A 71,289-nucleotide genomic window follows, 5' to 3' on the forward strand; every position below is an offset into this window, starting at 1 on the left:
GGAAGCTATGGAACATGTTTGTTCTGCAATGAGAAACATTCAATGTACCACTGCCCTAATTTTCCTGATAGTGACGCCCGTGTTGAGCGACTCAAAGATTTGCAACATTGCACGAGGTGCCTCAGGAAACATAACATCAACGACTGTGATACCCAATTACACACCTGTAATAGGTGTAACAAAGGTCAGCACCATGCAGCATTGTGCAGAGACACCAAAACAACGTCTCCAAACCCCAAGGTGGAAGATAGCATTCCCACCTCAGTACAGTACTGCAAGGTGCAACAAACAAAGAGTGTCCAATCGGCAAAGTCTAAAGGTAATACGACTTTGCCTACTGCCCAAATTACCATCCTGAATAAGAGGGCCAAGGTCCATACCCGTGGGTTGTTTGACCAAGGATCCCAGAGAACATTTGTCACTAAAAAGTTGGCAGATGAACTACAATTAAGGCCTGTAGCCCAGACGTCATTCAACATCTCAGGGTTTGTAACAGATGCAGGACCTCAAGTCTACCAGGTGGTACAACCATCAGTACGCTTAGGCAGGTACGTCTGTCGAGTACAAGCCATTGTGGTGGACAAAATACCAGTAGACCTACAAGTTCAAGGTCTGAGAGCAACAGCCAAATTCCTGAGAAATAGAGGAATAAAATTGGCAGATAATATTAAGTCTGATCACCTCACCGACTTCGGTCTCCTTGTAGGGACAGACTATTGTCATCGATTCATCGGTAGCCCTACTAAATATCAGGGTATAACCATGTTAAACTCTGCAGGAGGTAAATTACTCTCAGTCCCAGTATCAAGCCTGAGGAGACCTATGCCTGCAGATAAACAATACCAGTAGAGATCTAAATTTGTCAGCTGATTATATTTCTCCAGTAGCATTATACTAAGGAGATTACAGCTGACTATAGTAACAGAGGTTGATGTTAGTATCATCATTTAAAGCTGAAGATGAGTTCATGAGGCCTCAGTGGCAAATCAGTGAACAGTAGCCTAAACAGCTACAAGTCACTGCGACCAATGTCACTGAACCCACTGCAGTCTCAGAACCATACTTTACTTTAATGATGAGCTATTCAATCTTCTGAATCAATTAACTAAATTAAACCCCAATAAATCTGATGACTGATTTGATACATTTACTATTTAATCAAGATGTATTCCATGGACCTCAGTGTTTATATATCAGTGACCAGTTACCTGAAGAAACTTCAAGTTATATCTAATGTCACTGATCTCACTGCAGTCCCTGAATCATACTTGACTGTAGTACTTGATCACATTCAGTCTTCTGGGTTAAATAATATGTAATTTGGCTTGAATATTAGCCTTTCAAGAGTTGACAGGGAAATGAAATCGCATTAGACTTCTAACCCCTGCAACTCTAGTACGGGACATCCGTCCTGTACGAACAGACACACAAATGTGTGATTACTAACTACTAACATCAAATTAATCTAATAATTCGAAGGAGGTGTATCGGTGTTCGTCTGTTCTAAATAGGACTTCGACCCGTGAGCAGCCCCTGGGGAATTATGTCGGAAAATCCGACCCCATTTAATAATCATACAGATAATAGCTGTATTGTATAAACAAGTTACCCATAGAAAACGTAACTTGTAGTGGAATTACCGTCTAAAGAAAACGGGATATCATCACCACATACCATTATAAATTCACCAGCTATTCTGCTGGGAATTATTCTTAAATACATTAGTCTTTGGACTTTACCATCATAAAACATCTCATATAAATTAACTTAATTATCAATATTAAAGTAGAGTAAATGTGACCCTTCTATCACTTTCTGTCATGTGGACAATGTAAGCCAGGCGTCAGAGTGGGGAAGGAGGGAGCCATTGTTGTGTCACCTCCGAAACGTGTGGAGCAAATTCGGCTCCTATCATATCTGGACAATGTCGGCCAGTAGCGTCAATAGTATGGAGTGTTAGACATTGCCATTGTTGATACTAGACCAGAGGCTCACACGGGAGCAAATTCGGCTCCTGTTAATTTTACTTGGACGTAGTGTTATGGAAACCAAAGGTGTACCATTATCACACGCTGTCAACAAATTCAAGTTAAGTGTTCTTTCCGAAACCCATGTATCTTTCATTTATGGCCATTAATGTCATTATATAGGGTGAACCGGTTAGAGCACGACATAGCCTCAAACTAAAGGTAATTAAGCCAGGTCTTTATTGTTCCATGTATAGTGTTTTCTCTGATATAGCTTGTCATATATAGGATTCTGGCTTTACAGCTAGCGCCCTTTTGACAGGTCAAGACGAGGAAGCAAGATTTTGTGCACCAGTTACTGGGTGATGGAAGCTACCTCAAAGAGGATAATTTGGTGTCTACACCCTAGTTATACCTGGTGGACTAACCTGCTGTACTATAAGATAAGGAACCTTTTCAATGTATGTAGTTAATACTGTAGTTTGATTGGCTGCATATATATAAATATAAACCCCCCCCTAATGTGTAGAGGATCGATTTGTGAGATTGAGATTATTGCAGAAATACAGTCCACTTATCATTATACAAATTGCTATCGAAGTATATAAATTAACGTAAATATAAATTCATATAAATTAAATAAATATAAATCTCACAGGTCGGTTCCCACAGTTTTCAAAATATCCCAAACATCCCAACTTCGAGGTCTGAGCCATATTTTGGAGCCAAATTCTGGCTCTCTGCACGTAATCGCAGTTTGAAATTACGATTTATTATACCCAACATATGCCAAGTACTGAAAGCGGCAATGAGTCCCATTTTGCACAAACTCCCCTGCAGTTTTTGAAAAATTCCAAATATCCTAATTTCGAGGCCTGAGCCATATTTTGGAACCAAATTCTGGCTCTCTGCACGTATTCGCAGTTAGAAATTGCGACTTTTTTGTACCCAACATATGCCAAGTACTGAAAGCGGCGTTTGGTCACATTTGTCCCAAACCTCCCTGCAGTTTTCAAAATATCCCAAACATCCCAATATCGAGGCCTGAGCCATATTTTGGAGCCAATTTCGGGCTCTCTGCACGTATTCGCAGTTTGAAATTACGACTTTTTATACGGAACATATGCCAAGTACTGAAAGCGGCGTTTGGTCATATTTGTCCCAAACCCCCCTTCAGTTTTCAAAATATCCCAAACATCCTAATATCGAGGCCTGAGCCATATTTTGGAGCCCAATTCAAGCTCTCTGCACGTATTCGCAGTTTGATATTAAGACTTTTTGTACCCTACATATGCCAAGTACTGAAAGCGGCAGTGAGTCATATTTTGCACAAACCCCCCTGCAGTTTTCTAAATATCCCAAACTTCCCAATTTCGAGGCCTGAGCCATATTTTGGAGCCAAATTCTGGCTCTCTGCACGTATTCGCAGTGTGAAATTATGAATTTTATACCCAACATATGCTAAGTCCTGAAAACGGCAACGAGTCACATTTTGCACAAACTCCCCTGCAGTTTTCAAAATATCCCAAATATCCCAATTTCGAGGCCTGAGCCATATTTTGGAGCCAAATTCTAGCTCTCTGCACGTATTTGCAGTTTGAAATAGCGACTTTTTTATACCCAACATATGCCAAGTACTGAAAGCGGCATTAGGTCACATTTGTCCCAATCCCCCCTGCAGTTTTCAAAATATCCCAAACATCCCAATATCGAGGCCTGAGCCATATTTTGGAGCCAAATTCTGGCTCTCTGCACGTATTCGCAGCTTGAAATTACGACTTTTTATACCAACATATTCCAAGTATTAAAAGCGGCGTTTGGTCACATTTGTCCCAAACCTTCTTGCTGTTTTCAAAATATCCCAAACATCCCAATATCAAGGCCTGAGCAATATTTTGGAGCCAAATTCTGGCTCTCTGCACGTATTTGTAGGTTGAAATTACGACTTTTTGGTACCCAATATATGCCAAGTACTGAAAGCGGCGATGAGTCACATTTTGCACAAACTCCCCTGCAGTTTTCAAAATATCCCAAATATCCCAATTTCGAAGTCCTGAGCCATATTTTGGAGCCAAATTCTGGCTCTCTGCACGTATTCGCAATTTCAAATTACAACTTTTGGCTTATTTTTGGTATAAATTGACTTATTTTTAGTATAAAAAGTTGGAATTTCAAACTGCGAATAGGTGCAGAAAGCCAGAATTTGGGTCCAAAATATGGCTCAGATATCGAATTTGGGATATTTCGGATATTTTGAAAACTGCAGGGGGGTTTGGGCAAAATGTGACCTACCGCCGCTTTCAGTAATTGGCTAATTTTTGGTATAAAAAGTCGGAATTTCAAACTGGGAATAGGTGCAAAGAACTATAATTTGGGTCCAAAATATGGCTCAGGTATCGAATTTGGGATGTTGGGGATATTTTGAAAAATGAAGGGGTGTTTAGGCAAATTGTAACCCACCGCCGCTTTCGGTAATTCGCATATTTTTGGTATAAAAAGTAGTAATTTCAAACTGGGAATAAGTGCAGAGAGCCAGAATTTGGGAACAAAATATGGCTCAGGTATCGAATTTGGGATGTTTGGGATATTTTGAAAACTGCAGGGGGGTTTGGGCAAAATGTGACACAACACTGGTATCAGTAATTGGCATATTTTCGGTATAAAAATTCGGAACTTCATACTGCGAATAGGTGCAGAGAGCCAGAATTTGGGTCCAAAATATGTCTCAGGTTTCGAACTTGGGATGTTTGGGATATTTTGAAAACTGCAGGGGGGTTTGGGCAAAATGTGACCCACAGCCGCTTTCAGTAATTGGCTTATTTTTGGTATAAAAAGTCGAAATTTCAAACTGGGATTAGGTGCAGAGAGCCAGAATTTTGGTCCAAAATATAGCTCAGGTATCGAATTTGGGATGTTTGGGATATTTTGAAAACTGCAGGGGGGTTTGGGCAAAATATGACCCACCGCCGCTTTCAGTAATTGGCATATTTTTGGTATAAAAAATCGGAACTTCAAACTGTGAATAGGTGCAGAGAGCCAGAATTTGGGTCCAAAATAGGTCTCAGGTATCGAACTTGGGATGTTTGAGATATTTTGAAAACTGCAGGGGGGTTTGGGCAAAATGTGACCTAACGCCGCTTTCAGTAATTGGCTAATTTTTGGTATAAAAAGTCGGAATTTCAAACTTCGAATAGGTGCAGAGAGCCAGAATTTTTATCCAAAATATGCCTCAGGTATCGAATTTGGGATGTTTGGGATATTTTGAAAACTGCAGGGGGGTTTGGTAAAAAAGTGACCCACCGCCGCTTTCAGTAATTGGCATTTTTTTGGTATAAAAAAAATGGAATTTCAAACTGCGAATAGGTGCAGAGAGCCAGAATTTGGGTTCAAAATATGGCTAATGTATCGAATTTGAGATGTTTGGGATATTTTGAAAACTGCAGGTAGGGTTTTGCAAAATGTGACCCACAGCCGCTTTCAGTAATTGGCATATTTTTGGTATAAAAAGTCGGAACTTCAAACTGTGAATAGGTGCTGAGAGCCAGAATTTGGATCCAAAATATGGCTCAGGTATCGAATTTGGGATGTTTGGGATATTTTAAAAAGTGCAGTGGGATTTTGGCAAAATGTGACCCACAGCCGCTTTCAGTAATTGGCATATTTTTGGTACAAAAATTCGGAATTTCAACTGCGAATAGGTGCAGAGAGCCAGAATTTGGGTCCAAAATATGGGACAGGTATCGAATTTGGGATGTTTGGGATGTTTTGAAAACTGCAGGAGGGTTTGGGCAAAATGTGACCCACCGCCGCTTTCAGTAATTGGCATATTTTTGGTATAAAAAGTCGGAATTTCAAACTGCTAATAGGTGCAGAGAGCCAGAATTTTGATCCAAAATATAGCTCAGGTATCACATTTGGCATGTTTGGGATATTTTGAAAACAGCAGGGGGGTTTGGGCAAAATGTGACTCACCGCCACTTTCAGTAATTGCCAGATTTTTTGTATAAAAGTCTGAATTTCAAACTGTGAATGGGTGCAGAGAGCCAGAATTTGGGTCCAAAAGATGGCTCAGGTATCGAATTTGGGATGTTTGGGATATTTTGAAAATTGCAGGGGGGTTTGGGCAAAATGTCACCCACAGCCACTTTCAGTAATTGGCATATTTTGGGTATAAAAAATCGGAATTTCAAACTGCGAATAGGTGCAGAGAGCCAGAATTTGGGTCCAAAATATAGGTCAGGTATCGAATTTGGGATGTTTGGGATATTTTGAAAACTGCAGGGGGGTTTGGGCAAAATGTGACCCACCGCCGCTTTCAGTAATTGGCATATTTTTGGTATAAAAATTCGGAATTTCAAACTGCGAATAGGTGCAGACAGCCAGAATTTTGATCCAAAATATAGCTCAGGTATCAAATTTGGGATGTTTGGGATATTTTGAAAATTGCAGGGGGGTTTGGGCAAAATGTGACCCACCGCCGTTTTCAGTAATTGGCATATTTTTGGTATAAAAAGTCGTAATTTCAAACTGGGAATAAGTGCATAGAGCCAGAATTTGGGTACAAAATATGGCTCAGGTATCGAATTTGGGATGTTTGTGATATTTTGAAAACTGCTGGGGGGGGTTTGGGCAAAATGTGACCCACAGCCGCTTTCAGTAATTGGCATTTTTTGGTATAAATAGTCGGAATTTCAAACTGCGAATAGGTGCAGATAGCCAGAATTTGGGTCCAAAATATGGCTCAGCTATAGAATTTGGGATGTTTGGGATATTTTGAAAACTGCAGGGGGGGTTTGGGCAAAATGTGACCCACCGCCGCTTTCAGTAATTGGCATATTTTTGGTATAAAAATTCGGAATTTCAAACTGCGAATAGGTGCAGACAGCCAGAACTTTGATCCAAAATATAGCTCAGGTATCAAATTTGGGATGTTTGGGATATTTTGAAAATTGCAGGGGGGTGTGGGCAAAATGTGACCCACCGCCGTTTTCAGTAATTGGCATATTTTTGGTATAAAAAGTCGTAATTTCAAACTGGGAATAAGTGCATAGAGCCAGAATTTGGGTACAAAATATGGCTCAGGTATCGAATTTGGGATGTTTGGGATATTTTGAAAACTGCCGGGGTGTTTAGGCAAAATGTTACCCACCGCCGCTATCGGTAATTGGCATATTTTTGGTAAAAAAAGTCGTAATTTCAAACTGGGAATAAGTGCAGAGAGCCAGAATTTGGGTACAAAATATGGCTCAGGTATTGAATATGGGATGTTTGAGATATTTTGCAAACTGCAGGGGGGGGGGGGTTTGGGCAAAATGTGACCCACAGTTGCTTTCAGTAATTGGCATATATTTGGTATAAATAGTCGGAATTTCAAACTGCGAATAGGTGCAGAGAGCCAGAATTTGGGTCCAAAATATGGCTCAGGTATCGAATTTGGGATGTTTAGGATATTTTGAAAACTGCAGGGGGGGTGGGAAAAATGTGATCAACCGCCGCTTTCAGTAACTGGATAATTTTTGGTATAAAAAGTTGGATTTTCAAACTGCAAATAAGTGCAGTGAGGCAGAATTTAGGTCCAAAATATGGCTCAGGTATCCAATTTGGGATGTTTGGGATATTTTTAAAACTGCAGGGGGGTTTGGGCAAAATGTGACCCACAGACACTTTCAGTAATTGGCTTATTTTTAGTATAAAAAGTCGGAACTTCAAAATGCGAATAGGTGCAGAGAACCAGAAATTTGATCCAAAATATGGCTCAGGTATCGAATTTGGGATGTTTTGAATATTTTGAAAACTGCAGGGAGGTTTGGGCACAATGTGACCGACCGCTGCTTTCAGTAATTTGAAGATTTTTGTATAAAAAGTCGGAATTTCAAACTGTGAATAGGTGCAGAGAGCCAGAATTTGGGTCCAAAATATGGCTCAGGATTCGAATATGGGATGTTTGGGATATTTTGAAAACTGCAGGGGGGTTTGGGCAAAATGTGACCCACCGTCGCTTTCAGTAATTAGCATATTTTTGGTATAAAAAGTCGGAACTTCAAACTGCGAATAAGTGCAGAGAGCCAGAATTTGTGTCCAAAATATTTCTCAGGTATCGAATTTGGGATGTTTGGGATATTTTGTAAACTGCAGGGGGGTTTGTGCAAAATGTGACCCACCGCCGCTTTCAGTAATTGGCTAATTTTTGGTATATAAAGTTGGATTTTTAAACTGCGAAAAGGTGCAGAGAGCCAAAATTTAGGTCCAAAATATGGCTCAGGTATCGAATTTGGGATGTTTGGGATATTTTGAAAACTGCAGGGGTGTTTGGGCAAAATGTGACCCATCCCCGCTTTCAGTAATTGGCTAATTTTTGTTATATAAAGTTGGATTTTTAAACTGCGAATAGGTGCATATAGCCAGAATTTAGGTCCAAAATATGGCTCAGGTATTGAATTTGGGATGTTTGGGATATTTTGAAAACTGCAGGGGTGTTTGGGCAAAATGTGACCCACAGCCACTTTCAGTAATTGGCATATTTTTGGTATAAAAAATCGGAATTTCAAACTGCGAATAGGTGCAGAGAGCCAGAATTTGGGTCCAAAATATGGGTCAGGTATCGAATTTGGGATGTTTGGGATATTTTGAAAACTGCAGGGGGGTTTGGGCAAAATGTGACCCACTACCGCTCTCAGTAATTGGCATATTTTTGGTATAAAAATTCGGAATTTCAAACTGCGAATAGGAGCAGAGAGCCAGAATTTTGATCCAAAATATAGCTCAGGTATCAAATTTGGGATGTTTGGGATATTTTGAAAATTGCAGGGGGGTTTGGGCAAAATGTGACCCACCGCCGCTTTCAGTAATTGGCATATTTTTGGAAAAAAGAATCGTAATTTCAAACTGGGAATAAGTGCATAGAGCCAGAATTTGGGTACAAAATATGGCTCAGGTATCGAAATTGGGATGTTTGGGATATTTTGAAAACTTCAGGGGGGGTTTGGGCAAAATGTGACCCTCAGCCGCTTTCAGTAATTGGCATATTTTTGGTATAAATAGTCGGAATTTCAAACTGCGAATAGGTGCAGATAGCTAGAATTTGGGTCCAAAATATGACTCAGCTATCGAATTTGGGATGTTTGGGATATTTTGAAAACTGCAGGGGAGGGTTTGGGCAAAATGTGACCCACCGCCACTTTCAGTAATTGGCATATTTTTGGTATAAATAGTCGAAACTTCAAACTGCGAATAGGTGCAGAGAGCCAGGATTTTGATCCAAAATATGGCTCAGGTATCGAATTTGGGATATTTTGAAAACTGCAGGGAGGTTTGGGCAAAATGTGACCCACCCCCGCTTTCAGTTATTGGCAGATTTTTGGTATAAAAAGTCGAAATTTCAAACTATGAATAGGTGCAGAGAGCCCGAATTTGGGTCCAAAATATGGCTCAGGTATCCAATTTGGGATGTTTGGGATGTTCTTAAAACTGCAGGGGGGTTTGGGCAAAATGTGACCCACAGCCACTTTCAGTAATTGGCTTATTTTTAGTATAAAAAGTCGGAACTTCAAAATGCGAATAGGTGCAGAGAACCAGAAATTTTATCCAAAATATGGCTCAGGTATCGAATTTGGGATGTTTTGAATATTTTGAAAACTGCAGGGAGGTTTGGGCACAATGTGACCGACCGCTGCTTTCAGTAATTTGAAGATTTTTGTATAAAAAGTCGGAATTTCAAACTGTGAATAGGTGCAGAGAGCCAGAATTTGGGTCCAAAATATGGCTCAGGATTCGAATATGGGATGTTTGGGATATTTTGAAAACTGCAGGGGGGTTTGAGCAAAATGTGACCCACCGTCGCTTTCAGTAATTAGCATATTTTTGGTATAAAAAGTCGGAACTTCAAACTGCGAATAAGAGCAGAGAGCCAGAATTTGTGTCCAAAATATTTCTCAGGTATCGAATTTGGGATGTTTGGGATATTTTGTAAACTGCAGGGGGGTTTGGGCTAAATGTGACCCACCGCCGCTTTCAGTAATTGGCTAATTTTTGGTATATAAAGTTGGATTTTTAAACTGCGAAAAGGTGCAGAGAGCCAAAATTTAGGTCCAAAATATGGCTCAGGTATCGAATTTGGGATGTTTGGGATATTTTGAAAACTGCAGGGGTGTTTGGGCAAAATGTGACCCATCCCCGCTTTCAGTAATTGGCTAATTTTTGTTATATAAAGTTGGATTTTTAAACTGCGAATAGGTGCAGATAGCCAGAATTTAGGTCCAAAATATGGCTCAGGTATTGAATTTGGGATGTTTGGGATATTTTGAAAACTGCAGGGGTGTTTGGGCAAAATGTGACCCACAGCCACTTTCAGTAATTGGCATATTTTTGGTATAAAAAATCGGAATTTCAAACTGCGAATAGGTGCAGAGAGCCAGAATTTGGGTCCAAAATATGGGTCAGGTATCGAATTTGGGATGTTTGGGATATTTTGAAAACTACAGGGGGGTTTGGGCAAAATGTGACCCACCACCGCTCTCAGTAATTGGCATATTTTTGGTATAAAAATTCGGAATTTCAAACTGCGAATAGGAGCAGAGAGCCAGAATTTTTATCCAAAATATAGCTCAGGTATCAAATTTGGGATGTTTGGGATATTTTGAAAATTGCAAGGGGGGTTTGGGCAAAATGTGACCCACCGCCGCTTTCAGTAATTGGCATATTTTTGGAAAAAAGAATCGTAATTTCAAACTGGGAATAAGTGCATAGAGCCAGAATTTGGGTACAAAATATGGCTCAGGTATCGAAATTGGGATGTTTGGGATATTTTGAAAACTTCAGGGGGGGTTTGGGCAAAATGTGACCCTCAGCCGCTTTCAGTAATTGGCATATTTTTGGTATAAATAGTCGGAATTTAAAACTGCGAATAGGTGCAGATAGCTAGAATTTGGGTCCAAAATATGGCTCAGCTATCGAATTTGGGATGCTTGGGATATTTTGAAAACTGCAGGGGGGGGTTTGGGCAAAATGTGACCCACCGCCACTTTCAGTAATTAGCATATTTTTGGTATAAATAGTCGAAACTTCAAACTGCGAATAGGTGCAGAGAGCCAGGATTTTGATCCAAAACATGGCTCAGGTATCGAATTTGGGATGTTTGGGATATTTTGAAAACTGCAGGGAGGTTTGGGCAAAATGTGACCCACCCCCGCTTTCAGTAATTGGCAGATTTTTGGTATAAAAAGTCGAAATTTCAAACTATGAATAGGTGCAGAGAGCCCGAATTTGGGTCCAAAATATGGCTCAGGTATCCAATTTGGTATGTTTGGGATGTTCTTAAAACTGCAGGGGGGTTTGGGCAAAATGTGACCCACAGCCACTTTCAGTAATTGGCATATTTTGGGTATCAAAATTCGGAATTTATAACTGCGAATAGGTGCAGAGAGCCCGAATTTGGGTCCAAAATATGGCTCCGGTATCAAATTTGGGATGTTTTGGATATTTTGAAAACTGCAGGGGGGTTTGGGGAAAATGTGACCCACTGCCGCTTTCAGTAATTGGCATATTTTTGGTATAAAAAGTCGGAACATCAAACTGCGAATAGGTGCAGAGAGCCAGAATTTGGATCCAAAATATGGCTCAGGTATCGAATTTAAGATGTTTGGGATATTATAAAAACTGCAGGGGGGTTTGCGCAAAATGTAACACACGCTGGTATCATTATTTGGCATATTTTCGGTATAAAAAAAAGGAATTTCAAACTGCGAATAGGTGCAGAGAGCCCGAATTTGGATCCAAAATATGGCTCAGGTATCGAATTTGGGATGTTTGGGATATTTTGAAAACTGCAGGGGGTTTGGGAAAAATGTGTCCCACCGCCGCTTTCAGTAATTGGCATATTTTTGGTATAAAAATTCGGAATTTCAAACTGCGAATAGGTGCAGAGAGCCAGAATTTTGATCCAAAATATGGGTCATGTATCGAATTTGGGATGTTTGGGATATTTTGAAAACTGCAGGGGGATTTGGGCAAAATTTGTCCCACCGCCTCTTTCAATAATTGGCATATTTTTGGTATAAAAATTCGGAATTTCAAACTGCGAATAGGTGTAGAGAGCCAGAATTTTGGTCCAAAATATGGGTCAGGTATCGAATTTGGGATGTTTGGGATATTTTGAAAACTGCAGGGGGGTTTGGGCAAAATGTGACTCACCGCCGCTTTCAGTAATTGCCAGATTTTTGTTATAAAAAGTCTGAATTTCAAACTGTGAATAGGTGCAGAGAGCCAGAATTTAGGTCCAAAAGATGGCTCAGGTATCGAATTTGGGATGTTGGGAATATTTTGAAAACTGCCGGGGTGTTTGGGCAAAATGTTACCCACCGCCGCTTTCGGTAATTGGCATATTTTTGGTATAAAAAGTCGTAATTTCAAACTGGGAATAAGTGCAGAGAGCAAGAATTTGGGTACAAAATATGGCTCAGGTATCGAATTTGGGATGTTTGTTATATTTTTAAAACTGCAGGGGGGTTTGGGCAAAATGTAACCCACAGCCGCTTTCAGTAATTGGCTTATTTTTAGTATAAAAAGTCGGAACTTCAAAATGCGAATAGGTGCAGAGAGCCAGAATTTTGATCCAAAATATGGCTCAGGTATCGAATTTGGGATGTTTTGGATATTTTGAAAACTTCAGGGAGGTTTGGGCAAAATGTGACCCACCGCTGCTTTCAGTAATTGGCAGATTTTTGGTATAAAAAGTCGGAATTTAAAACTGTGAATAGGTGCAGAGAGCCAGAATTTGGGTCCAAAATATGGCTCAGGATTCGAATATGGGATGTTTGGGATATTTTGAAAACTGCAGGGGGGTTTGGGCAAAATGTGACCCACCGTTGCTTTCAGTAATTGGCATATTTTTGGTATAAAAATTCGGAATTTCAAACTGCGAATAAGTGCAGAGAGCCAGAATTTGTGTCCAAAATATGGCTAAGGTATCGAATTTGGGATGTTTGGGATATTTTGTAAACTGCAGGGGGGTTTGGGCAAAATGTGACCCACCGCCGCTTTCAGTAATTGGCTAATTTTTGGAATATAAAGTTGGATTTTTAAACTGCGAAAAGGTGCAGAGAGCCAAAATTTAGTTCCAAAATATGGTTCAGGTATCGAATTTGGGATGTTTGGCATATTTTGAAAACTGCCGGGGTGTTTGGGCAAAATGTGACCCACAGCCACTTTCAGTAATTGGCATATTTTTGGTATAAAAATTCGGAATTTCAAACTGTGAATAGGTGCATGGAGCCAGAAATTGGGTCCAAAATATGGCTCAGGTATCGAATTTGGGATGTTGGGGATATTTTGAAAACTGCAGGGGTGTTCGGGCAAAATGTGACCCACCGCCGCTTTCAGTAATTGGCATATTTTTGGTATAAAAAGTCGGAACTTCAAACTGCGAATAGGTGCAGAGAGCCAGAATTTTGATCCAAAATATGGCTCAGGTATCGAATATGGGATGTTTGGGATATTTTGAAAACTGCAGGGAGGTTTGGGCAAAATGTGACCCACCCCCGCTTTCAGTAACTGGCAGATTTTTGGTATAAAAAGTCGAAATTTCAAACTATGAATAGGTGCAGAGAGCCCGAATTTGGGTCCAAAATATGGCTCAGGTATCCAATTTGGGATGTTTTGGATGTTTTTAAAACTGCAGGGGGGTTTGGACAAAATGTGACCCACAGCCACTTTCAGTAATTGACATATTTTTGGTATAAAAATTCGGAATTTATAACTGCGAATAGGTGCAGAGAGCCCGAATTTGGGTCCAAAATATGGCTCCGGTATCGAATTTGGGATGTTTTGGATATTTTGAAAACTGCAGGGGGGTTTGGGCAAAATGTGACCCACTGCCGCTTTCAGTAATTGGCATATTTTTGGTATAAATAGTCGGAATTTCAAACTGCGAATAGGTGCAGATAGCCAGAATTTGGGTCCAAAATATGGCTCAGCTATCGAATTTGGGATGTTTGGGATATTTTGAAAACTGCAGGGGGGGTTTGGGCAAAATGTGACCCACCGCCGCTTTCAGTAATTGGCATATTTTTGGTACAAATAGTCGGAACTTCAAACTACGAATAGGTGCAGAGAGCCAGAATTTTGATCCAAAATATGGCTCCGGTATCGAATTTGGGATGTTTGGGATATTTTGAAAACTGCAGGGAGGTTTGGGCAAAATGTGACCCACCCCCGCTTTCAGTAATTGGCAGATTTTTGGTATAAAAAGTCGAAATTTCAGACTATGAATAGGTGCAGAGAGCCCGAAATTGGGTCCAAAATATGGCTCCAGTATCGAATTTGGGATGTTTTGGATATTTTGAAAACTGCAGGGGGGGTTTGGGCAAAATGTGACCCACTGCCGCTTTCAGTAATTGGCATATTTTTGGTATAAAAAGTCGGAACATCAAACTGCGAATAGGTGCAGAGAGCCAGAATTTGGATCCAAAATATGGCTCAGGTATCGAATTTAAGATGTTTGGGATATTTTAAAAACTGCAGGGGGGTTTGCGCAAAATGTAACACACTGCTGGTATCATTATTTGGCATATTTTTGGTATGAAAAAAAGGAATTTCAAACTGCGAATAGGTGCAGAGAGACAGAATTTAGATCCAAAATATGGCTCAGGTATCGAACTTGGGATGTTTGGGATATTTCGAAAACAGCAGAGGGTTTTGGTCAAAATGTGACCCACCGCCGCTTTCAGTAATTGGCATATTTTTGGTATAAAAAGTCGGAATTTCAAACTTCGAATAGGTGCAGAGAGCCCGAATTTGGATCCAAAATATAGCTCAGGTATCGAATTTGTGATGTTTGGGATATTTTGAAATCTGCAGGGGGGGTTTGGCCAAAACGTGTCCCACCGCCGCTTTCAGAAATTGGCATATTTTTGGTATAAAAATTCGGAATTTCAAACTGCGAATAGGTGCAAAGAGCCAGAATTTGGGTCCAAAATATGGGTCAGGTATCGAATTTGGGATGTTTGGGATATTTTGAAAACTGCAGGAGGGTTTGGGCAAAATGTGACCTACCGCCGCTTTCAGTAATTGGCATATTTTTTGGTATAAAAAATCGGAATTTCAAACTGCTAATAGGTGCAGAAAGCCAGAATTTTGATATAAAATATAGCTCAGGTATCAAATTTGGGATGTTGGAATATTTTGAAAACTGCAGGGGGGTTTGGGCAAAATGTGACTCACCGCCGCTTTCAGTAATTGCCATATTTTTGGTATAAAAAGTCGTAATTTCAAACTGGGAATAAGTGCAGAGAGCCAGAATTTGGGTTCAAAATATGGCTCAGGTATCGAATATGGGATGTTTGGGATATTTTGCAAACTGCAGGGGGGGTTTGGGCAAAATGTGACCCACAGTTGCTTTCAGTAATTGGCATATTGTTGGTATAAATAGTCGGAATTTCAAACTGCGAATAGGTGCAGAGAGCCAGAATTTGGGTCCAAAATATGGCTCAGGTATCGAATTAGGGATGTTTGGGATATTTTGAAAACTGCAGGGGGGGTTTGGAAAAAATGTGATTAACCGCCGCTTTCAGTAACTGGATAATTTTTGGTATAAAAAGTTGGATTTTCAAACTGCGAATAAGTGCAGAGACGCAGAATTTAGGTCCAAAATATGGCTCAGGTATCCAATTTGGGATGTTTGGGATATTTTTAAAACTGCAAGGGGGTTTGGGCAAAATGTGACCCACCGCCGCTTTCAGTAATTAGCATATTTTTGGTATAAAAAGTCGGAACTTCAAACTGCGAATAGGTGCAGAGAGCCAGAATTTTGATCCAAAATATGGCTCAGGTATCGAATTTGGGATGTTTGGGATACTTTGAAAACTGCAGGGGGGGGGTTGGAAAAAAATGTGATCAACCGCCGCTTTCAGTAACTGGATAATTTTTGGTATAAAAAGTTGGATTTTCAAACTGCGAATAAGTGCAGAGAGGCAGAATTTAGGTCCAAAATATGGCTCACGTATCCAATTTGGGATGTTTGGGATATTTTTAAAACTGCAGGGGGGTTTGGGCAAAATGTGACCCACCGCCGCTTTCAGTACTTGGCATATTTTTGGTATAAAAAGTCGGAACTTGAACTATGAATAGGTGCAGAGAGCCAGAATTTGGGTCCAAAATATGGCTCAGGTATCCAATTTGGGATGTTTTGGATGTTTTTAAAACTGCAGGGGGGTTTGGGCAAAATGTGACCCACAGCCACTTTCAGTAATTGGCATATTTTTGGTATAAAAATTCGGAATTTATAACTGCGAATAGGTGCAGAGAGCCCGAATTTGGGTCCAAAATATGGCTCCGGTATCGAATTTGGGATGTTTGGGATATTTTGAAAACTGCAGGGGGGGGTTTGGAAAAAATGTGATCAACCGCCGCTTTCAGTAACTGGATAATTTTTGGTATAAAAAGTTGGATTTTCAAACTGCGAATAAGTGCAGAGAGGCAGAATTTAGGTCCAAAATATGGCTCAGGTATCCAATTTGGGATGTTTGGGATATTTTTAAAACTGCAGGGGGGTTTGGGCAAAATGTGACCCACCGCCGCTTTCAGTAATTGGCATATTTTTGGTATAAAAAGTCGGAACTTGAACTATGAATAGGTGCAGAGAGCCAGAATTTGGGTCCAAAATATGGCTCAGCTATCGAATTTGGGATGTTTGGGATATTTTAAAGACCTGCAGGGTGGGTTTGGGCAAAATGTGACCCACCGCCGCTTTCAGTAATTGGCATATTTTTGGTACAAATAGTCGGAACTTCAAAGGTATCTCACATCAGCTAGTATTTTATACAAAGATAAGATTTAATAAATTCAGTTCAATGACTGAACACTGGCTCCGTTTAAATCAGAGATTTAAACATGTACATAGTCTAGCCTAGCACCATAACTATTAACAGCCAATATATTCTTATACTATAAACAACAATTTTAAATTGTATAAGTATGATAAATGACCTTAAATGTAGTCTAAGTACTGTTACCTAAGTACTAAAGATTATATTCAATTAAATGAACTTATATGATAACTTAAAAATAACTAAGCAAGCAATTGTTAACTTAATTTATATATTCAAGTATATATGCAGATGTATTTATATGATGAGGTACAGTCAGCCTGACTGAATTTTTTCCCACACCATGGACACTTATGAGATTTTGTTTACCTTGATTGAATCTTTTCTTACACAATGGACACTCGTGAGGTTTAGTGCTTAAAGATTCAACTGCTGCACCACAATATTAATAAACTTACTGAAATATGAGGCGATGCCTCGCTTTATAACCGACAGACAGACTTATAGGATATTAAAGTCGTACAAGCATACAATTGGCCAATTAATACACTACTGTAATAACATTCAATATACTTCTCTGCTTGCTGGGTGCCTGTCTGACAATGTGCCATACTGGATAACTCTTCCTTGTCGAGTTTAGGCACGATATTTTATATCACAGCTTTGCTGTAGATTGTTCTTGTAGCGTTGCTATGTGATTTTTCTATAACTGCGTTGCAGAAGAATGATAGTTGATGGTGGAGGCAAGAGTCACTGTGTGCTCCACTCTTCACTTATATAGATATAAATGTTCTAGGAATTTTCCTTGTAGATATATTGTCCAGGTACTAACCCAGTTCTAGAGTGTGTTCACTGGTGATAAAGATAATTCGATAAGGTGTCCTGAGCTAAGTAATGTTCGCTAAGGTACCCTCACACTTGTTCACTGTGTTGTCAACAAACGCGTAGTGCCGAAGGGTGTAGTGCCGCAGGGTGTCGTGGGCGCTTCTTGTTTCCGAGATGCCCCTCCCTCTCCCTTGAGAGGGGTAACTTTCAATGAATATTGATTGATTACTTTTACTGTCTAGACATATGATTGAGATAGTGATTATTATATAATTAGATATAGGATTTAAAGATTATAAGTAGTACTTGATAGTACCAATGATTCTTATTAAGGATTCGATTTATAATCCCTACCGGAAATCGAATCATGTTCCAAAAGTTTTTTAATTAAGAAATCCTTTTAGAAGCTTCTGGATCCTTGAGAGATCATGCACAAGGTCACATAGGCACCTATTGGGCCCTATGGTGTACGTGATCATAGTGACATTGTCATCTAGGATCAAGATGTATTTTTTTTTTTTTTTTATATACAAGAAGGTACATTGGGTTTGTGAGAATACATTGGGTAGTACAGTATTTACATTCTTGTAAAGCCACTAGTACGCGCAGCGTTTCGGGCAGGTCCTTAATCTAGCAGATAATTTTAAGTAGGTAATTTCAATCAGAATTGATAAATGAAAGATACATGTGAAAGATACATGTATAATGAATCTATAGTGATTCTATAATGATTCTGATATGATTTGATATAATATAGATATGATATAGAAATTATACATTTCTTAGATATTATAGATATAGTGGGTAAAAATTTCTCACAGTATGTTTCAAAATATTTAGCTTTGTAGCCAGTGGGCAGACACAAATTGTTGCGCAGGTCTGAATGTTCTGTCCTGCCATGCTGTTCCTTTTTGGATTCTGACGACCCCAACCATCGTATGTTCATCCTGTACCCCAAACCATTCGCTCTGCCAGTTTGAGTGAGGCTAGCCACAAGCATCTGGCCTCCAACTTTAGACACACACATTCTCTTCTATTGTATAAGGTTAATGATTTTAGATGAATAAAAGATTAATTTTTGTAATATCTAGGCAGGCCGTGAAGGCCTTGGAAAATTAACATAATTAAAAATACTTTTTTAGTCCTTATAGTAGGCATACTTGTGTAGATGATTTAATTTGCATAGAAGCTACATTTTCATTGAAACAAATGCCATCTATGCATTAAAACCCTTGTGTACCGCAGGTCATGACAACGTGAAGGTGTTCATCACGCATGCAGGTCTCCTCAGTCTGCAGGAGGCCATCTACCATGCCACGCCCCTCCTCGCAATTCCCATTTTCGGTGACCAGCTCAAGAACGCCATGTTCGTGAAGGGGACTGGACTGGGAGACAGTCTGGTGTGGGAGGAACTGACTGAGGACATGATCGTTCACGCGATTAACAATATCACCACTGACCCTAAGTAAGTGTTGAACCGTAAGTTTAATTGTTGCAATAATCAGTTGAGGTTCAAGGACAATTAATTTTCCTGTGGGAAAATTTTTAGTTTTTACTTTTAAAAATTAAAATTTTTACTCTAAATTTTTATTTAGAGTAAAAATTAACATTCACTTTTAACAAACGATGGAGCTCATTCAAGCACAATTTTCTATTGGTGAATTTAATTTTTACTTTAATACATCGCCAATCCTCATTAAGAGAATATGAATGATGCTATTTTAAGGTAAAAAATTTAACTACAGGAAGTTGTAACATTTATGATTCAACATTTTGTAGGTAATTTGTCATTTACAGCACAATTTAATGTGTTCGCTATCTCAAGTAACAAGTTGTTAATTAGCAAAATACCTTCGATGACCCTGAGCTTATTTAATATTGTGTTTTTCTTTACATTTGTTTCTTCGTTGTTTTCTGTTGTTGTCCATACTCTTCTTGGTAATGTCTGTTCTTCAATGGAATATTCGTGGATTTTATGCCAACTCCCATGAACTCCAACTTCTGATTACACAGTTTTCACCACTTTGTGATTGTCTCCAGGAACTGATGCTTGGTGCTCGTCCTGGTCACTTTCGTGGTTATTCCTTTCTCCCCCTCCCCCACCCTCTTGCTGGGGCCCGTAACTCTACTGCTCTTTTGATTCGTACTGATATTCCCTTCGTCTCACTACTTTTTCCATCGCCTATCCAATATTCTTATGCCCATGTCTTTGTGAGTAAATGGAATACGGTTTGTTCCATTTATCCCCCCCCCCCAAATGCCCCACTTTCTCTTCCTGATCTTGAGCACCTCCTGGACTCCTTGCCGAAGCCTGTGCTCCTGTTGGGTGATTTCAACTGTCAACATACCCTCTGGGGTGATGTTCTGACAAACAACTGAGGCCGCCTTCTCGAACAGTTTGTCCTCTCTTCTTCCCTCTCTCTCCTGAATTCTGGTGAACCACTTATGTGGAATCTCGCACTCCACATGAGTGAGAGAATGAGATTATTTGCTCATTCATTTAGAGAATGAGCCAGTAACAATAAGAATCGGCAATTACCATATAACAGGCAACCAAAGATATGTGACTCATAATTGACACAGAGGAATATTAATTAATTTCCTTCTGATTTCCTTGGTGGTCAGGTATAAGAAAAACATGATGAGGATGTCAGCGGGGATGAGGGACCAGCCGACGTCGCCCAGGGACCGGGCGGTGTTCTGGACGGAGTACGTCATCCGCCACCGCGGGGCGCCCCAGCTGAGGTCCCCGGCGGCACAGCTCTCCTGGGTGGAGTTCCTCATGCTCGACGTCCTGCTGCTCCTCCTCCTGGCTCTCTACCTTCTCTTCTTCATCCTTCGTCGTATCTTCAGGTTCATGTCTACTAAAATCTTTGACGGCGACAGTAGAAAAAGTAAGAACAAGAGGGAGTAGGAACGCCGTCTTTACCGTTACCTCGAAAAACCTTTGGAAAACGATTCAAATAGAGAAGTTTGTCATATTCCAACTGCTTATCGTATTGATTTCCTTATATCTCCGTAGCAGTTGTACTGGGAATCTCAGCAGAGAAGCCAGGAATGCAAACCTCTGCAATAACCTCCAAAGAAGTAAACTTGAACTATATTGCAAATTGAATTGCTAACTCTTGTGATGTGATAACGGTGGCTATACCGGGAAGATGGTATACGGCACACACTTCCCATTAAAAAAACTCATTGGTCTTTGCAGTGTGAAAATTGCACTAGAGTAAAGATACTCAGACAAAATAGATAATTTACTCTTTCAAAATGAACAAATAACATGAAAAATACCCAAAACCCCTAATTAGACACACTTGGCTGTCACTCAAGTGATAACAACACATATATTAACTCAGTGACACAAAATATTCACACAAAAACTAAAACCTGCACACGAACAAGCGTCATGCAGAGGCAGTCATGTTGATTCCCTGAGCACCTGATTAGAGACTGAGGAAATGACCGAGGTCATGGGGTATTTATACCCCTGAGGTCACCTGTCCCTCAATAGAATTCTTGGTGACTCGGATACTTTTGATATCGTTCGCCTTATGCGTTTTTGTTCTCGTATTGGCATCTTTGGTAATATTTAGCGCCCTCTGATTATTCTGCGCATTTGATGGTGCTACATAGCCTTCCCGGTTTGGTGCCTTCTTTTGATAATTAATTACTTACTTTAGGGTCCTTTAATCCAGTCCACCCTGTGGTCATCGAGATTCAACATTGGCTGTTTCTTATCTCCAGTAAATTTAAGTCAGTTGCGTTTTGCTGGGTTCCCAGCCATGTTGGTGTGTCTTTAAATGAGCATGCGGATGCTGCCGCTAAGGACGCTATCCGCACTTGTCCCATCTCCCTTAAAGGTGTTCCTTATTCTGACTTTTACCCAGTTATTCATGCCTCCATCCTTGCCCGATGGCAGAGTTATTGGTCTTCTGTTCTTGGTAACAAACTACGTACTCTTAAGAGTTGTGTGTCCCAGTGGCCTTCCTCCTGCTACCGTAACCGGCGGTGGGAAATGGCTCTGGCTAGGTTACGTATTGGCCATACCCGTTTAACTCACGGTCACTTGATGGAGCGCCGGCCTGCTCCTTATTGTCCGAATTGCATTGTCCCTCTTACGGTCGTACATATCCTTCTTGAATGTCCTGACTTCCAGGACTAGCGTGTCTTGTTTTCCGACTGTCCCCCGCGGTCGCTTGTCCCTTGATAGAATTCTTGGCGACTCTGATACTTTTGATATCGTTCGCCTTATGCGTTTTTGTTCTCGTATTGGCATCCTTGGTGATATTTAGCGCCCTCTGATTATCCCGCACTTTGATGGTGCTACATAGCCTTCCCGGTTTGGTGCCTTCTATTGATAATTACTTACTTACTTTATACCCCTGATTGTGACGTCCCATCTTTTGTCACCGAGACTTGGAACGAAGAGCTGTCGGCGTTACTGGTGGTTAATGGACGTAACGAGGAACCTGAGAGTCAAGACGTCTAACACCTGCCTGGGGCTCTTGGGTTAGGTGGAGGATGTACTGGTGGTGATGTCCAGACATTCATCTGGGTTGAACTTCATACTGGTCGTAATACGAGACATGTAGTGATAAATAACGAAGGTAAGATGGAAGAGGCAGTTTTCTCTGCTATGGAATTACAACTCTCCCCAATAGTGCATGTCATCTCATAAGGCATCTCACCAGCATGACTTACAGCATCTACAATAGACTCTGAATGGTCATACATCATCATAAAATGCTGCTAGTGCCTTACAGCATTAACAGTGACCCCTGCACGGCCTTACAGCATCAACAGTGACCCCTGCACGGCCTTACAGCATCAACAGTGACCCCTGCACGGCCTCACAGCATCAACAGTCACCCCTGCACGGCCTTACAGCATCAACAGTCACCCCTGCACGGTCTTACAGCATCAACAGTCACCCCTGCACGGCCTTACAGCATCAACAGTCACCCCTGCACGGCCTTACAGCCTCAACAGTGACCCCTGCACGGCCTTACAGCATCATCAGTCACCCCTGCACGGCCTTACAGCATTAACAGTCACCCCTGCACGGCCTTATAGCATCAACAGTCACCCCTGCACGGCCTTACAGCATTAACAGTCACCCCTGCACGGCCTTATAGCATCAACAGTCGCCCCTGCACGGCCTTACAGCATCAACAGTCACCCCTGCACGGCTTTAAATCATCAACAGTCACCCCTGCACGGCCTTATAGCATCAACAGTCACCCCTGCACGGCCTTATAGCATCAACAGTCGCCCCTGCACGGCTTAACAGCATCAACAGTCACCCCTGCACGGCCTTACAGCATTAACAGTCACCCCCGCACGGCCTTATAGCATCAAGAGTCACCTCTGCACGGCCTTACAGCATCACTTCACCCCTGCACGGCCTTAAAACATCAACAGTCACCCCTGCACGACTTTACAGCATGAAGAGTCATCCCTGCACGGCCTTATAGCATCAAGAGTCACCTCTGCACGGCCTTACAGCATCACTTCACCCCTGCACGGCCTTACAGCATCAACAGTCACCCCTGCACGGCCTTACCTCTTAAGAGCATGGACTAATATAGATGAAAAGGATGTTGCTAATTGAATTGAATGCAAAAATTATCTTTATTTTTGTACAGGATACCGAGTTTAACTTCCCTGCATGTTTTTATTTGATGATAAAATGGAAATCCAACTAACGTACTACAGAAGCTTTTTCTTTCATATTACTCCACCATCACGTCCGACACTCCTCTCCCGCTAATCTGGAAGTGTATCCGCAAGATAGCGGGTAAATTGGTTCCCGATGTCTCCCCGGTCCTCCACCTCTGTGGTAATCTTGTGGCGGACCTGTTGCAGGTCGCGTCCGAACTGGGTTCATACTTTTTATGTTAGCTCAGGTTCTCATCTTCCTCAATCTTTCCTTCTTCATAAGCCTGTTCTTGAATCTCGCCCTTTAGATTTCTGCACCCATCTCGGACTTCCTTATAAGTCCGAGATCCCTATCCCTTTCTCTCTCTCTTTAGAAAGAGGACTAAAGTAAACTCCTAGTGTATATTCATCGAGAACTAGGGGTACACCTTACGTTGCTTATATATAACCTTGCCTATTAAGAATGACACATAGGAAGCGTATTCATTAGTATGTGGCGGCGTCATGAACAAAGAATATAGAAATACGTTAAAAAGTGAATTATATTTATTTAATATTATACACATTTTTCTTGAAAAATAAATATTGGTCATCAACAGATTGACAAACAAAAAAGATAATGTATATTTTCATCAGGATGACAAGCTTCCCTGTAGCGTAAAGCGACATTCTGCTGTGTACTGCTGTTTAAAGAATGAAATTATAAGTGCATGAATAAGCTGATTGATCACAGGGAGACACATCATTTAGTTAATATCTTGATGTCAAATCTATCAAATCGGATTAATTAGCTATTCTAAAAAACCTTAGTTAAATTATATTTGGTAAAATAATTTAAAAGAAAAGTTTTATTGTAGCTTCAGATAATATGGAAAGTAAATGTGGGCGAATCAATACAAATACAAAATGATTTTAAACTTAAGATTTTGAATAAATAATTTTGAGCACGATAGTGTCATGTGGTCCAAAATTATTTTAATCAATTTTTATAACAAAGCTTATAATTTTATTATGCAAAAATAGCCAGAGAGATGTCAAATCTTGGCAATTATTGGGATTTATAAGCATAACTTTTCTCCTTAAATTTCTATAGACAAATGTCAAATGACATACGTAGTCTTCTAAGAATTAATAAATATTTATAATGTTCGTAAATCAAATCAAATATAATATAATAATCATCATTTAATGGTATATGAACCATATATTAAACTTTTTACTGATCACACCTTGCAAACACGTGGTGAAGAAATATGGATAGATTTGGATGGGCGGAGATAAACTGCTCTAAGAATTAAAGCAAATATTGTGTTTAAATGTTCATTTGTGATTCAGAAATATCATTGTTATGAATCTTTAATATCAACAAAAACAAAGTGCAGAAAACAGTAACACCCGTATGCATGCAAGTTTATGATTGCGGCGAGGGCTCAGTTATATTTGTCTGTTAGCAGTTACGTCTCTACGTTTTAACTAAACTGTATTACGAATACTCTCAAGCTCTTATATTCTGATTGGACAATGAGGGTTAGGTTGGGGAACGAGACAAGAAAAGTTCCAGTGTGGCTGACATAGTTAATTTAAAATGTGGTCTTAATTCATTCAAGCTAAAGGTGATCGCTGAGGTTATCTTTGGATAGCTGATCTAAGTCGATCTATGATTGTATGAGAATACAGAAACTTTTGATAAGTAAACCAAATTGATTAGGTGGATAATAGCTAAATATATATTTGTTCTATCATTTGAGAAACTCATTTTTATTTATGATAGTTTAGAGGGAATGTTTCATAGACGCACCTTATCTTGTAAGGGGAACACGTAATTAATTAGGTAAAAGCACTTGTGAGAAATGAGCATTTTCCATAACCTGGATTCCAAGACCACAGTCGATTTTGTAATTATAATTATATTTTAAGATTGCGAAATGTTTAATTTAGTGATTTCAGTGAAAACTTGCCGACTTACATAAACAAATAATGAAATATGATATATCTTTGGTTATTGCTATACTAAGGAAAAATTACCAATGGTAGTTCAAGTCTCTGGAAGGTTTTCACTTATCACAGAATTAGCTAGTCTGCTTGCGTCCTCTCTGAGAACAGTTCCAACTGGCACAGCTGTTACCTGCACTCCCAAGCTCACTGATGGGATGATTATGTCTATTTTGTGTCAGATGTACTGGAGTCTTGTGTGTTAAGTACCCGACGTGAGTACTCTGCCACGTGCTCCACCCCTCTAGATGATACCACGTGCAGGTTCTGAGCTGTCACGCGCGGGTTGATGAGAGTATTGTGCAACTCTGCGATACTTGAGGAGCAGGCTGCCGCCGGATCTCCGAAGCTGACAGCATGCCCTTCCAGTACTCGTTCCCGGGGAATGCGTTGCTGTCCCAGGCGAAGGTGGAGACTAGTATTGTGCCAGCAGGGACAGGTGCGTGCAGGTTCCGCTGGGAGAAGTGTACAGTGACGCTGGTATCAGGGAAGACCTCTCCGTTGCCTACCCCACAACACGTTGACGCCTTAGTCCAACTGAAGTCAAGATGGGCGATATGTGTGGTGTCAGTAGCTTTCAGCGCCGCTCCCCAGGCATCCACGTATAGCTGGTTCTGATGGGAGGAGACCCGCCACACCCCAAGGCCCAGTCCCACCACGTGCACGTAAGCCTTCTTTCCTGCAGCAGCAGCACGTACCCCGGCCTCCGCCAGCAGCGTCTCCGCCGACAGCTGAATGCGCGCCTGATATACTTGGGAGTTTAAGAACATTCTGGAAGATAAATTGATGAAAATACCTTCAGGTGCCTCTTCTACCTGCTTCCAAGTAGGAAGGGGCACTGTACCCCAGAGTCGACCCCACTCTCGCACAAGCCACCGCTTTTTGGGGGGGCTGTCACCGTACCCGCGGTCATGGGTATTCTGGTCGGGAGTAACTACACAGTCCTGCCACTCCATGACTCCCTCACGCTCGAACCTGGTGCCCACCATACCCACGATGATGCCCTCAGGTTGGTAGCTACCCGGGGCCCCAGGCACACCGCGGTTATGGCGGCTCCCATCATTGATAAAGGTCGACTTGGAAGACACGCACACCAGAGCTGCGAGTTTCATCTCATCGTAGCTCATGTACTCCTGTAGGCACACATTGGCACGCTCGTGAGAGTGGCCGATTTCTTCGAAGCCGTCGCAGCCCTCAGTGCCATCCCGGAGGACGTAGTTGTCGATGGGGGTGAAGAAGACGATGGGTCGCTTCTTGAGGAGGCGGTCGACCAGGTCCAGCAGGCTCAGCGAGGAGTACAGCTCTCTGTGGGAGACACGACTGGCTTCATTAACAAAGAAATGTATTTCAGTACCTAAGTTAATATGTGCTAATGCACATATATTTACTCGCACATATAAAATATAATAGCAATGCAGAAGATGAGTCACAGTAATGTGCTGAAGATATGACGACCGACCCACAGCAGAAGATGGAGAAACGTCGATGTTTCGGTCCGTCCTGGAACTCATGTCTTGACAACACACGACTTGATAATGGTTCAAGACGGACCAAAACGTCGTCGTTCCTTCCTCTTTTGATGTGTGGTTTGGTTATCAACACAGCAGTATTATACAAGTAATTGTGTAACATCACATCAATATCTGTATCTTCCAGAGTTACATACATACATCTACCCGTATATTATACACAATTAATTATGCATAATATATTATGCACCTCAACACAATTTGGCAAACCACAAAACTACACCACAATACCACATCACACCATCACAATACCACATCACACCACCACTCCCACGGCAATATACTCACCTAGCACAACTAGATGGGTACATTACCACAACACATCAACACAATACTTCACTACCACAATACCACACAACAATATCCCACCACACCTCAGTGACAATACAATACCACAACACATGAACACAGTAGCACACGACACCTGCACAATACCACACATCACAACACCACCACCACCACTATACCACCACACCATTACAAAACAGGTCCACACAGTACCCACTTCTCCTTCCTCCTGCCGTAGGTTCTCTTATAATGAGGAAGGCTGCGAGCAGAGGCAGGACCCGGGCGTGGACGAGGGGGTAGGTCGAGTTGACCTGCTCCTCCAGGCTCTCCTGCTGCAGGCCGCCCTGAAGAAGGTCGTCGCCCGTCAGGCCAGGGGGCAGCAGCGGTGGTCAGGGGCCATAGGAGCAAACATAGATGTATTGGCAGTAATAAGAACATGTGATGAACATGTCAACAAAAGGAAACTGAAGAAGTCCTAATGACCCATACATTAGTTACCAGTATTGACATCATTAATGGGATAACTGTGTGTTGATGATCATAGTAAGATTACTGTACTGTCTTTATCATAAACTATATAATAATCTACATTCTGTACAGATGCATTAGTAATTGTGTACGACTTTATCCTATAAGATTTATGCTTCACTGGAAATGTATAATGCAAATGTAATTCGAAGACTGAGCCATTAACTATTTATAAGAAACATTTATAAGCTGCTCTCTCTCTCTCTCTCTCTCTCTCTCTCTCTCTCTCACTCACTCACCTTCAGCAAAGTCTTGAGCCTGGCTGTGTATACTGGAAACACAACGGGGAAGCGATCACTCTTCTCCATTACCTCCTGAAGAGTCACTGTGGGAGGTGGTTCCACCAGGGCGAGTTGACGCAGGTGTTCCGTAAGGAGGTCCTCCGTCAACTGTTCCGGGCTGCTGCTGCTGCCAGTGTCCATCCTGCCGCTGGTGGTGGAGGCGTCAACTTACAACTGGTGACAATGTTGACAGTTGTGGTGTGATGACAATGTTTATTTATGTTTTATTCTACAAGTTGTTTCTATAGAGATGGAGGGCTGGTGTTCTCTTCTACAGTAGCAAACACTTGCGCGGTCTGTCTGGGGGAGGATTAAACCATCCCCCTTGTCGCATAACCACGCTGTTCGAACCAAAACTTCTCCATAAAGACTAAACAAGCTAGGTTTAAACACAGCACTAAGGAGGATAACATATGTGCACATGTTAGTATACTGTGAGCACAAAGGGTCAACTTTGTAACTCCTGTGGTAACAGCTCTGCAAGATGCAACATTGAGTCAACAATTCTTATTTATAATGGATTTTTAACTGAGGTGTGGGGATAGGGTGCATAATAAATGAACTAAACTAAACACAAATTACTCGTTCACTTTAGGAGGCATATAAATAACATCTGATACTTATGAATAAATAAATAAATAATCAAATTACTTAACCAAAGGTACACATACACAGTTATGTACAAAATTTAATAGTAAGCAATTTTAACAAATTTCTGAACATGGAGTTAGCTCAAATTATTTTTTTTACTGTTAAATCATTCACGTGATGATATTTTAATACTATAACAGCAGATTTAATAATTAAAAACAAATCTGAAGAATATGTCTGGCTTATACTAGTAACCCCGTAAATAGCAAGAGAAACTGTTTTCTATGATAATCAAATTTGAGAAAACGAGTTCCTGACTCATGGCCGCAGAGCGACTCGGTGAGACCAACATGTGTGAATTTACATTTTCTCCACCACAGGAAGCAAGTATCTAATTATCCCACCCACTCCACCATCGCCGAACACTTTGCAAGCAACTTACCTGGAGTCTGGAGAGAAGCAGGCGAACCAGACTCTTGGAGTGGCAGCAACCTGCAGGTAAATATTAGAGGCACTTGCAGGCAGTGTTGACAGGTGGTGTTGTGTCAGGCAGCAAACTTCGGACCGTCACGTGAGGATCGATTTGTTCCTGAAAGTTTATAGCGAGGCGGGTTATGTGTTGTTTATGATCCGCAAGATATATACATGAATCTACATAATGTAATGGAAAAATATGTTCTATCCGCTATGAAAATAAAACTAAAAAAATAAAAGCTAGTATCCACTAGGAAATTACAACGAAAGTGTCCGAACGTTATCGTGTTTCAACGCATTATCAAGGGAATACAGACGTCCTGTATTTCCTGGATAATGTCTTGAAACGCGAAAACGTTTGGAACTTTCGTTTTTTTCCTAGTAGTAGTAGGCATCCATCAGTCTCGGGAGACTATGGAGTTGCGCTCTGGTGTCGGCCTGGTCTGGAGTGGCCACTCCAGGGCGCAAAGCCAGGGTAGGTTGATTCGGGGGAGAAGCTGTTACCCAGGCAGCAGGTCCCCCCCCCCCTCTCTCCACGGCGCTGAAAGTCTCCAATGGAAAGGCATACGCCAATACGATTGGTTCCAGCGCCGTCGCAGGAACTGAGAGTTCCGGGGTTGACCTCGAAGTTGGTGAAAAAGGGCACAGAGACCTCCAAACCCAGAGATCGCCGTGGGGGTCGGGGCCGGAGAAGAACCACCCCAGCCTCCTGAAGCAGACTGGGTCAAATTTGATTCAGAAAAGGCCCTGGTTAATGGGGCCCTACACGGGGATCACACCTGGGGACCGTACGACAGGACCCCAAAGCAGCATGCACCGAGGGTGGGATTAACAAGTTGATATACTGGGATGAGCCTGTCAAGATAAGTGTTGATAACATATTTACTGAGTCCACTCTGCTGTGGATGGATATATGGACCTGTCTCACCAATGCATCAGCCCTCGTAAAATGCTCTTAAAATATGTATACGGATGCACGTGTGTGTGTGTATTATTATATATATATATATATATATATATATATATATATATATATATATATATATATATATATATATATATATAATATATATATATATAATGTTGTATATTATTAATTGTTTAAAAAAATATTTAATTTACAGAATCTTAAACTAGCCTCCATCCTCTCCACATACGGGAGGCATACGTTACGGCATGAGTTACGAGGAAAGGCTGCGTGAAATGCACCTCACGACACTGGAAGACAAGAGTAAGGGGAGACATGATCACAACCTACAAAACTCTTAGGGGAATTGACGGGGTAGATTAAGATAAACTGTTTAACACGAGGTTCTCGCAAATTTAATAAGTCAATATTGACTTATTAGTTGCGTGCATAGGTGACATACTTAACATAATAGTTTCCCTTGAAAAGCTTCATAGAAAACACCGACCTTACCTAACCTACTTAGTATGTTAAGATAAGCATCTTATTGCTTCGTAATTACAATTATTACCTAACCTATACCTATAATAGGTTAAGTAACAATTGTAATTACGAAGCTATAAGATGCTTATTTTAACATACTAAGTAGGTTAGGTAAGGTCGGTGTTTTCTATGAAGCTTTTCAAGGGAAACTATTATGTTTAGTATGTCACCTATGCACGCAACTAATAAGTCAATATTGACTTATTAAATTTGCGAGAACGGGTTGCACGAGGGGTACACGAACAAGGGGACACAGGTGGAGACTGAGTACCCAAATGAGCCACAGGGACGTTAGAAAGAACCTTTTCAGTGTCAGAGTAGTTAACAGATGGAATGCATTAGGCAGTGATGTGGTGGAGGCTGACTCCATACACAGTTTCAAATGTAGATATGATAGAGCCCAGTAGGCTCAGGAACCTGTGTATCAGTTGACTGACAGTTGAGAGGCGGGACCAAAGAGCCAGAGTTAACCCCTGCAAGCACAAATAGGTGAGTACAACTAGTTGAGTACACGCACAAGGGAACACAGGTGGAAACTGAGTACACAAATGAGTCACAGAGACATTAGAAACATTTTTTGTGTGTGAAAATCGTTTTTCTAATGTAAATAGAGCCCAGTAGGCTCAGGAATCTGTAAATCCAAGTGATTGACAGTCAAGAGCTAGAGGCGGGCCCCAAAATCCAAACTCAGCCCCCACAAGCACACAAGCTCAAATTAGGAGTGTACTCATAATCATATATGTACCTCCCCCCCCCCCCCACCCCAGCAACCAAACAACAGTGGTGCCACATCTGAAATACACTGTTGTACTAACCAGGTTCCAGGTCTCCAGTTCTAGTTAAACTACTTGGAATTATTCACCTAATCCCCCACACTCGAGCAATCTGCTCCTCACTGACCTGGAGTGGAGTTGAGAGCCCGACTATTGTTAACGTGTCCCTCTACCGTAGTCTCGCACCCCGCCACCCTCACACGGTCACACCTTCCTCTGCGGCTCCAGATATTGCACCACGTGTTTTACTGCACAAGTGCACGGGGTGTAGTCGTCGCTGGGCCCATCAGTCCGTCTGTGGCGACCGTAAGAAGACATATTTAAGTGCTTGGAGACCGCCACAGCAGCAACAGCAGCGGCAGGTAAATTATGAGTATTGTTATATTAGTGACTGTTGTTTGGCTACGTGGTAACTCTGGGTGCGAGTTGCCACTTGTGAATATTTTCTTTTACAAGGAACGCGTTGGGTGCTCATTTTTTTTTTTTGAGATATATACAAGAGTTGTTACATTCTTGTACAGCCACTAGTACGCGTAGCGTTTCGGGCAGGTCCCTGGAATACGATCCCCGCCGCGAAGAATCGTTAAGATTCGATTCGCCAATCGAATCGTCATGAATTATGTTTACTGTTTGGAGCAAGTGAATGAACGCTGTAAACTGCTATTTGCGCTCTCATATCGCGCAAGCGCACACGTTCACACCAGCAAACATTCCTGTTACGTTACACGGATCATTCCTAGGACCTATACTGTTCCTGATATATGTAAATGATCTCCCAGAGGGTATAGACTCGTTGCTCTCATTGTTTGCTGATGATGCAAAAATTATGAGGAGGATTAAGACGGAGGAAGATAGTATGAGGCTACAAGATGACCTAGACAAACTGAAGGAATGGTCCAACAAATGGCTATTAAAGTTCAACCCGAATAAATATAAGGTAATGAAACTAGACGGAGCAAATAGGAAGCCAGACACCGGATACCGAATGGGAGATGAAGTCCTTCGTGATGCCCAATAAACTCACACTATTTGTCAAATATAGATCCTGATCTTAAATGATTTCCCCATTTTGCACCCGCATGATACAACAAATTTTAAGTGTTGACAACTGTTAAACTTCCTGTTTGATAAGTTGTTCACTTCAAACAGTTAGGCAAGTCCCAGCTGTGTCTGGGTACAAATGACAGGATGAACTTAACTTTACAAATGAGGTGGTAGAAGTGCTGGGAGTAAAAATAGAGAAAATAAACTTAGTTATTATTCTAATATACAAACCGCTAGATGCAACGGCTGAGGAACTCGCAGAACTGATAAACAAAATAGAGAAAAGCCTTGATAATTTGGCATACCCGATACCTAATATTATCTTCCTAAGTGACTTCAACCTGCCTAGCCTAAGATGGAGAATAGCAAACAATAATATCACTTTCAGGCGCCCGTGTGCACCCGGCAAACAAGGAAAAAAGTTAGCACAATGTGCTCTCGGCGTTTGCAGGCGACCGAGCGGAAACACTGAAAAGTGTATACTCTTTTCACTGTCCTGATCTTAATTTTCGAGGTACAGATTTCATTTTTTACCAATGTGTTCGCAATAGAATGTTCTAGAAGAACATATGTATCTTTGGCAGGTGGAGTCCGGATTTCTTGGCGTTCACAGTTTCGATCCGGACTCCACCTGCCAAAGATCATTGGGGAATATAAACCTGGATATGCGTATGGAAATGTCAAGACGCACAAGCCTGGAAACCCACTTCGGCCAATCATTAGCCAGATACCCACACCCACGTACAGACTGGCGAAGCGACTCAACGGCCTGCTGACTCCTTATGTTCCTTGCGCCTTCAGCCTGAGGTCTCCAAAGGAATTTGTTGACTTACTGCGGGGCACACGGGCGACAGGGATAAGAGCCTCGTTGGACGTAGAATCGCTGTTCACCAACGTACCTGTGGACGAGACAATCGGAATGATAGCCGACAGAGTGTATCGTGATCCAGCCTGTACTCCTCTTGACATGCCAGAAAATATTCTGAGGAAACTACTCCAAGCTTGTACTAAAGAGGCACCCTTCTTGAGCCCGGATGGGCACATGTATAAGCAAGTAGATGGGGTCGCCATGGGTTCTCCCCTAGGTGTCCTGTTTGCAAACTTCTACATGGGTACCATCGAGCAAAAAGTCTTAGTCGACATGAACTTGAAACCGGCCATATACTGCAGGTATGTTGACGACATTTTTACACAGGTACCTGATGTCAGACATCTGCAGGAGCTGAAGGAGGCATTTGAGCAGAGTTCCGTGCTGCGTTTCACTTACGAGATGGAAAAGGATGGGAAGCTGCCCTTTCTAGATGTAACAGTCATGGAAAAGGGCGGAGGTTTCCACACTGCAGTCTACACTAAGGAAACAAACATAGGAATGTGCCTAAATGCCAACAGCGACTGCCCTGACAGGTACAAGAGGAGTGTTGTTAACGCATATGTCGACCGTGCTCTCAGCCACAGCTCAAAATGGAAGCAAGTCGACGAAGAACTCTGTAGGGTAAGGCAGGTCCTAGTCAATAACGGCTTCTCCAATGGTTTCATCGAAGACATCATAAGAAGGAAAGTGAAAAGCCATGCAACCTCTGAAGAGACAACTAACACAACACCTATACCCCCTATTAGACTATTTTACAGGAACTTCTTTTCCACAGCTCATAAAACGGAGGAAAGGGTCCTGAAAGATATTGTTAATAGAAACGTTATCCCTACAGACAAAAATCAGAGGATACAACTGACGATTTACTATAAAACCAGAAAAACGGCCAGCCTTCTCATGAGAAACTCTCCAGACACAAAACAGAACGCTTTAAAAGAGACTAACGTCGTCTATGCCTTCAAATGCCCACTTGGGGACTGTAAGCTCCAAAAAACCCAGTATATAGGCAAGACAACAACATCTCTTTCTAGGCGTTTAACGATGCATAAGCAACAGGGCTCCATTAAGGAACATTTAATCTCTTCCCACAACCAAACCATCGCCAGAGAAATCCTAGTAAACAACACAGAAATCATCGATAGATACAGCGATAGCAGGCGGCTTGACGTTTGCGAGGCACTACACATCAAGAAGTCAACACCAGCAATCAACAGCCAATTATTGCACAACTATATTCTACCCACCTCAAGACTCCGCTCCAATATAGAAGCATCAAGAAATATGGACCAATAGGCTTTCTACAAACACTTCTATTCAATACCCATTGTTTGTGTTCTGTCTTGTGTTGATACTTTTAATACCCTATTAATATCCCCTCTTGTTCTGTCTTGTGTTAATGCCACATCACCCCTCCCACCTCACTCAAATGTAGATATAAAATTGGAGATACATAAGTTCTAATCAGTTGTGTATTTGTGAACTAAAGTCTTTGAAAATGTAATAAGTTTTACGAAACGCGCCCGTGTCGCGTCAGACTAGAAATAAAAATGAATTTTGGAGAATTGATTTTTGATTTACCTCCAACAGTGAAGCGTAATGTACGAAAGATTGAGAAAATTCGTGTTAGAATTATTAATCTTACTTTTTCGGTCATATTTAATAATATATGTCTACAGGAAAGACTGCTACCAAAATATACTAATATATATATATATATATATATATATATATATATATATATATATATATATATATATATATATATATATATATATATATATATATATATATATATATATATATTATATGCAATTGACGATCACAAAACACTGATCATTTTATGCGGAAAATCCACAGAGAAATGGGGTGAACGATTCGGCTTGTTAAAGCCTTTGTCAACACCAGACTGACTAAGGAGAAGGGAGAAGGGGGAGGATATATAGGCCGACACCTGACCAACCCATCCCTAGGGTTGGTCAGGTGTAAATAACCAAAAACAGGTATAGCTTAGCTTAGAATGGTCAAAGAGGATTAAGCGGTCAGAGAATAAGGATGAAAGATAAAAGAAAACGTTCACCCCATTTCATATTTCTCTGTGGATTTTCCGCATATATATTATATATATATGTGTGTATATCACGAAAATAAACACGTGATTAAGAATGTGACAATGTCAGACCACGGAGGAAAAATGAAACAGGAAATTTCCTTAAGTACTTTCGTATATTAAATACATCTTCAGAAGGTATATATATATATATATGTACAGTATGATGGAAGCTTAAGATCTAAAGTTTGGTTTAACCCAACTTTTGTTTCCAGAGCCGTGTATGAGGGCATGGACTTGGTGGCTCTGGTGGACCGCCTCCTACGTCAGAGACCCGCCGCTTTCTTGGGGAGAAACGACCAGTACCTCCTTCGTGACAAGTCTCGAGGTCAAGGAGGCTTTGAGAAAATCGGCTCAGATCAAGAAACGCAACCACTGTGCCTCAAGGAGTACCTCAGCTATGATGAAATGAAGCTTTCTGCTCTTATCTCTGTGTCCTCGTCTTCCTTCTTTGTCAACAATGGATGCCGCACGAACAAGGGCGTTCCGGGCAATGCTGGTAGTTTCCAGGAGGAGGGAGTTATAGTGGGGATGGTGGGCGCCAGGCTGAGAAAGAAGGGATATATGGAGTGGCAGGACTGTATTGTGACTAAGGCACAGAACACTCAACACAACGGTTATGGGAGCGTAGATCGTCCGTCGCTGCTTCAGCATCTGTGGGCTGTCATGTGGGGGTCGACGCTGCCCAAGTGGGACGACGTTTCAAGTCAAGACCAGGACTATATACAGGTTAACAAGCAGAGCTACCTCAACACGGCAGTATACAAGGCGCGCATACAGATAACCGCCGAAACTCTGCTGGCCGAGGCCAAGTGTCGAGCCATATCATCCGGACTGAAGGCGTACATTCACGTGGTCGGCCTCGGGCTGGGAGTGTGGCGAGCGTGTGAGCAGCAAGACAAGCTCTTCGTCGAGGCTTGGGGCTCTGCTCTCCAAGGTGGCGACACATCACATGTCGCTCACGTCGATTTCAGTTGGATTGGCGCCAAAGAGTGTGGAGGTGCGGGAGACGGGGAGGTGTTTCCTGGCACGAGCGTCACAATACACTTCTCTAAGCGTTCGCTGCACGACCCGGTGCCCCCGGGGACCATCTTAGTGGTCAGCTACGCCTGGGACGGAAACTCGCTGCCTGGAAATGAGTTCTGGATCGGGAAATTGGCCAGCACTGGAGACAGCGCCGCCGCGTGTTCGTCTGGCGTGGCCGAGCTGCACAACGCCCACATCAACGCCAACGTCTGTGGCGCCAACCTGCACGTGGCCGGGCCCTGGGGCGTGATGCACGTGGCAGAAGTTGCCAGCCGGCTCCGCTGAAACGTCACAAGGTGATAATGTACATGGATGAGGCTGCCTGATGCTTCCGTTGACGTGTACTTCTTCGTTAGGTCAGGTACTTAACCATGGTCGCGAGCGCCCCCATGGCCAACATACCACGTTATTAAACACACACTGGAGTTGAGAGCTGGTAAGAGGCAGTAACAAGGAAAGGACAAAGATGAACTAAGACGTTCAACTTCAGCTCAAGTCGAGTCAGTCGACCTCTCACTCTCGTTGTTAATATACTAATGTTAACTTGTTAATGTTAACAAGGTACTTTCTCCTCTAATTATCTTGTTATTATACTTTCTTCCGTCTTTCGACGAATGCTTGTTAATACACGATCTATAATTCATTAAAGCAAATAACTCAACACGTCAAAGAAATACAATTTACGAAATAGATTTAGAAATAGGGTAATAAATTTGTATTTGATTATGACCAACAAAACATATAAAAATATAAAAAATAAAACAAACTTATTTCCCCTGTAAAAGTTACGAAAAATAAAATTAAATAAAATTCCCCACACATGTATTTGTGCCACAAATCCAAACGGACGAGAGTTCAAAATTGTTGGGTCATTCTTGGCAAGAATTCAAAACACACAGGAAATTCCAATGGGTCCTTTCAGCATTTACAACATCAATGCGGATGGAATTTGAGGTTGTGAAACACACAACTGTGTCCCTAGAGACTGTGGAAGGGGGGAGGGGGGGGGGGGGGTTACGTCTCTAGCCCTCTGAAGATTTCCAAAAGTGACAAAATGCTGGAACTCTGTTATGAATTATACTCAAACCGAGATAGACAGCAGTCTTCATAAAATTTATTGCGGGCGCTGTGATTGTCTCACTATCGTTGCTAATATTTTATTGATGCGTTTTGTTTTCATTCCTCGTATTGCATATTTAGCGAGGATACGTTTTATTACGTTTTACTAAATATTTATATATGGCTACTTGTCTGCCGTTTCCGGTGGGGTCCAGGTCACGTGATATATCGCCGGGCTAAACAGGTTTCGGTCAGACCTTCGACACATCCGGTGTAGGGATGCACGACTTGCGTCAGACGTAAGTGGGAACACCCAACAATAACGCCAGGTACAGTCCGGTACACCCAACATTAACAGACCTTCCATACAGCAACACTAGAGACATACCTCTGCAACACAGCACATCACGGACAACAAACATCACTGAGAACGACACCAACAAACCAAGGATGAGAATGAGGTATGTCTCAGTATCCAGAGTTTACACAGATAAACAAACCCGTGAGAATTATTCTGCCGATGAGAACACAATATAATTACATTCTCGTTCAACCCAGAAACATTTGACATCACAAAACGCACCAAAATGTTTACCAGATGGAAGAGTGTTGAGGCTATTTTATTGTGTCGATATGGAAGCCATTTTAATTAACCAAAAAGGTCAGATTTGTTGAGTTATTTTGTAAAATGAAGGTAAACATTTATGCAAAGTTTTAGGTCGGTTTGCGTAACATCCCATTTTCTATTTAACTAATCAAACAATAACGTTGGTCAAGGCGACCATGACTGCAACAAATATCTTCCAGCCGTACGTGACCTCTGCTGTGGCTCACCGGAGTCAGAAGTGGTCAGTCATGCTTGTACCATATCCAAGGTACAGCCCGAGGTACAGCTTCGAGGTACAGCCCCGAGGTACAGCCCTGAGGTACAGCTTCGAAGTACAGCCCCGAGGTACAGCTTCGAAGTACAGCCCCGAGGTACAGCTTCGAAGTAAAGCCCCGAAGTACAGCTTCGCAATACAGCCCGAGGTACTGTTTTTATCCATCAGGGTAAGATAATGTTGCACAAGGCCTCCTCCCACCGTGTGTACACTTGTGCTTCACACGCTTCAAGCGCTTCACACTTGTGTCTACATAGCGCGTTCTCACACTTGTATGTACAGAACATTACTTACTGCTAGGTGTACACAACACCACCTGCCACTAGGTGTACACAACACCACTTCCCACAAGGTGTACACAACACCACCTCCCGCAAGGTGTACACAACACCACCTGCCACTAGGTGTACACAACACCACCTGCCACTAGGTGTACACAACACCACCTCCCACTAGGTGTACACAACACCACCTCCCACAAGGTGTACACAGTACACACAGTAGGCCCTTGGGTTACACATAACGGTGAAGGACTTCATCTGCACCTCACTAACTCCAGTATCATGCTAACTCAAAGATTAGTAGTCAGCATCACGTTAATGTCTCGTGCGTCAGTACAGTTTTTTTCAAGATTGCCAACGCACATATCTTATTAATTCAAACAAGACAATGAATATAATAAACAAGACGACATATATTATGACAATAATATGTCCATAAACACTGATATGCTCTCAGGTAGATAAAGAGGAATATGCTGCAACCTGGCTCTCTGTCTGGTGTCTACTTATCTACTAACAAGTAGTTTGTCGCATCAGGAGACTAAGATGTTGCTATAATTATGTAGTATTGTTTGTCTTGCACGCCTCAAGGGTGATCGCAGACGGCCGTGAAACGTAACATCTGAATAATGATTTCCCGAGGCGACGAGCCTCATTCAGCTGTTGTCGCTGCCGGAGGTGGTGACGGAGGTCAATACTTATATATCAGCGTCAGTACTTTGTATATCAGCGTCAGTACTTTGTATATCAGCGCCAATACTTGTATATCAGCGTCAATACTTAATATCAGCGTCAATACTTTGTATATCAGCGTCATTAAGAACATGGATCGCCCTGCCACAGCGCATCCTCAGAGAACAGTACTCCTGAGCAGTAAGACCGGACCGCCAAAAGTATATAGTTCAAAGTTATACAATAATGTTTTTCAAGGTTGAAATCGATGTGGTGGGTGTGGGGGTCCCACCCTTCGCCTCCCCCGCGCCACAAAGGAACGCACCTTAATTCTTTATTCTTTATCCCTCGTTATAATGTCTTCGTGTCGTTCGTCAGCCGCGGGGACACCGACAGACAGCTTATACTAGAACTTCGGTTCCATTAATTTTTACTTGAAGATAATTGTATGAATATGGCTGTTCACAGTTACATAGGAAAACAAAAAGAAATTCCTCTAACCAGGAACCTATCCTGCGCATTAGCCTCTGCGCAACGCTTGCCGTGCTAGGCTGACTTCCACTTTCACTGCACTTATAAGTTTTTTGTTTCGCGAAATTAATTGCACCTGTAAATGACCACAACATCCGTATGTGTTTAAATGATGAATTAGACCTTCTCACTTACAACACGCTTGACGGAACACACCAAAGAGAAAAAGTCACAATATGTCGCTTAAAATCCCGTTGGGCACCTGCCAGGTGGAGGCGACGCTGCCCACAGGTGGCTGCGACAGGTAGACAGTAAACAAGACTACCTCGTCACTGGATATACTTCGCATCTAATTACTCCCCGATGGTGAGTTACTGAGACATTGCCAGTCGCTGAGGAAGACCTTCGACCACACTTTGCTCTCGTCCAGTTGGCCAGTTCTACTGTAAACGGCGGGGGACAAAATTTGATTCTGAGCCTGGAGGGAAAAGTGGACCAGTGAGACACGCAGGTCATACGCCCCGGACGCACAGGTGTTCAGTGAATATCAATAGCTCGCACGAAGTGCATTCACATCTGCAGGTGTTGCAACAGTTCCCTACCTGTATGGCTAACGAGTCCTGCAGATTCCTTGTACATTATGGTCACACAACACGCTAGGCAACAAGCAACAGGCGCTCATGTAACTGCGTGGCTTCCGAATACTTGAAAATTAGGGTGCAAGCGAGGCACAAATGTTCCCGAGGGGGGTCATTTTCGCTAGGATAAGCGGGATAAAACTCACATGAGTGACGGATGTGTACAGTTGTTGAGGCGGGTGTTGCGGACTGCAGGCGCGGCCAGCAGCAAGAGACAGTCGCCTTGCGCTACACCCTTCGTGTTTACGAATATAGATCTCCAGGGTTTTCTTGATACTATGCTCGGCAAGCTCTCTTTAACGCAAGTAATGTGACGATACTGTGTGTGGACGACCTCTGGTGGATGACCAGGGCAGGTAACAGTAGCAGTGTTAATATTACGTTTTATCCAGTTTGGAATGTCAAAGTTTAACGGCTCTCATTATCATATATTTGATCGGTAAGCTTCGGGCGCTAAATTTTAAACTGCAGCTTGTGTGGAGGAGACCAGACCGGCGTCGAGGAGCTCATCGCGAGGAAAGGGCCCGAGAATAGTGTTCAGGTCTGAAAATGTGACACGCATTGACACTAAACAAGTTTGCAACCATTTGTTGAAAGTAACATAAATTGACGTTAGAGCAGAGTTGACTGGTGAGGAAAGTGTGAGAAGTGCTGAGGAAATTGTGAACACTATCAGGACAAAGCAGCAGTGAAGCTACACACTGAAACTTTATCCCCACTTTTGCTGAGGTGAAAAGTGGCGCCGCTGTGCAAGCCAGCAGGCAACTTCAAGGTGACGGTAAGGACACCTGCAGACACACTTACACTTAAGTGTGTCTGCAGGTGTTAAGTTTAGCGTCAAGTTTAACTCTAGTGAACAATAATAACGTTACTTCCCAATGGGATATGGCCGTTTTTCATATATATGAATTCATATAAATGAATAATTTTATGATTAATAACCGTTATGGAAGCGTATACCTGTACCTGCGTCAACGTTGTGTACGCCATGACGCAAGGACTGCGTCACGGCCTATTTAAAAGGTCGTTGCAGTGTATAGGTTGTAACTTGAGTATTTTAAATTATAAAGCGCTCCCGTGATTTGTGGTTTGTGTATACATTGTATACAAGCCTGAGGGACACTGCGCTAGTTTGGTAGTCAACGGTGATGCTTGAGAAGAGCAGTGATAGTTATTCGTGTATTGATGTAATACACCGCACCATGGGACCTCTCTGTATGTCACATTGTCGTGTATACGCCAATTAGGAGGACGGGTTCAACGCGTCCTCCTAATAGAACGTCGCATTTTGATGTATATTCTACCCCCAGGCTACAAATGTATACTCTACCCCCCCCCCCCCAAGGCTAAAAATCGGCGTACTAGAAAATTGAAGCGGTTAGCGAAATTGACATACTAGCTGTCCCGTTTTCTGTTTCGGGTCCTCTGGTTAGGATAAGTTCACTTTAATACGACAGTTTCTAGACGTTGGGAAACTATAGGTGGACGGGACGTATTGTCACCATAACCACCAGCCTTAGACCGGTCGGCCGAGCGGACAGCACGCTGGACTTGTGATCCTGTGGTCCTGGGTTCGATCCCAGGCGCCGGCGAGAAACAATGGGCAGAGTTTCTTTCACCCTATGCCCCTGTTATCTAGCAGTAAAATAGGTACCTGGGTGTTAGTCAGCTGTCACGGGCTGCTTCCTGGGGGTGGAGGCCTGGTCGAGGACCGGGCCGCGGGGACACTAGAGCCCCGAAATCATCTCAAGATAACCTCAAGATAGATGTGGGCTTGGTGCATTTTAGGTTAAGCACGATTGAGTCCTGCCAGTATCTGGATGAGTGACCGCGTCGGCGTCCATGCCTTTGGTTTGGGGGACTTTAATAAGCCAAAAAGTCATATTGCGTTCAGCGACAAAAGTCTACCAGATTATTCGATTCTTGAGTTATGCCTCAATGAGCGCTGCACGTTTTCTAACTAGGGAACGTGTAATTTTAATGTATTTGTGACTGGCAACGTTGCAGAGACGTTGTATATCAGCGTCAATACTTGTATATCAGCGTCAATACTTATATATCAGCGTCAGCACTTTGTATATCAGCGTCAGCACTTTGTATATCAGCGTCAGCACTTTGTATATCAGCGTCAGCACTTTGTATATCAGCGTCAGCACTTTGTATATCAGCGTCAGCACTTTGTATATCAGCGTCAGCACTTTGTATATCAGCGTCAGCACTTTGTATATCAGCGTCAATACTTTGTATATCAGCGTCAATACTTATATATCAGCGTCAAGAACATGGACCGCCCTGCTACAGCGCATCCTCAGAGAACAGTACTCCTGAGCAGTAAGACCGGAGACGCTGCCAGAGTCGGTGTCCACCAGCAACATGGCCAGTCACTTGCAACATTTATAATGCTCATTTGTTATCTGTTAACCACTGATATGGTTCGAGATTCCGGTAGTTCAGTTGGATTCGTTCTCGCCATTTAATCGAGAATTCCAGGTTCGAATCCCTGGTGGGTGGGTGTGTGTGTGTGTGTACTCACCTAGTTGTGTTTGCGGGGGTTGAGCTCTGGCTCTTTGGTCCCGCCTCTCAACCGTCAATCAACAGGTGTACAGATTCCTGAGCCTATCGGGCTCTATCATATCTAGTGTGTGTGTGTGTGTGTGTGTGTGTGTATTCACCTAGTTGTGCTTGCGGGGGTTGAGCTCTGCACTTTCGGCCCGCCTCTCAACTTTCAATCAACTGTTACTAACTACTATTTTTTTTAACACGCAACACCCCCTCCCAACCCCCCATCAGGAAGTAGCCCGTAACAGCTGTCTAACTCCCAGGTACCTATTTACTACTAGGTAACAAGGGCATCAGGGTGAAAGAAATTCTGCCTATTTGTCTCCGCCTAGTCCGGGAATTGAACCCGGGCCACAGGATTACGAGTCCCGCCTCACCCCGCCTCACCCCGCCCGTTCCACTCAGAGACCTGAGTGACACATCCTGATGGACCGGATGTGTCACGTGATACATATTATCCAGTATCCGCTGTGACCTCAGAATGTCACAGTGGACACCTCTGAATGACGCTAATGCATTATACATCTGTCGACGATGAATGGTGAGTAATCCGGTGAGTCAAGGTCAATACTCGCGCCCTGAATTGAGAGGTGAATACAAATTGGATAATTCACCTAATGCAGTGATGAAAATGATGGATAATAATCTATAATGATCATGATGATGAATTAGCCTGAATTAAAGACAAAACTCTATATGGTTACCATGACAACAGACCGAGAGAAGCATCAGTTACTCAGAAGACCTTATGGACCATCAGACAGACGTTTAATCCCCAGACAAGACGTTTTAACACGGGCATAAGATGGTCTTCAAGCTGGAGGCTGGTGAGTGCTTCCCTCCAGGCTCACTCATACTCATGAGTGTGTACTCATGAGTATGTGATGAGTGTGTGTGTGTGTTCTGTTGAGATGATGTAGATTTTAGAGATTGGTATATTGGCCTAGGCTGATCTGAATAACTTAACTTCTTAATGGATGTCCACCATCTTGTTAGTGGATGTCCACCATCTTGTTAGTGGATGTCCACCATCTTGTTAGTGGATGTCCACCATCTTGTTAGTGGATGTCCACCATCTTCCTGGTGGACGTCCACCATCTTGTTAGTGGATGTCCACCATCTTGCTAGTGGATATTGACGTCACCAAGAGTGTGCCTGTGGTGTCCGTGGTGTAGAGGAGTGACGTGTTGTGTGTCCGCAGGTCGGGGCGAGCAGGAAGTCGTGAGTCGTCTCCACTATGGCGTGTTCCCTGAAAAATATCGTCAACTGCGGCCTCGTTCTCGCTGTCTTCGACTTGGTGAGTGGGGGTCAAAGGTCAGGGTATGGTCATCTCGGTCAAAGGTTACTTGAAACATGTGTTGACCAAGGTCAGAGGTCAGTATGTGTTGACCAAGGTCAGAGGTCAGTATGTGTTGACCAAGGTCAGAGGTCAGGGCGTGTTAACCTGGGTCAGAGGTCAGCATGTGTTGACCTGGGTTAAAATACATTGACAAGTCATGTTTTTGGTTTCATAAGAGGTTTAAGGTCCTTCCGCCTTATGTCATTACGGCCATAACTGCCTTATTGAGCAGCTTGTTAGCAAACTTTTTATTATATATATATATATATATATATATATAAATATATATATATATATATATATATATATATATATATATATATATATATATATATATATATATATATATATATATATATATATATATATATATATATGCAGAATAACCACATATGAAAAATAGAAAATGCTTAACGCGTTTTCGGCTAATTCGCCTTCATCAGAGCAAAGTAGAATCAAAGCAGAGTTGATTCTACTTTGCTCTGATGAAGGCGAATTAGCCGAAAACGCGTTAAGCATTTTCTATTTTTCATATGTGGTTATTCTGCATACTTGGATCAGTGTTTTTGTGATCATTGTTGCATATATATATATATATATATATATATATGTCGTACCTAGTAGCCAGAACGTACTTTTATGCCTACTATGCAAGGCCCGATTTGCCTAATAAGCCAAGTTTTCCTGAATTAATGGTTTTTCGACAACCTAACCTACCTAACCTAACCTAACCTAACTTTTTCGGCTACCTCGCCTAACCTAACCTCTAAAGATAGGTCAGGTTAGGTTAGGTAGGGTTGGATAGGTTTGGTCATATATCTACGTTAATTTTAACTCCAATAAAAAAAAATTGACCTCATACATAATGAAATGGGTAGCTTTATCATTTCATAAGAAAAAAAATAGTGAAAATATATTAATTCATGAAAACTTGGCTTATTAGGCAAATCTGGCCTTGCATAGTAGGCTGACAAGTGCGTTCTGGCTACTAGGTACGACATATATATATATATATATATATATATATATATATATATATATATATATATATATATATATATATATATATATATATATATAAACCCCATGAAGTAGAATACAACCCCTTGGAGTATATAACGTAGAGATATAAAAGTAATATATAGCTGTGTCCCTTGTTAAATATGTGAGTGTTGTGTTTACACCTGTTTAACACCTGTTTACAGCTGCACGGGCTGGCCACGACGGCGTTCTATTCCTACCAGTTCGCATCCCACTACAACTGTCATTGGAACCATGGCATTCGCTGGTGCCAGTATTATCTTCACGAAACAAGTGAGTACCGTGTGTGTGTGTGTGTGTGTGTGTGTGTGTGTGTGTGTGTGTGTGTGTGTGTGTGTGTGTGTGGTGTGTGTGTGTAATTGCCTAAGAGTAGTTACAGGATAAGAGCTACGCTCGTGGTGTCCCGTCTTCCCAGTACTCTTAGTCAAACTAGGCTTTGAAACTACTGGTGTGCGTGCGTGTGTCAGCATATGTGCGTCTGCCTGTGTGTGTGTGTGTGTGTGTGTGTGTGTGTGTGTGTGTGTGTGTGTGTGTGTATGTGTGTGTGTGTGTGTGTGTGTGCGTGCGCGCGCTCGCGCGTGTAACTCCAGCATGTAGAACCCCATTTAAAGATTGGAAAGGAAATATGTAATAGATACATTTTCCACAAAGCTGGATCCGGAGTAGAGATACGAAGAAAGGTTAAAGACACTTCACCCTACGACACCGGATAAAAGGAAAGATCGAGGGGGACATGCTCACGACATGTTGGATACTCGAAGCCAACTCTGCTGACCGTATACAAAGCAGGTATAAAGAAGGAAAAAGAGGTTCGGGATACAATGAATTAATTGACCCGTTAGAGAGGAACACACGCAAGAGCTAAGTGCTGGGACCCGATTCTCTAAGTCGAGTTCTGAGAGTACTGCTACAGTATGACCCAGCACTGTGATGACCCGGCACTATGATGACCCAGCACTATGGTGACCCAGCACTATGATGACCCAGCACTATGGTGACCCGGCACTATGATGACCCCAGCACTATGATGACCCCAGCACTATGATGGCCCCGGCACTATGATGACCCAGCACTATGGTGACTCGGCACTATGATGACCCAGCACTATGGTGACCCAGCACTATGATGACCCAGCACTATGGTGACCCAGCACTATGATGACCCAGCACTATGGTGACCCGGCACTATGATGACCCAGCACTATGGTGACCCAGCACTATGATGACCCAGCACTATGGTGACCCAGCACTATGATGACCCAGCACTATGGTGACCCAGCACTATGATGACCCAGCACTATGGTGACCCCAGCACTATGATGACCCAGCACTATGATGACCCAGCACTATGATGACCCAGCACTATGGTGACCCAGCACTATGATGACCCAGCACTATGGTGACCCAGCACTATGGTGACCCAGCACTATGATGACCCAGCACTTTAATGACCCAGCACTATGGTGACCCAGCACTATGATGACCCAGCACTATGGTGACCCAGCACTATGGTGACCCAGCACTATGATGACCCAGCACTTTAATGATCCAGCACTGTGATAACCCGGCACTATGATGACCCCAGCACTATGATGACCCCAGCACTGTGATGACCACCTTAAAGGACAACTGACAATGCTATACTGTACAAAAAACACCTAAAGTATAAATGTTAAAATTTTATCAATTATATACAGTGTATTATTTTGTTAAATGATAATAACTTTGTTGTATTGTTCCAATTAATAGGATTATGTCTGATAACTAAGATGATCCAGCACTATTATTATATTATTATTTATTTATTATTATATTCATTATTTATTATTATATTCATTATTATTTATTATATTTATTATTATTTTTCATATTTTATTATTCTCGCAGATCACAGCCTGAGAGTTAACTTGGGTATTGGTGAAGGTATTGTGTGTCTCGTCGTCTCCTGTCTGTTGATGGTCGCCTTGTGTAAGGTAAGTCACTCCACCTCACTCGTGAGGTTACTATATGACGCTCTTATGGGCAAGAGATAGGGAGAGGAAGGTGTGTTTGGGGCTGGGTGGGTGTACTCACCTGTGCTTGCTGGGTTGAGCCTCGGATCTTTGGCAGCCTATCTGTTGACAACCTCTCAGCTGTGAATCAACTGGTGTACAGATTCCTGAGCCTACTGGGCTCTTATCATATCTACAGATGAAACTGTGTTTGGAGTCAGCCTCCACCACATCACTGCCTAATGCATTCCATTTGTTAACTACTCTGATGCTGAAAAAGTTATTTCTAGCGTCCTTGTGGCTCATTTGGGCACTCAGTTTCCACCTGTGTCCCCTAGTGCGTGTGCCCCTTGTGTTAAATAGCCTGTCTTTATCTACCCTATCAATTCCCTTGAGAATCTTGAATGTGGTGATCATGTCCCCCCAACTCTTCTATCTTCCAGCGAAACATGTGTGTATATGTGTGTGTGTGTTGTGGATGTGTGTAAGGGGGGGGTCCAAAGTGACCCTCTGGTAAACTCAGGTAATTCCTCTTATATCCACGTGTGTGTTGGTGAGTAATTCAGTCAGGTTAGTGAGTGTCGTGAGTTGTTATTGTTATAGTGATTGAGTGCGATTGTTTACAAGATCATGAGAAGTATTATGTCTTAAGTACAGGTGTTGCAGGAGCGCCAGACACGAGGCGGGGCTGCAGAGCTGCGTCTCGTACTAAGGTTTACCATGTTGAATGAGTTGTAGTATAATTATTTATCAAAGAAAACGCAGGTGCCTTTAAATGATGTTTTCTGTAAAATATTTTGATGGTAAACTAAAACTTTTTTAAATACTCTTATTTTGTTTTTCTTCACAGATTATTTTTTCCATTCTCATACTAAATTTTATAGCGTGGATACTTATTGCAGTTATAAATTAATGCAGTAACTAGTCTCGAACTATGAGGTAGACCCCTGATCAAAACAACGAGGGAAAAGACGGACAAGAAGTCCCTTAAAAAAAACATGTCAGAGCTTACATACGGTGACACACACATTCTGGTTCACCATACTTGCTATAATACTCCCATCACTAGCACCTCCCTCCTCCTCCTCCTCCTGCAGTACAACCCGGTGCTGACGTGGCTGTGGCTGGTGAAGGCCGTGGCGGTGCTGGTGCTCAACACCTACTTCCTGACGGGGTGGGTGCTGCAGAAGTCCAGCCACTACCACCAGTTCTGGGACCGCCACAACTACGACCAGGACAACATCTTCCTGCTGGCCGGCGCCGCCCTCACCTTCCTCCAGCTCCTCATCATGTTCATCTTCTGCTGCGTCACCGGCTCCTTCACCTGCAAGGTTGGCCACCAGGGGTTTGTTTACGTTTATCACGGCCATTTATAGGGGTTTATTTACATTTATCGCGGCAATTTACAGTTTTTTTAGGGTTTTCACGGCCATTTACAGAGGTTTGTTTAAGTGGCTCTAGGCGCAGGTTAGTGGCTCTAGGCACAGGTTAGTGGCCTGGACTTCACCGAAGGGAAGAAGGCTCAGGGCACACATGTAAACGACATACAAGACACTAAGGGGAGGGGGGGGGGGGGTAGACAAAGTAGATATATAAACAATGTTCAAATTAAGGAACAGTAGAACAAGAGAACATAATTGGAAACACAGGCGAGCCACAGGAATGTCGGAAAGAACGTTTTCAGTCTGAGAGTCGTAAATAAGTGGAACGGACTAGACGAGGACGTTGTGGAAGCCAATCCAAATCACAACTTGAAATGTGTGTACGAGAAGAAAGCAAGGGAAACACGCGCACACTAGAGTCAGCTTGTAACACACACACTAAAGCCACGTTTGAACACACACACAAAAGCCATGTTTGAACACACACACACAAATCCACCTTGGATAGACACCAACCACAGCCCAAGAGGAGCCAGCGTCAGCAGGTGCGCCACCAGAGGCAGGGACGCCGCCACAACCCCACACACCTCACAGACTTACAGTTCATATTGGGAGATTTTGATAAAATTACCCAATTCAGCGTAAAGCTGGACAGAAACATAAAGGGTCGCATCACCGTCTCCGGCCCCACCACCGGCGACACCACTATCACTGGCACACCACCAGTGGCACCACCATCACTGGCACACCAGTGGCACCACCATCACTGGCACACCACCAGTGGCACCTCCATCACTGGCACACCACCAGTGGCACCTCCATCACTGGCAAAACCATTCTATTGGCTCATTCCTTAAGGTATATGCCAGAATTCAGAAACACCTCAACATTGCTCCCAGATCTAGACAATGCTGGGACAATATACATGGGAGATTTTAATGCTAAGCATTAAGTTGGGAGACAGTACTATCATGGATAATTAATGCAAATATATATAATATGTATCACAACAGATTGTTTCTAATACTAATATTCAAACTTATCTATGGTGGATGGGTGGGATAAACTTGATTATATAACGAGGAGTCTTGTGCAGGATAATATGGAATGTTCAGTGGTAAATCACTTGGTTAGTGATCACTATGTAATTTCAACTTGCTATTAAGTACAGTGTGATGTAGCCAGCAGACATCAGAGACAGAACAGTAATATTCCACATGGTTTGCATAACCACTTTATTATTTGTACTTTAAAATGGCCTCAAACTAACACAATGACGAATGTACTGGCCGTCTCCAGAGACCTCGTTGAGTCAAGTACCACCTACTGCGACACTTGGGTGTGTTGGCGAACAACAAGCCTGGCAGAGGTGGACAACACCCACCACCACCCACATGGGTCCTTGACCCCGTATTTGTTAACGAACATGAACGAGTAAAGCAGCTTTTTGATACAAACGAACCAAATCACAAGAAGATTTACATACATTTCTTGTATATAAAGAGATGAAACATGAGCAATGTTATACGGAATAAACATTGAGAAGAGTTTCTACAATGTATAAAGGAGCAAACATTACTTGTTGAAGTGTGGGAAAATATACGAAATATCTCTAGAAGCAACCCAACCAACAAATCCACAAGGGCCGTGACGAGGATTCGAACCTGCGTCCGGGAGCATCCCAGACACTGCCTTAATCGACTGAGCTACGACAGGGTTAAAAGGGTTGAAACCGAAGTTCTACTGAACTTACTGGACCAACCAAACCCCTTCACAGCCCTCTAACACAACCAAATCACTGCACCACAACCCACTAGAACCAGCATTCTCATTGGTCAATGGGTAATAACATCAAGTTAAAACTGACTCCCAATTAACATACTGAACAAACTTGATGACACACGCCCCAACAGACGATAAACCATCAATCTTGCCTGTACAGCTATCGACGTGTTGGACCTTAATGATGTAACTGAATGGGAATTAAATCATGCACTAAAGATGGGCAAATCAACTGCTCCTGGAGAGGATGGTATTACTTACAGTCGACTGAGATTAGTCTCATAAGTACCAGGTAATTCACTTTTAGTGTTGTACAGAATGAGTTTAAGTGAAGGAGTATTACCTGATGCTTGGAGTGTCATTATTCCTATCCCCAAACCACACTCGGACAGTTATAGACCCATATCTCTAACATCGTGTGTTTTTAAAGTGCTTGAACGCATTGTCCTTAACCGACCCATGTATCGTATACAGTGGCACCTGTCACCCCAACAGTTTGGATTTATGCCTGGGCTCAGTACACAACACTGTTCTGCTGAATACTTCGCTCATGTTGAAGCTTCCCCTCAAGCAGTCTTCATCGACCTAGCAGCAGCTTTTGACACTGTAAACAGGGAAATCATACTAGACCAACTTGCTCTGAAATGGATAAATGGTTATTTGTCAGCCTGTGTTTTGTTAAGTGCACAGATAGTAAATACCTGGAACTGGGAACTGCATAAAGAGGAGACTTGATAAGATCTTCCAACCAATAATGAAGACACGGTCATTTGTTATGCTGATGAGATGTGTTTACCTGCTGCCTCCGAGCCCAGAATACAAGTTCTGCTCGAAGCTTTGTTGCTGGAGCTAAGGAATATGGACACCTTAACTCTGTACAGAAAACTCGTCCTCCCATTCCATGAGCAATATCACCACCCAATTATCATATAAATGGTCGTACACTTAACAACTGCGAGCCTTACAGATAGCTTACAGTCTCCATTAACGACCCTGGGTACCTTTCTTCTCTCAAGAGGTGAGACTGGGAGAGATTAAAGCCCTTACGGGTCCTTTAACACACACACACACACACACACACACACACACACATTATATTATATATATATATATATATATATATATATATATATATATATATATATATATATATATATATATATATATATATGTGTGAGTGTGTGTGTGTGTGTGTGAGGATATGAATATATGTATATATTCATGCAAAAATGTGAGAGCTGGTTAGAATTGCCTATCACTTTAATATATACGCACAATAATCACATTCTGTGGTTGAGTACTCAGTAACCAGCTGTACTTTATGTAAGAGAACACATCTCGACCCAAGTTTACCTAGGCCAGCCATAAATGGTTTATATGTACGCAGGTGAGCATTGTTAGAGCACCACAGAGGGTGATTATACCCTCTGTGGTCGAGTGCTCAATAAATCTTGACACATTATAATGTCTATCATAATGTCTACCCAGTCCATGGAAGACAGAAGGTAATCCATATATATGCTGGCGACCAGTTGGAAATGTATTTTGGTCGCGTCTGTGGTAGAAAATACTACAAAATCCAGTATCACTGATCAATTTACATCAATAGAATTAAGTACTTTCAATGCGAATGTTTTCCGTAAAAGAAGACGCCTGTCCATCAAGAGGATAGACACCTGTCCATCTTCAGGTTAGACCTGTCCATCAACTGGATAGACTCTCCTTGGCCATCATCAGGATAGACACGCTGTTCATCATCAGGATATACACGATGTCCATCCACAGGATAGACTTCCCCTGGCCATCAACAGGATAGACCCGCTGTCCATCAACAGGATAGACCCGCTGTCCATCAACAGGTGACGGTCTAGGGCGTGAGAGGTTACCAGTAAGGAAGGCCAAGACAGGAGGCAGGGTGAGAGACCTTGAGAATATGTTGTCTCCCCCACACACTCCGGTGAAAGGCTGTGTCACGTCCTGAGCGAGGAGAGTGTGGCGTCAGGCGGCCCTTGTATCCCGTCCTGATTGTTGCTACACCTCACTCATACCATCACCAACCACACTCACCACACAAGCAGCGACTCACCTCACAACACAAGCACTGACTCACCACAAAAGCTCTGATGTCCTCATTCACGCTTGAGTTTAGAATAGCAGTTTATTTTTGAGCTTGTGGGCAAGTTTCTAGCGTGAGATGTGAGCTTGGGGGCTCCGCTACATTGCTATAATAATCCAAACCTCGAGTAATATAGGACAGTAACACATCTTAGACCCCCACGAGGGCATCAAGTATCTCTCTCGTGTTCTTAAACGTCGCTTCTACCTTAACTAGAACACGGCTTGCATCCTAATGGCTTATACAGCGTCAACTTTCCGAAGGAAACAACGCCGTATCTCCTGAATGAGACTTATAGAAACAGAAGAAGTACGATACATATAATACATATACTTACTCGTTAATACATATAACGAGTACGACTGATATACTGCTCTGTATTTCTACCTTAATGAAGATTTAACTTCAAAGATTGCATTCCGCCAATTCATTTAGCTAAGCAAGTTACAATCTTGATGAGCTAGTTACAAAATTCAATATAAGTCGTCACATTAACAATGGGTTCGAGATCGACCTCAAGTACAGTTTCTAAATTAATTAAGCAACTGACATATGTGGAGAGCTAGTGTCACAATTGATATGTTTGTCCTGCACACCGCCCTCCATCCAGTGGGCAGCGGTGGATAGGTTACAATCACTTAGTTACTACCTACAGTTAGCAAACTGGGGATATTTGGCTAAGATTTTTGGTAGCAGATCATTTTGAATTAAATATTTACACATCTCTTGAACATTTGTTATAGAGTTGTCTCTAAATTCACGTATCTCTTCGCACTCCATCACATAGTGACGGAGGGTGTGCGAATAATATCCATTTGGAACAATGTTGACCTTCAGTAAAGAAATTCTGGAGTGCTTCTGTGCAAGGCCTAAGCATTTTTATACCAATTTGACAAACTTCACCAACATTAACAAATAGTATAAATACGGGTTTTAGGTTTAATATATAAAGCAACATTTGCTTTGCAAATATCTTCCAGATAACAATTATTTTCTCGGCTTTAAGACCGCGATATGTTATAAAAGCAGGTTACATGAAGCAGGTTCTATACATGGTATAAAGGACTGGTTGTATTCATGGTATAAAAGGCAGGTTCTATACATAGTATATGAGGCAGGTTCAATTCATGTTATAAGAAGCAGATTCTAAACGTAGTACAATGAACAGGTTCCTTATATGAAACAGAACTACACACTGTAAAAAGGGTGAAGACTGAATAAAATAGACTTCACCCTTTTACCCTACACGACACATTTCACCCTTCCACACACACACACACACACACACACTATACAAGAGTCTTCACGCGTCTACTTACACTATATCTACAGTGTTCACCCTTCTGCACACACTGTACTCAGTCTTCACCCTTCTACACACACACACTATACCCACCAACAGCCAAACATATAAAACAAATGCCTCGCGACAGCACCAAGGATCAGCTGACACCATAAACACAACATCCTGCCCTACAGTGCGGCAAGTCTCCCTTTAATGGGAGACTTGCTTGCCTCTGCTGGGACTCCTGGGTTAACCTTGACGAAGATGTCACTCTTCTATTTTTCTTTAATAGGATAAAGAGTCTTCACCCTTCTACACACACTATACCACAATTTTCACCCTTCTACTCACACTATACCACAGTCTTCACCCTTCTACACACTACACAGACAGCTCGTCTACACACCTTACCAACACCTCCGATGTCAACAGCCTCTTCCATATTGTATACAGTCTCTTCACGTGTATACACTGTTGCATTGGCTCACAAAATTGACACACACACATTGACATACACACATTGACATACACACATTGACACACACACATTGATTCACACACATTGACTCACACACATTGATTCACACACATTGATTCACACACATTGACTCACACACAGTGTGAGTCCAGTCCTCGGACCTATACTGTTTGATATATGTAAATGATCTCTCAGAGGGTATAGACTCGTTTTTTCCAATGTTTACTGGTGATGCAAAAATTATGAGGAGGATTGAAACAGGATGATAGTAGGAGGCTACAAGATGACCTAGAAAGCCTGGGTGAATGGTCCAACAAATGTTTGTTGAAGTTCAACCCGAGTAAATGCAAAGTAGTGAAACTAGGCGGTGGAAACAGAAGGCCAGACACAGGATACAAAATAGGAGATGAAGTACTTAATGAAACGGACAGAGAGAAAGATCTAGGAGTTGATATCACCAAACCTGTCTCCTGAAGCCCACATAAAAAGAATAACGTCTGCGGCATATGCGAGGCTGGCTAACATCAGAACTGCCTTCAGGAACCTGTGTAAGGAATCATTCAGAATCTTGTATACCACATTATGTTAAATCAATCCTGGAATATGCGGCCCCAGCATGGAGCCCGTACCTTGTCAAGCACAAGACAAAGCTGGAAAAAGTTGAAAGATATGCTACTAGACTAGTCCCGGAGCTAACAGGCATGAGTTACGAGGAAAGGCTGCGTGAAATGCACCTCAGGACACTGGAAGACAGAAGAGTAAGGGAAGCATGATCACAACCTACTAAATCCTCAGGGAAATCGACCGGGTAGACTAGGATAAACTATTCAACACTGGTGGGACGCGAACAAGGGGACACAGGTGGAAACTGAGTACCCACATGAGCCACAGGGGAGTTAGAAAGAACTTTTTCATTGTCAGAGTAGTTAATGGATTGAATGCATTAGGCAGTGATGTGGTGGAGGCTGACTCCATACACAGTTTAAAATGTAGATATGATAGAGCCCAGTAGGCTCAGAAACCTGTACACCAGTTGATCGACAGTTCAGAGGCGGGACCAAAGAACCAAAGTTCAACCCCCGCAAGCAAAAATAGGTGAGTACAGTGGCTCACCCACACATTTACTCTCACACATTGACCAGCACGCACACACACACACACACACACACACACACATTGACTCACACACTGACTCAAACACACACAGACACATTAACAGTGTGTCGTTGCCTTATAATAACATCAATTATCGGAGGAGGGCGCTCTGATAGTCACGGTATTGTTGGAATTGTAGTTTGCGACACTGCTTATCTGTCAGTGAATGTGGCGCGCCTCATTTAGCTCCGACATGTTCTGCGTCGTATGTGTTCTTAGAAGAGGTGAGTGGAAGTAGCTTACAGGACGTCCTGAATACATTTTTTCTTGCTGACCCCCGTTCGAGCGGCGCCTACGTTCCCCTGACTATCTTGTCGTAGTACATATTTTGCGATAGTAATTACTTGTTACGCAATTGGGAAATTTAAACCCCTTGGCTCAGAGCTTAATACCAGAACCCGCCACGTATTGACAAGATTACAAAATTGGGTTCTGGCTTTGGGTTGAAGGATTGAAGGAGTGTGGAGAAAACGCGTACCCACTGTGGGTTGGGCCCTGCAAGCCTCCTCAGCTGGTCTTGGCGCCCTCAGCAACTGGGACGTATTTAACCCAGCACAGGGAGTACGGGAGCGGCATTTCCGGACTTCTCGTAATGCAAGATATCCTCTAGAGCCCCGTGGGAAGAGATAAGCTTTTGTGTCCACGATGGTAACAAGGTCGCAGTTGCTTGTGTCGGATGGTCATTGTTCCACTTTGATCTGGGGGGATCCAAGTCTAAATGAATGTAGAGCAAAGACCTAGTCCATAAGGGCGTTGATGGTCTTGACCTCGTAGGAACGGGAGACGCAATTGATTGTCTGGATCTGGCGAGACTCGCTGGAAAGCCCCTGTGGCCTTAACAAGATTGAGAATAAGGGAACTAGGATACATATGAAGAGGGATACATATCAAGAGGCGGTACAACTTCACATCTAATGATCAAATGCTGTTCTTCATCTGTATCTTGCTCTCATATGGCCCCATTTAGGCCCATTCTGGTCACCGTTGTATAAAATTAAAATAGATTCCCCTGAAGTTTGAACAAAGAATTATGTAAACTTAATTCCAGGAAAAATAAATTTTATAGAGAGGGATTAAGAAGAGCATTATTTAGGTTCTGAAGAAAGGCAAAAGTAAGGGAGGACATGAATGATGGTCACACAACAAGGGAGATGGGGGAATGTTAAGTGAATGATGACCACAACACAAGATGAGACGACGACGACGTTTCGGTCCGTCCTGGACCATTATCACGTCGACTGTGACGACGACGTGTCATCATCTGGTGTGTGGTTTGGTCATCATGTCTTCAGCCACGTGACTCATCGTCCGCACGTTACGTGAATGTTCAATATCAACACAAAATGGAACACGAAACGCTGAAAATAATTTTGATAAGATTAGAATCAGACAAAAAAGACCTGGGTAAATACTGTTTCGGAAACAGTATTTTTAACGATTTTTGATAGCAATTAACGAGTAATACAGCAGGCGTGGGATGGCTGGAGAGTGTCACGTGTTGGGTGGACACATACGTCAATGTTTGGGTGCAGTATAAACTGGAGTTCGAACCCTTGCACCAACTCCCTGCCTCCAGTTTCCTCTAATCTTATATTTTTCATAATATATTTAACTATCTATTATATATTTAATTTGTTTTTAAATATCTGCTACTATGAAATTAACCTCTACTTTTATCAAAATAAAATATAAGAATGTCCAATAAAAGACTGTGACTGTTTCTAGGCAGACAATAAAGGAAAATATTGGTACTTTTTGTTTGTGCAAAAGTTTCTTTTGATATATTATTATTATAATCCTATAATATAAAATTATATATTATAATCCTGTAATGAGTAGACCACCAAAATAATAATAATAATAATCTGATTTTCAGGTTCACAAGCAAAGAATCCCGACTATGGAGACTGATATATGAATGGCGTAAGGCGGCCCAGCCTCCACTGCTGTCTGCTTCACTAGAGTGACTCTCCTTGGACTCTGTGACTCTGCTGACTGCAGAGTCCTCGCCAACACTCCAGGCAGACTCGCGGCCACTCCTGGCAACATCTACACTGACAAGCATCACCTGATCTAATGAGAAAATTGGTGTGAATGTTAAAAAAACTATTTTTATATTAATTTTCCGCTAGACCATATAGCCTCCAAAAGACTTCATAGAGAGTAAACAAATTCTCTGCCTATCGAGACGCCGTGTTGAGGGCTGCTATGGCTTTACGGGCTTCACATGGCTTGGTATTTTGGGAGGAACCGAGGCTTCGAATCCCGAGGTTTCGAGCCTGGAGTGTCAGTGGGCACCACAGATGGCGAAACATTAATTTCTTTGCCACAACACTATTATATGGACCACCCATATGTGGACTATTATGTACTGATCCCTCTCTAAGCAGTACAGGAACCATCAACTGTTTGGAGCTCACTGTATAGTGACCAGTGTATAGTGACCACTGTATAGTGACCACTGTTAATGGGCAACTATGCTTCCCATGTGGACTTCAAATCATTGGCAAAATTGTCAAACTATTTGATTGGGAATAATTTTACTCTGTCAATGTTTGAAGTTCACGTCCCTATTAATTATGTATTTGTCTTCGATGTTAAGTGATTCAGAGACGACTTTGTATTTAAGTGAAGCCTGAATGTTGTAAATTATAGATGCTGATCGCAGAAGTCTGTGATCTCTCTTATTGTTGTGAGGTTTTCACTAGCCATTATGTCACTTGTGAGGGAGAGTCAGCTGTAAGAGCCAGGTGTGAGGGAGTGTCAGCTGTAGGACAGTGTCAGATGTAAAGAGATGTCATCTCTGAAGGTGTGTGATGCAGAATTTAGTTTTTTGTTGTAAATATTGCTTTTGTGACTATTTTCCTGTGAATGGCCACCCAGTGTGGTGCCACCAGTGTGGTGCCACACTGGCTCCTGACATTCCTGTCGCCACACTCTGGCTCTACGGACCTTTGAGGCGGTAGAGGAGCCATCACCAGGCGCGCGTGACCGCACAAGCACACATGCTCACACATGCACGCATGAACGCACGCATAAACAAGACCATTATACCAGGCACAAATAATCCCGCATTGGTACACAATGCACATCCGTGCACGCATAAACACGCACGTGTATACATGCACGCATAAACACGCACGTGTATACATGCACGCATAAACACGCACGTGTATGCATGCACGCATAAACACGCACATGTATGCATGCACGCATAAACACGCACGTGTATACATGCACGCATAAACACGCACGTGTATGCATGCACGCAAAAACATGCGTCAGTGTAAGCACGAGTGTAAACAGTTTCGTACGCATATTTACGCATGTACATGGCCAAGCTTATGTGATTATACATTTAACTTTGAACTGCATGGCACTCATTGGTTCGTCTTCTTCCTGGCACTGCATGACACCTGTAGTCCACCTGGCACTGTATGACACCTGTAGTCCACCTGGCACTGTATGACACCTATAGTACACCTGGCACTGCATGACACCCGTAGTCCACCTGGCACTGTATGACACCTGTAGTCCACCTGGCACTGTATGACACCTGTAGTCCACCTGGCACTGTATGACACCTGTAGTCCACCTGGCACTGTATGACACCTATAGTACACCTGGCACTGCATGACACCTGTAGTCCACCTGGCACTGTATGACACCTGTAGTCCACCTGGCACTGTATGACACCTGTAGTCCACCTGGCACTGTATGACACCTGTAGTCCACCTGGCACTGTATGACACCTGTAGTCCACCTGGCACTGTATGACACCTATAGTACACCTGGCACTGCATGACACCCGTAGTCCACCTGGCACTGTATGACACCTGTAGTCCACCTGGCACTGTATGACACCTGTAGTCCACCTGGCACTGTATGACACCTGTAGTCCACCTGGCACTGTATGACACCTGTAGTCCACCTGGCACTGTATGACACCTATAGTACACCTGGCACTGTATGACACCTGTAGTCCACCTGGCACTGTATGACACCTATAGTACACCTGGCACTGTATGACACCCATAGTCCACCTGGCACTGTATGACACCCGTAGTCCACCTGGCACTGTATGACACCTGTAGTCCACCTGGCACTGTATGACACCTATAGTACACCTGGCACTGTATGACACCTGTAGTCCACCTGGCACTGTATGACACCTGTAGTCCACCTGGCACTGTATGACACCTGTAGTCCACCTGGCACTGTATGACACCTATAGTACACCTGGCACTGTATGACACCCGTAGTCCACCTGGCACTGTATGACACCTGTAGTCCACCTGGCACTGTATGACACCTGTAGTCCACCTGGCACTGTATGACACCTATAGTACACCTGGCACTGTATGACACCCGTAGTCCACCTGGCACTGTATGACACCTGTAGTCCACCTGGCACTGTATGATACCTATAGTACACCTGGCACTGTATGACACCCGTAGTCCACCTGGCACTGTATGACACCTATAGTACACCTGGCACTGTATGACACCTGTAGTCCACTTGGCACTGTATGACACCTGTAGTCCACTTGGCACTGCATGACACCTGTAACTTCGTCACTGCGGCTGACTCGGTAAAATTATCTTCCACAACCCTCAATAAAATCAGAAATAATTCACTATATATATTTTTCCCCAACCAATTATATTCATTTATTCCGTCCGGTCTCTTTCCTGGTTCATGTCTCCTGGTTCATGTCTCCTGGTTGATGTCTCCTGGTTCATCTCCCCGGGTTCATGTCTCCTGGTTCATGTCTCCTGGTTCATGTCTCCTGGTTCATCTCCCCGGGTTCATGTCTCCTGGTTCAGCGTCTGAAGCATGTGTAGAACTACCCAGAGATAACGACTTTCACAACAGCAGAACTACCAGGCCCTCACACAACTCACGGCGGCCTTGATAAGAACGGATACGAGGGGATACTAAGTCAAGTTTTACATGTAAACAAAGAATGGTTTTTCCCCCCGGCTTGAAGGATCTTCTAATGACCAAAGCATAAACACTCTAAGACTTGTTACCGTCTTCCGTTGTCGAGTGCCAGGCTTTTGTTTCGTTATCAATGGATTAGTCAGGATCGACTTCAAAACCATGATGGGGTTTCCGGTATACGAGACAGTGAATTATAAATATATTTCCCGGTAGCATTTGGCTCTCGGGATGCGGTCGGACAAGCCCAGGAGTCGTGGCATTATCGTGGAGCGTCCGGCGGAAGCGACTGTCTTCACTCGGCGCTGCTCGTCACCGCTGAGATGAGGTACAGAGAGGGAGCCTGAAGCCTGTGTAGCACTTGGCAGGCTGAGGGGTGGCAGGCTGAGGGGAGGCAGGCTGAGGGGTGGCAGGCTGAGGGGTGGCAGGCTAAGGGGTGGCAGGCTGAGGGGTGGCAGGCTGAGGGGTGGCAGGCTAAGGAATGGGAGATATGTGGATAGAGAGAAGGAACGGTGCCCGGCTACGTCGTCCACTGAGAGGTCGTAACGCTCTGAATGCCAGAGGCGCGGCCCGTTCTCCGGAATTGCCACAATAGACAAAATACGGGGTACTAAACCCGACAACCCATATCAAATGGCGACAGCATCACCACCACCAACTACCACCACCAACCATCACCACCACCAACTACCACCACCAACCATCACCACCACCAACTACCACCACCAACCATCACCACCACCAACTACCACCACCAACCATCACCACCAACTACCACCACCAACCATCACCACCACCAACTACCACCACCACCAACTACCACCACCAACCATCACCACCACCAACTACCACCACCAACCATCACCACCAACTACCACCACCAACCATCACCACCACCAACTACCACCACCAACCATCACCACCACCAACTACCACCACCAACCATCACCAACTACCACCACCAACCATCACCACCACCAACTACCACAAATAACCACCACCAACTACCACCAACAACTACCACACCAAGTTCCACCAAGAACCCTTATCACCATCAACCGCCACCACCAACCACCAACACCTCCAACAACCACCACCAGCAACAATCACCACCAATACAAACCACCACCAACACAAACCACCACCACAATCAACCACTACCACCACCAACCAGCCTGATGAAACAACCACCACCGCAAACCTCCACCACCAACAACAACAACCACCACCACCCATCTGCAACAACCACCATGCAACCTGACCAACAACCACCACCACCAACAACAACCAACTACCACCATCACCAACAACAACCAACTACCACCACCACCAACCACCACCAACCACCATAACCAGTCACCACAAACTACCACCCCCACCACCACCACCAACCACCACCATCAACAACAACAAGCACCACCATCCACCACCACCAACAGCAACAACCACCACCACCAACATCCACCACCACAAACAACCACCACCACCAACATCCACCACCACCACCACCACCAACAACCACCACCACTACCAACAACCACCACCACCAACAACCACCACCACCACCATCCACCACCACCACCAACATCCACCACCACCAACAACCACCACCAACAACTACCACCACCACCATCCACCACCACCAACAACAACCATCACCACCAACATCCACCACCACCAACAACCACCACCACCAACAACCATCACCACCAACATCCACCACCACCACAAACAACAACAACCACCACCACCAACAACCACCACCACCACCATCAACCACCACCACCACCACCATCAACCACCACCACCACCATCAACCACCACCACCACCACCAACATCAACCACCACCACCAACAACATCAACCACCACCAACAACAACATCAACCACCACCAACAACATCAACCACCACCACCAACATCCACCACCACCAACATCCACCACCACCACCACCAACAACCACCACCAACAACAACCATCACCACCAATATCCACCACCACCACCACCAACAACCACCACCACCACCAACAACCACCACCACCAACATCAACCACCACCAACCACCACCAACATCAATCACTACCAACCACCACCAACATCAACCACCACCACCAACAACATCAACCACCACCAACAACATCAACCACCACCACCAACATCCACCACCACTACCAACAACCACCACCACCAACATCCACCACCACCACCAACAACAACCACCAACATCCACCACCAACAATAACTACCACCACCGAACACCACCTCCAACAACAACAACCACCATCACCAACAACCACCACCACCAACAACCACCACCACAAACAACTATCAACAACCACCAACAACCACCACCACAAACAACTATCAACAACCACCAACAACCACCACCACAAACAACTATCAAACACCACCAACAACCACCACCACCAACAACCACCACCACCAACAACCACCACCACCAACAACCACCACCACCAACAACCACCGACCACCACCACCAACGACCACCACCACCACCATCACCAACCACCACCACCACCAATAACATCCACCACCATCAATAACATCCACCAACAACCACCACCACCAACGACCACCACCACCAACGACCACCACCAACAACGACCACCACCACCAACAACCACCACCACCACCAACGACCACCACCACCACCAACGACGACCACCAACAACCACCACCACCAACAACCACCACCACCAACAACAACCACCACCACCAACGACCACCACCACCACCAACGACCACCACCACCACCAACCACCACCACCACCAACCACCACCACCACCACCAACAACCACCACCACCACCACCACCAACCACCACCAACAACCACCACCACCAACGACCACCACCAACGACCACCACCACCACCAACGACCACCACCACCAACAACCACCACCAACCACCACCAACGACCACCACCAACCACCACCAACGACCACCACCAACGACCACCACCAACGACCACCACCAACGACCACCACCAACGACGACCACCAACAACCACCACCACCAACAACCACCACCACAAACAACAACCACCACCACCAACGACCACCACCACCACCAACGACCACCACCACCACCAACGACCACCACCACCACCAACGACCACCACCACCACCAACGACCACCACCAACGACCACCACCACCACCAACGACCACCACCACCAACGACCACCACCACCACCACCAACGACCACCACCACCACCAACAACCACCACCACCACCAACAACCACCACCACCAACGACCACCACCAACGACCACCACCAACGACCACCACCACCACCAACGACCACCACCACCAACAACCACCACCAACCACCACCAACGACCACCACCAACCACCACCAACGACCACCACCAACGACCACCACCAACGACCACCACCACCAACAACCACCACCACCACCAACGACCACCACCACCACCAACGACCACCACCACCAACAACCACCACCACCACCAACGACCACCACCAACGACCACCACCAACAACCACCACCAACGACCACCACCAACAACCACCACCAACGACCACCACCAACGACCACCACCAACGACCACCACCAACGACCACCACCAACAACCACCACCACCACCAACAACCACCACCACCACCAACGACCACCACCACCACCACAAACAACCATCAACAACGACCACCACAACAACCGTCACCAACAACGACTAGCTGTCATGATACCGACCAGGTGGTGGTGGTGGATAAAACAACCAACTATCAACAACCACTACCACAAACAACCACCACCACAACCACCATCACTAACAACGACTAGCTGTCATGATACCGACCAGGTGGTGGTGGTGAATAAAAGAGCCAGGCCTGGTGAGCCGGGCGGACTGTAATACAATAGGTGGTGGTGGGGCCGTGGCCATCCCCTCTACCAGCTGACAAGAAGGTGAGTTACCCTTCGTCTCAGTTGGTGTTTGGCCTCGTACAGTATGAGGGAGGGAGGGCGGCAGTGGTGGAGTCTGCAGCCTCCACCACTACTCTTCCTCCTCTCTCACTCCATACGAGGTCCAGCAGGTCAAGGAGGAGAGGGACAACACCCGCGGTTATAATGGCGAAAAAACAAGTAATATCAAGAAAAAGCGCCAAGCCATTACGATTATATAACACTGGGAAGGGGTCAGGATAAGGATTTGGGATGGGACGGGGGAAAGGAATGTTGCCCCAACCACTTGGACGGTTGGGGATTGAACGCCGATCTGCATGAAGCGAGACCGTCGCTCTACCGTCTGAGTCTCGTCGCTTCGACGGCCTAAACTCAGAAATTGTTTGATAAATACTCTCAATTTATCAAACAGTTTCTAACACAATAACGTTTTTCGATGTCTTCGGGCACAATTAGTTATTCACATTTTGACATACAGGTTTCTTTAGTGACGATTTTAGTCAACGTTGCAAAATATGCATCAGGATCAGAGATTGTAGTCCCCTAATCTTGTAAATAGGCCTCTAGCCTTTCAATTTAATAATATTGCTTATGTATCTCGATATCCAACTCAAGTAAATACATGTCTAGCTCGGAGACGGTCTTGAAAGTTGGCGCCTCATCGTCAGGGAATACTGTGTCCCTTTCCAAGACAAGTTTCTCTTCTCCAAAGATAGGCGTCACGTCTTCTCCCATAAACATTTTGTCGTCAAATTTTACCAGTTTTTCATTAAGGGAGGGCGTCTCGGGGTCAGACCTTTCGTCCTTATCAACAGGCGATTCATCCTCATTGATGAACTGCTGGCGCTCTAAATCAAGCAAAGGTATTTCTCCGCCGTTTGCATCGGCCTCAGGGCCTTCATCGATCTAAAAGAATACACTAATAATTTCTTCAGGTTCGGCAAGTAGTCTTTCGTTACCCGATGAAAATGATTCCCAACCTGTGCTTCCGTATTTTAGGTTGGAATGGGGCTCGTCGATGTAAGTAATCTCCCGATAAGAATTTATAACATGAATGGACTCATGATAAAGAATGAGTAGGAATAAAGCCGCCATTACTGCTACGATGCAAAAATCCCTCAATTTTACAAAGAACAGCATTGCGTTCTTCCTCTTGCGTTTGACGGGAGACGAAGCTTCACTATGCGTGGCGAAAGGTTCAGGTGTATTATTGATATTTCCAAAGCAAATTTTGTTTACGGCAGCGGCTGTGTCTGTACACGTCCCAAAGGCGGGCGTCGTGTTAATACAAGTGGTGTCAGAGACAGGCGTCGTGTTAATACAAGTGGTGTCAGAGACAGGCGTCGTGTTAATACAAGTGGTGTCAGAGACAGGCGTCGTGTTAATACAAGTGGTGTCAGAGACAGGCGTCGTGTCGGTAAACACGTCAACAGGTGACATCTTGTCGATGCACAAATTTTCACCAACAGACAATTTGTCGATGCACTAATCTTCAACTGGACACACGTTATCGATGCACTAATCTTCAACTGGAGACACGTTATCGATGCACTAATCTTCAACTGGAGACACGTTATCGATGCACTAATCTTCAACTGGAGACACGTTATCGATGCACGAATCTTCAACTGGAGACACGTTATCGATGCACGAATCGTGCACGTCATTAGTCGTTTCGCTGCAATATTCGTTAGCAAAATGTTCGTCCTTCACAGTAACGAGTTCATCGTCGTTACAACTGTTACCATCAGAAACTTTGTTCAAAGACAAAGACGTTTCACTTTTCCCATCTTTGCACTGGGATTAGCAACAGCTGCAGCACCACTTTATTGGCTTAACAAAAATCTTTTTCAAACAACTTTGTTTAAGTTTCATTTTTGCAGGAGTAGATATTTCCTGTGATACAAGTTACGTGAATAACAGGTAAGAAGGTAACGCCATGAACAAGGTGCATTAATATATATAGGTTGGATTTTGGGAACTTTGTCTCGCGTAACACGAGAAGAGACGAGAGGGAGAGGAAACAAGTGCTGAGATTAGTTAGTCAACCGGGCGCACCAATTATAACACAACCTTCCTCGGGTTATAACACTCGCCTGTTAGCTGAGAGTTTGTGAGCTGAGGTTAGTTAGTCAACCGGGCGCACCAATTATAACACAACCTTCCTCGGGTTATAACACTCGCCTGTTAGCTGAGAGTTTGTGTTTGTAGGAGAGAGTTGTGTGTGAAATATATGGTATGTCATACAGGTTGGTTATGTGGTGTATAAACTCTCTATTGTCAGAGTTGGATTTATGACATTATGAGGAGTTGATGGGGGCACTGGACTCCAGCGAAATGAAAAGCTGTACTGGAGGAGTGGCGTGCTTACATGATGTATGTATACATGTTTATTATACGTCACACACTCCTGTATTAGAGAGAATAGTGTCATTCATCTCGAAATAATTCTTAAGCACACAGTAAGGCAACCAAATATGTATTAGCGTAAATAGTGTTTTATCGTGAAAGGGAATAATGTAAGATTAAGAGATGCCGTGGAGTCTGACAGAGGATCACTGGAGGACGACCTTGATAGTATGGGTGGAGGGCCACAACGTAGCTGCCTCCGGTGAGGCTGTGGTGGGTACACACGCCTTGTTGATAGTGTCTAACACCTTGATGGTCAGGTATAGTGTAAATGGTTACACTAATGGTCGTGTACAGAGTAAATGGTTAAAATGATGGTCAGGTGTTGTGTAAATGGTTACAGTATTGATCGTGTATAGTGTAAATGGTTACAGTATTGATCGTGTATAGTGTAAATGGTTACAGTATTGATCGTGTATAGTGTAAATGGTTACAGTAATCATCTTGTATAGTGTAAATAGTTTCAGTGATGGTCAGGCGCAGTGTAATGGGTTACAGTGATGAACAGGTATAGTGGAAATGGATACAATGATGGTCAGGAGTATTGTAAATGGTTACAGTGATGGACAGGTGCAGTGTAAATGTTTACAATTATGGTCAGGTGTAGTGTAAATGGTTACTGTAATTGTCAGATGCAGTACAAATGATTACAGTGATGGTCAGCTGAAGTGTAAGTGGTTACAGTGATCGTCAGGTGTAGTGCAAATAGTTATAGTGATATTCAGCTGTAGTGTAAATGGTTACACATATGGACTTGTAAGAGAGAACACCTGAGAGAAATCAGAAACATGTGTAGAATAATAAACCCCACAATGTTTGAGTTAGGAAAACACTATTTGTCAAATATTGATACTGTTCTTAAAAGATTCCCCCATTTTGCACCCGCAAGATAACGTAAGCTTTTAAGGGTTGACAGATGTTAATCTTCTTGTTTGAGGAGCTGTTCACTTGAGACAGTTAAGCAAGTCCCAGCTGTGTCTGGGTACAAGTGACACGATGAACAACCCAGCGGGTTTTCTTCCTATTGGGGAGTGTTGTACATGCTGCTATGGCGGTGTGTCCACTCACAAGATGAGTGACGCTGCCCAATACTGTCACTATGGCGGTGTGTCCACTCACAGGATGAGTGGCGCTGCCCAATACTGTCACTATGGCGGTGTGTCCACTCACAGGATGAGTGGCGCTGCCCAATACTGTCACTATGGCGGTGTGTCCACTCACAGGATGAGTGACGCTGCCCAATACTGTCACTATGGCGGTGTGTCCACTCACAGGATGAGTGACGCTGCCCAATACTGTCACTATGGCGGTGTGTCCACTCACAGGATGAGTGGCGCTGCCCAATACTGTCACTATGGCGGTGTGTCCACTCACAAGATGAGTGACGCTGCCCAATACTGTCACTATGGCGGTGTGTCCACTCACAGGATGAGTGACGCTGCCCAATACTGTCACTATGGCGGTGTGTCCACTCACAGGATGAGTGGCGCTGCCCAATACTGTTACTATGGCGGTGTGTCCACTCACAAGATGAGTGACGCTGCCCAATACTGTCACTATGGCGGTGTGTCCACTCACAGGATGAGTGACGCTGCCCAATACTGTCACTATGGCGGTGTGTCCACTCACAGGATGCGTGACGCTGCCCAATACTGTCACTATGGCGGTATGTCCACTCACAGGATGAGTGGCGCTGCCCAATACTGTCACTATGGCGGTGTGTCCACTCACAAGATGAGTGACGCTGCCCAATACTGTCACTATGGCGGTGTGTCCACTCACAGGATGAGTGACGCTGCCCAATACTGTCACTATGGCGGTGTGTCCACTCACAGGATGAGTGACGCTGCCCAATACTGTCACTATGGCGGTGTGTCCACTCACAGGATGAGTGACGCTGCCCAATACTGTCACTATGGCGGTGTGTCCACTCACAGGATGAGTGACGCTGCCCAATACTGTCACTATGGCGGTGTGTCCACTCACAGGATGAGTGACGCTGCCCAATAAAATCGCCCCTCGGGGCAAAAAATTAAAAAAAACAAAAACCGTCGTGTATAGTGTAAATGGATATTGTGATGGTCAGGTGTAGTGTAAATGGTTACACTTATGGTCGTGTGTAGTGTAAATGGTTACATTGATGGTCGTGTGTGTAGTGTAAATGATACAGTAATCGTGTATAGAGTACATGGTTACAGTGAAGGCCAGGTGTAGTGTAAATGGTAAATGTAGTGATCACAGCCCACGTGTCCGGAGACATAGATACAGGTGACAATCAGCAGCGAGACGGGCCCAGGAGCCGAAGCCCTCCTAGCTGGCGCATATTAAAGAGAACATACAGGTGAGTACACACACAGCAGGATGGATCATGAGAAATGTTTCCTACACTTAAGTGAGGCAAGAGAGACACTGCCCTGAGGATGTCTCCCTCCCTTCCTTCCTCTCCCTTCTTAATTATTCTCTCTCTCTCCTCCCCTCTCTATTCTCTCACTTCTCCTACTTTACCGTTTTCTAAGCTTCTTTACTCCCCTTTCTCAGTCTACGATTTCACAACTCTTTAATTCTTCCTCCTTTTCCTGTTTCTACTTCCATTGTTTTTTCCTAGATTTCCGTTTTCCCAGTTTGTTATCCTTCCTACAGTTTTGTCTTCCTATGTTATCTACTTTCATTTTGCCTACAGTACCAGTAACCCCTTTACAACTAGTATTGTAGATCCCTGGGCTACTGGTACTGTAGACCCCTGGGCTACTGGTACTACCACAGACAATACACACTACCACACAGTACACACTACTGCAACATTAATTCCGTTGCAACATATCTTTTAATAAACGGTTGCCTAACGATACCTTAATATTCGACGTTGCCGGCGCCTTCGTGACACAGATCTTGATAGCAAGCTGCTCATTGGTACACGCTCCTCTGGCGTCTTCATATCTACCACTTCGTACCTAAAGAAGCTTCATATGACTTAAACTTAAGCTTCTTTGTGTGTTAATTTTCCATTAGTTCATTGTTTACACTCATTCATCAAGGCACTGCATGAGGCTGAAGCAAAGGCACTGTGCTGGAGGTTGCGTCATGTTGCCTATCTTTGCATCTTGCCTGGCAGCCATTGAGGTCACCTCTTACCAACCCCACAACACACTCAATATACTAAGCGAAGCTCACCAGGTAAGTATTATAGACTGTGGGTTGGTTGGTGTTGTCGTCGTCGATCCTTCTCTATGGACAACCCAACCCACAACTCGGCAGAGTGCTTATACTAGGAGATCACCCTTGGCGCTTCTGGCTCTTGGAGAGGGGCTCAGCGTCACACGTTTAGGGGATGCGGCTCCAACACTTAGCCTCGTTGTCACGTGCACACACCCACTCGAGCCGCTGTGACCCCCCACTCTCTCCTTATGAGATATGATCTCCTCAATCCCCTATGACTTACTAGTATTACCTCTTACCCTGTCCACAGCAGTGGTTCTTGGTTCTTTCTCTTTCTCTCTCCTTCTTCACTACTTCCTGGGAAGCCTCACTAGGACAAGGGCAAACACCAGCAAATTGTGACACATTTACTGGACAAAGCACATACACGATACATACACACATATGATAATAATGAATCCTATACTCTATAATATCACAATCAGGTTGCACTCCAACACCTTCAGAACTCTATTATCAGCTTATCAAGTGGTATCCTATCTCCTGGTTCACCACCTGATACTATTAACCTCCTCAAGTTGGTCAAGCCTACATACACTGTTGCACTATCAGCAAGATAATGTATATATAGCAAACCAGCATTTGAATGCAATAACATATATCAGTATAAATGTTCATTGATACACAACAATGATTAATCGATCACTGTCAGTCCTCGAGCACATATATCTGTAGGTAATCAAGCCTACGACTGCAACTCTAAGCTTCAGAATAAATCACTCCTTGACATAAGAATGCAAACAGTCACTCACCTCTCACTGCGTCTTGCACGCTAATGACAACCAAACACTATCAACTCCCTATAAGTAATCCACCAGAACTTCCCCTTCCACCTCTGGAAGTTCACTACCCTATTTCTTTAGGTCCTTCCGGGCTTCACTACCAGGATCCTCTACAGCTCCTCCCGGCTGCTATCATGAAGTTTCCTTGTGCAACTACGGTGCTTCACCCTTCTGTTAGGTTCTTCCACAGCTCTCTTGGCTGCTACACCACCTCTACAGAAGCACGTGACACTCCTCTTCACTGCTGCTTCTCCTCACAGCTCGAGGTCCTTTGCTCCACTACCTTGGAGTCTCATCAGCTACATCATCCGCTGGCTTCGAAGTTCTCAGCAACTTCTTCCCCAAAAGACAAACCTGCAACCCATCGACGTTCCAATAAAATGTTCCCCTTTAACACAAACAAAAAATATTCACACAATATGTTTGCCTCAAACCTCTATCTGTTCTCTACATACAGTGAGAGTGGACTCCCCCGTTTTGGGCGGGTCCATACTCCACCTCGCCTGGCGGCGGTCCTCACTCGCTGGGAGGGTCTTCCTCCATCCGGAGCCAGGCTCCCTCAGTCGTCCGCCAGCGCTCAGAGAGGGCGGACATCGCTCCGTGCTCCTCCCTCTTCACTCTCCTATTTCAGCCCTTCTGC

General features: G+C 43.5%; 2 protein-coding genes, 1 long non-coding RNA gene and 1 pseudogene across 10 annotated transcripts in view; 2 read left to right on the forward strand and 2 right to left on the reverse strand.

Moving 5' to 3' along the window:
• Positions 1–23,797: 23,797 nt before the first annotated feature.
• Positions 23,798–31,432, reverse strand: LOC123748874 (uncharacterized; annotated as a pseudogene).
• Positions 28,843–37,036, forward strand: LOC138350751 (uncharacterized; the record flags this gene model as incomplete). The annotated part of the gene is made up of 2 exons (XM_069301962.1): positions 28,843–28,976; positions 35,413–37,036. Coding segments are annotated over 2 exons (1,230 nt in total), but the record flags the coding sequence as incomplete, so codon positions are not given.
• On the forward strand, positions 31,429–59,986 carry LOC123758702 (uncharacterized). 8 transcript variants are annotated; one of them, XM_069301965.1, is made up of 7 exons: positions 39,939–39,953; positions 43,500–43,611; positions 43,986–44,081; positions 45,329–45,437; positions 47,051–47,136; positions 48,252–48,485; positions 57,229–59,986. In XM_069301965.1, the coding sequence occupies exons 3-7, from the start codon at positions 44,022–44,024 to the stop codon at positions 57,268–57,270; spliced, it is 531 nt and encodes a 176-aa protein (XP_069158066.1). In that variant the 5' UTR covers positions 39,939–39,953; positions 43,500–43,611; positions 43,986–44,021; the 3' UTR covers positions 57,271–59,986. The 8 variants fall into 8 exon arrangements, with proteins under 8 accessions (XP_069158068.1, XP_069158064.1, XP_069158066.1 ...); XM_069301964.1 differs by lacking the exon at positions 39,939–39,953 and adding an exon at positions 41,638–43,325; XM_069301967.1 differs by lacking the exons at positions 39,939–39,953; positions 43,500–43,611 and adding an exon at positions 31,429–31,537.
• Positions 59,987–70,200: 10,214 nt separating this feature from the next.
• The window catches only part of LOC138350752 (uncharacterized), a 1,705-nt gene continuing 616 nt past the window's right edge, over positions 70,201–71,289 (reverse strand). The window contains exon 2 of the long non-coding RNA XR_011222251.1: positions 70,201–71,003. This is a non-coding gene — a long non-coding RNA (uncharacterized lncRNA). The remainder of the gene's footprint in view (positions 71,004–71,289) is intronic.

Source organism: Procambarus clarkii, chromosome 47 (genome assembly GCF_040958095.1).
Source record: "Procambarus clarkii isolate CNS0578487 chromosome 47, FALCON_Pclarkii_2.0, whole genome shotgun sequence".
In the NCBI taxonomy this organism is placed as follows: domain Eukaryota; kingdom Metazoa; phylum Arthropoda; class Malacostraca; order Decapoda; family Cambaridae; genus Procambarus; species Procambarus clarkii.

Excerpts from the sequence above, each read along its gene's own strand:
- LOC123758702 (XM_069301967.1), top strand. The coding sequence starts at position 44,022 with ATGGCGTGTTCCCTGAAAAATATCGTCAACTGCGGCCTCGTTCTCGCT. Across the intron at positions 44,082-45,328 it reads TTCTCGCTGTCTTCGACTTG|CTGCACGGGCTGGCCACGAC; the intron begins GTGAGTGGGGGT and ends ACCTGTTTACAG. Across the intron at positions 45,438-47,050 it reads GTATTATCTTCACGAAACAA|ATCACAGCCTGAGAGTTAAC; the intron begins GTGAGTACCGTG and ends TTATTCTCGCAG.